Raw genomic sequence first — 72,089 nt, 5'->3', positions numbered from 1 at the left:
TTGCGACTTCAAATCATCCGGATCAGTGTCAAAGCTTGCATCAACGTAACCGTTTATGATGAGCTCTTTGTCACCTCCATAAACGAGAAACATATCCTTAGTCCTTTTCAGGTATTTCAGGATGTTCTTGACCGTTGTCCAGTGATCCACTCCTGGATTACTTTGGTACCTCCCTGCTAGACTTATAGCAAGGCACACATCAGGTCTGGTACACAACATTGCATACAGATAGATCCTATGGTTGAAGCATAGGGAACATCTTTCATTTTCTCTCTATCTTCTGTAGTGGTCGGGCATTGAGTCTTACTCAACTTCACACCTTGCAATACAGGCAAGAACCCTTTCTTTGCTTGATCCATTTTGAACTTCTTCAAAACTTTGTCAAGGTATGTGCTTTGTGAAAGTCCAATTAAGCGTCTTGATCTATCTCTATAGATCTTAATGCCCAATATGTAAGCAGCTTCACCGAGGTCTTTCATTGAAAAACTCTTATTCAAGTATCCCTTTATGCTATCCAGAAATTCTATATCATTTCCAATCAGTAATATGTCATCCACATATAATATCAGAAATGCTACAGAGCTCCCACTCACTTTCTTGTAAATACAGGCTTCTCCAAAAGTCTGTATAAAACCAAATGCTTTGATCACACTATCAAAGCGTTTATTCCAACTCCGAGAGGCTTGCACCAGTCCATAAATGGATTGCTGTCGCTTGCACACTTTGTTAGCTCCCTTTGGATCGACAAAACCTTCCGGTTGCATCATATACAACTCTTCTTCTAAAAATCCATTCAAGAATGCAGTTTTGACATCCATCTGCCATATTTCATAATCATAAATCGCGGCAATTGCTAACATGATTCGCACAGACTTAAGCATCGCTACGGATGAGAAGGTCTCATCGTAGTCAATCCCTTGAACTTGTCGAAAACCTTTCGCAACAAGTCGAGCTTTATAGACAGTAACATTACCGTCAGCGTCAGTCTTCTTCTTGAAGATCCATTTATTCTCAATTGCTTGCCGATTAACGGGCAAGTCAACCAAAGTCCACACTTTGTTCTCATACATGGATCCCATCTTAGATTTCATGGCCTCAAGCCATTTTGCAGAATCTGGGCTCACCATCACTTCTTCATAGTTCGTAGGTTCGTCATGGTCTAGTAACATAACTTTCAGAACAGGATTACCGTACCACTCTGGTGCGGATCTTACTCTGGTTGACCTACGAGGTTCAGTAACAACTTGATCTAAAGTTTCATGATCATCATCATTAACTTCCTCACTAATTGATGTAGGTGTCGCAGAAACTGTTTTCTGTGATGAACTACTTTCCAATAAAGGAGCAGGTACAGTTACCTCATCAAGTTCTACTTTCCTCCCACTCACTTCTTTCGGGAGAAACTCCTTCTCTAGAAAAACTCCGAATTTAGCAACAAAAGTCTTGCCTTCGGATCTGTGATAGAAGGTGTACCCAATAGTCTCCTTTGGGTATCCTATGAAGACACATTTCTCCAATTTGGGTTCGAGCTTATCAGGTTGAAGCTTTTTCACATAAGCATCGCAGCCCCAAAATTTCAGAAACGACAACTTAGGTTTCTTACCAAACCACATTTCATAAGGCGTCGTCTCAGCGGATTTCGATGGTGCCCTATTTAACATGAATGCGGCCATCTCTAAAGCATAACCCCAAAACGATAGCGGTAAATCTGTAAGAGACATCATAGATCGCACCATATCTAGTAAAGTACGATTATGACGTTCGGACACACCATTACGCTATGGTGTTCCGGGTGGCGTGAGTTGCGAAACTATTCCGCATTGTTTCAAATGTAGACCAAACTCGTAACTCAAATATTCTCCTCCACGATCAGATTGTAGAAACTTTATTTTCTTGTTACGATGATTTTCAACTTCACTCTGAAATTCTTTGAACTTTTCAAATGTTTCAGACTTATGCTTCATTAAGTAGATATACCCATATCTGCTTAAATCATCTGTGAAGGTGAGAAAATAACAATATCCGCCACGAGCCTCAACATTCATCGGACCACATACATCTGTATGTATGATTTCCAACAAATCTGTTGCTCTCTCCATAGTTCCGGAGAATGGCGTTTTAGTCAGCTTGCCCATGAGGCACGGTTCACAAGTACCAAGTGATTCATAATCAAGTGGTTCCAAAAGTCCATCAATATGGAGTTTCTTCATGCGCTTTACACCGATATGACCTAAACGGCAGTGCCACAAATAAGTTGCACTATCATTATCAACCTTGCATCTTTTGGCTTCAACATTATGAATATGTGTGTCACTACTATCGAGATTCAATAAGAATAGAACACTCTTCACGGATGCATGAACATAAAAGATATTACTCATATAAATAGAACAACCATTATTCTCTGATTTAAATGAATAACCGTCTCGCATCAAACAAGATCCAGATATAATGTTCATGCTCAACGCTGGCACCAAATAACAATTATTTATGTCTAATACTAATCCCGAAGGTAGATGTAGAGGTAGCGTGCCGACTGCGATCACATCGACTTTGGAACCATTTCCCATGTGCATCGTCACCTTGTCCTTAGCCAATCTTCGCTTAATCCATAGCCCCTATTTCGAGTTGCAAATATTAGCAACAGAACCAGTATCAAATACCCTGGTGCTACTACGAGCATTAGTAAGGTACACATCAATAACATGTATATCACATATACCTTTGTTCACCTTGCCATCCTTCTTATCCGCCAAATACTTGGGGCAGTTCTGCTTCCAGTGACCAGTCTGCTTGTAGTAGAAGCACTCGGTTTCAGGCTTAGGTCCAGACTTGGGTTTCTTCTCTTGAGAAACAACTTGCTTGTTGTTCTTCTTGAAGTTCCCCTTCTTCTTCCCTTTGCCCTTTTTCTTGAAACTAGAGGTCTTGTTGACCATCAACACTTGATGCTCCTTCTTGATTTCTACCTCCGCAGCCTTTAGAATTGCGAAGAGCTCGGGAATTGTTTTATTCATCCCTTGCATATTATAGTGCATCACGAAGCTCTTGTACCTTGGTGGCAGTGATTGAAGAACTCTATCAATGACACTATCAACCGGAATATTAACTCCCAGTTGAGTCAAGTGATTATGGTACCCAGACATTTGATACGTCTCCAACGTATCTATAATTTTTGATTGCTCCATGCTATATTATCTACTGTTTTGGACTATATTGGGCTTTATTTTCCACTTTTATATTATTTTTGGGACTAACCTATTAACCGGAGGCCCAGTCCAGAATTGCTGTTTTTTGGCTATTCCAGTGTTTCAGATAAACGGAATATCAAACGGAGTCCAAACGGAATAAAATCTTCGGGAACATGATTTTCTCACCGAACGTGATCCAGGAGACTTTAACCCCACTCCAAGGAACAAAAGAGGCGGTCACGAGGGTGGGGGCGCCCCCCCTAGGGTGCGCCCCCCTGCCTCGTGGGCCCCTCGTTGATCCTCCGGCGTACTTCTTCCTCCTATATATACACACATACCCCCAAACGATCAGAACAGGAGCCAAAAACCTAATTCCACCGCCGCAACTTTCTATATCCACGAGATCCCATCTTGGGGCCTGTTCCGGAGCTCCGCCGGAAGAGGGCTGTCATCACGGAGGGCTTCTACATCATCCCAGCCCCTCCGATGAAGTGTGAGTAGTTTACCTCAGACCTTCGGGTCCATAGTTAGTAGCTAGATGGCTTCTTCTCTCTCTTTGAATCTCAATACAAAGTTCTCCCCCTCTCTTGTGGAGATCTATTCGATGTAATCTTCTTTTTGCGGTGTGTTTGTTGAGACCGATGAATTGTGGGTTTATGATCAAGTCTATCTATGAATAATATTTGAATCTTCTCTGAATTATTTTATGTATGATTGGTTATCTTTGCAAGTCTCTTCGAATTATCCGTTTGGTTTGGCCAACTAGATTGGTAGTTCTTGCCATGGGAGAAGTGCTTAGTTTTGGGTTCGATCTTGCGGTGTCCTTACCCAGTGACAGAAGGGGAAGCAAGGCACGTATTGTATCGTTGCCATCGAGGATAACAAGATGGGGTTTATTTCATATTGCATGAATTTATCTCTCTACATCATGTCATCTTGCTTAAAGGCGTTACTCTGTTTTTAACTTAATACTCTAGATGCATGCTGGATAGCGGTCGATGAGTGGAGTAATAGTAGTAGATGCAGAATTGTTTCGATCTACTTGTCACGGACGTGATGCCTATATACATGATCATGCCTAGATATTCTCATAACTATGCTCAATTCTGTCAATTGCTCAACAGTAATTTGGTCACCCACCATAGAATACTTATGCTCTTGAGAGAAGCCACTAGTGAAACCTATGGCCCCCGGGTCTATTCTCATCATATCAATCTTCATCACTTTAATCTTGCTTTGCTTTTTTACTTTGCTTTTACTTTTTACTTTGCATCTTCATACCAAAAATACCAAAAATATTATATCTACCAAATCTCACTCTCGTAAGTGACCGTGAAGGGATTGACAACCCCTAATTGCGTTGGTTGCGAGTAGCTGTCGCTTTGTGCAGGTACGAGGGACTTGAGCGTGGGCTCCTACTGGATTGATACCTTGGTTCTCAAAAACTGAGGGAAATACTTACGCTACTCTGCTGCATCATCCCTTCCTCTTCGGGGAAAACCAACGCAAGCTCAAGACGTAGCAAGAAGGATTTCTGGCGCCGTTGCCGGGGAGTCTACGCAAAAAGTCAACATACCAAGTACCCATCACAATCCCTATCTCTCGCATTACATTATTTGCCATTTGCCTCTCGTTTTCCTCTCCCCCAATTCACCCTTGCCATTTTATTCGCCCTCTCTCTCTCTATCCTCCCTCTCTATTTGCCTTTTTGTTTGCTCGTGTGTTAGATTGCTTGTTTGTCGCGATGGCTCAAGATACTACTAAATTGTGTGACTTCACCAATACCAATAATAATGATTTCCTTAGCACTCCGATTGCTCCTCTTACCGATGCTGAATCTTGTGAAATTAATACTGCTTTGTTGAATCTTGTTATGAAAGATCAATTCGCCGGCCTTCCTAGTGAAGATGCCGCTACTCATCTGAATAGCTTGTTGATTTATGTGATATGCAAAAGAAAAAAGATGTCAATAATGATGTCGTTAAATTGAAGCTATTTCCTTTTTCGCTTAGAGATCGTGCTAAAGCTTGGTTTTCGTCTTTGCCTAAGAATAGTATCGATTCATGGAACAAGTGCAAAGATGCTTTTATCTCTAAATATTTTCCTCCCGCTAAGATCATCTCTCTTAGAAACGATATTATGAACTTTAAACAACTTGATCATGAACATGTTGCACAAGCTTGGGAGAGAATGAAATTAATGATACATAATTGCCCTACTCATGGTTTGAATTTGTGGATGATTATACAAAAAATTTATGCCGGATTGAATTTTGCTTCTAGAAATCTTTTAGATTCGGCCGCGGGAGGCACTTTTATGGAAATCACTTTAGGAGATGCTACTAAACTCCTAGATAATATTATGGTTAATTATTCTCAATGGCATACTGAAAGATCTTCTAATAAAAAAGTGCATGCGATAGAAGAAATCAATGTGTTGAGTGGAAAGATGGATGAACTTATGAAATTATTTGCTACTAAGAGTGTTTCTTCTAATCCTAATGATATTCCTTTGTCTACTTTGATTGAGAATAACAATGAATCTATGGATGTGAATTTTGTTGGTAGGAATAATTTTGGTAACAACGCTTATAGAGGGAATTTTAATCCTAGGCCATATCCTAGTAATCCTTCTAATAATTATGGGAATTCCTACAACAACTCTTATGGAAATTATAATAAGATGCCCTCTGAATTTGAGACTAGTGTTAAAGAGTTTATGAATTCACAAAAGAATTTTAATGCTTTGCTTGAGGAGAAATTGCTTAAAGTTGATGATTTGGCTAGAAACGTTGATAGAATTTCTCTTGAGATTGATTCTTTAAAGCTTAGATCTATTCCTCCTAAGCATGATATCAATGAGTCTCTCAAAGCCATGAGAATTTCCATTGATGAGTGCAAGGAAAGAACCGCTAGGATGCGTGCTTCCAAAGATGCCTTTATTAAAGCGTGTTCTTCCAATACCTATGAAAATCAAGATGAAGATCTAAAATTTATTGATGTGTCCCCTATTAAATTTTTATTTTGCAATATGAATCTTGATGAAACTGAATATGATCTTCCTTTACATAGAAGGCGTTCTAAAAATTCGGAGTATTTAGATCTTAATGATGAAATTGATGAAAGTGGGATTGAAAGAAATAAAAATCTAGATGTTGCTAAACCCACTATATTATATTTCAAGGAATTTAATTATGAAAGTTGCTCTTTAATTGATTGTATTTCCTTTTTGCAATCCGTGCTAAATTCTCCACATGCTTATAGTCAAAATAAAGCCTTCACCGAACATATTGTTGATTCCTTGATGCAATCTTATGAAGAAAAACTTGAGTTGAAAGTTTCTATCCCTAGAAAACTCTATGATGAGTGGGAACCAACTATTAAAATTAAAATTAAAGATCATGAGTTTTATGCTTTGTGTGATTTGGGTGCTAGTGTCTCTACTATTCCCAAGACTTTGTGTGATTTACTAGATTTCCGTAATTTTGATGATTGCTCTCTAAACTTGCATCTTGCGGATTCCACTATTAAGAAACCCATGGGAAGGATTAATGATGTTCTTATTGTTGCAAATAGGAATTATTTGCCCGTAGATTTCATTGTTCTTGATATAGATTGCAATCCTTCTTGCCCTATTATTCTTGGTAGACCTTTCCTTAGAACGGTTGGTGCGATTATTGATATGAAGGAAGGGAATATTAGATTTCAATTTCCATTAAAAAAGGGCATGGAAAAATTTCCTAGAAATAAAATAAAATTACCATATGAAACTATCATGAGAGCCACTTATGGATTGCCTACCAAAGATGGCAATACCGAGATCTATCCTCGCTTTTATGCCTAGCTAGGGGCGTTAAACGATAGCGCTTGTTGGGAGGCAACCCTATTTTATTTTTATTCCTTGCTTTTTGCTCCTTCTTAGTAATAAATAAATTATTTAGCCTCTGTTTTGGTTGTATTTTTTGTGTTTAATTAGTGTTTGTGCCAAGTAGAACCGTTGGGAAGACTTGGGGAAAGTCTTGTTGAACTTGCTGTAAAAAACAGAAACTTTAGCGCTCACGAGAACTGCTGTCATTTTTATTTGAAGAGTGATATTTAGTTAATTATTTTTGCATATGATTAATATATAAATTCCTCACGTCCAGAAATTTATTTTAGAATTTTTTGGGTTCCAGATCTTGCGCTAGCTACAGATTACTACAGACTGTTCTGTTTTTGACAGATTCTGGTTTTCGTGTGTTGTTTGCTTATTTTGATGAATCTATGGATAGTAAAATAGTTTATAATCCATAGAGAAGTTGGAATAAATTAGGTTTAACACCAATATAAATAAAGAATGAGTTCATTACAGTACCTTGAAGTGGTCTTTTGTTTTCTTTCGCTAACGGAGCTCACGAGTTTTCTATTTTGAGTTTTGTGTTGTGAAGTTTTCAAGTTTTGGGTGAATTCTTTTGATGGATCATGGAACAAGGAGTGGCAAGAGCCTAAGCTTGGGGATGCCCATGGCACCCCCAAGATAATCCAAGGACACCAAAAAGTCAAAGCTTGGGGATGCCCAGAAGGCATCCCCTCTTTCGTCCACTTCCATCAGTAATTTACTTGGAGCTATATTTTTATTCACCAACATGATATGTGTTTTGCTTGGAGCGTCATGTATTATTTGTGTCTTTGTGTCTTAGTATGCCACAATCATCCTTGCTGTTCACACCTTTTGAGAGAGCCCTACATGAATTAAAATTTGATAGAATACTCTATGTGCTTCACTTATATCTTTTGAGCTAAGTAGTTTTGCTATGTGCTTCACTTATATCTTTTGAGCTAGATAATTTTTCTCTATGTGCTTCACTTATATATTTTGAGTGTTATAATTTTTGTCTATGTGCTTCACTTAGATCTTTTAGAGCACAGTGGTGGATTTGTTTTAAAGAAACTATTGATCTCTCATGCTTCACTTAAATTATTTTGAGAGTCTCTTAATAGCATGGTAATTTGCTTAATAATAACATGCTTGGTATTCAAGATTTGTGAAACTTTCTTTTGAGTGTGTTGAATACTAAGAAAAGATTGAAGCATGATAATTGTTTTGAGATATGGAGGTGATAATATTAAAGTCATGCTAGTTGAGTAGTTGTGAATTTAAAGAATACTTGTGTTAAGGTTTGTGATTCCCGTAGCATGCACGTATGGTGAACCGTTATGTAACGAAGTCGGAGCATGATTTATTTATTTATTGTCTTCCTTATGAGTGGCAGTCGGGGACGAGCGATGGTCTTTTCCTACCAATCTATCCCCCTAGGAGCATACACGTAATACTTTGCTTTGATAACTTCTAGATTTTTGCAATAAGTATATGAGTTCTTTATGACTAATGTTTAGTCCATGGATTATACGCACTCTCACCCTTCCACCTTTGCTAGCCTCCCTAATACCGCGCACCTTTCGCTGGTATCATACACCTACCATATACCTTCCTCAAAACAGCCACCATACCTACCTATTATGGCATTTCCATAGCCATTCCGAGATATATTGCCATGCAACTTTCCACCATCTAGTTCATCATGACACGTTCATCATTGTCATATTGCTTAGCATGATCATGTAGTTGACATAGTATTCGTGGCAAAGCCACCGTTCATAATTTCTTCATACTTGTCACTCTTGATTCATTGCATATCCCGGTACACCGCCGGAGGCATCCATATAGAGTCATACTTTGTTTTAGAATTGAGTTGTAATCATTGAGTTGTAAATAAATAAAAGTGTGATGATCATCATTCAATAGAGCATTGTGCCAATAAAAAAAGCAAGTCCAAAAAAAGAAGGCCAAAAAAGAGAAAATCTCTCCCTAATAATAAAGCACGGATTGAGTCTCCGGGTTCACCATCACAATACGCTTTCTTCTCATGTCATAATACGCTTTTACGATTTGTATAGACAAAATCATAATATATACAAGGTGGTACTAATTTAGGGTCTGACGTACGGGTAAAGAAAATAAACGCTTCCAGACTTCCGCTTGGGCCATGTTCGCATCGCCCACCTAGGCCTGCTCCCGGTGCGCCCCACAACTGGCTGGGCCTCAGCTCAAAGATAAAAAAATATCACAGGCCGGTGGAGGGTTGACGGCAGCCAGATCCAGACGGATGGATCCCGTCCGGTTGAGGCAGATCCGGCGGCGGCTGGACTTGGTAGGAGGGCGGTGGATCCAGATACGACGGGCTGGACCTTGGTAGGGGCCCGGTCGAGGGCAGACGGATCCAGTCCGGTGGAGCCAGAGCGGGAAAAGGGAAGGTAACGAGAAGAGGGGAGGCAGCGAGGTTCCGGCGGCGTGGTGGCCAGCGCGGACCACGGGGATGTGAACTTGTAGGGGGGTGGTTGCTCCTGGACGACCCAGGAAGAGAGGTTGGAGGAGGGGTGAGGGGGTGTGGGCCTGTGGGAAACTGGGGATCGATCTTCCCTGCCTTCTAGGGTTAACGGGGGTAGGTTGGGCCGATGGTGTTGGCCTGGTTTTTGACTCCCCTGTAATACGGCAGAATCAGAGAAATATGGTGTTGGGCTTTAAGTGTTCACATTTAATTTTTTTTGTGTCATTCAATATGTCTTCTACATTTTGAAAAATAATATGTAAAATTTTAAAATCATTCATGCATCTTAAAATATTTGTGTAGTCCTAAGAAAAGTGTTCATGTATTAAAATAATGTTTTCTAATCTAATAAATACTCACCCTTTTCTCAAAATGAAAAAACATGTAACTCTAAAAAGTGTTCATGTGCTTACAAATATATTCACAATTTAAAAAATATTCATGCTCTTTAAAAATTATGTGATATAAAAAGTGTTTGTGTGTTAAAAAGAATGTTGATGCATTTTGGAAAGAAAATATACAATTTTAAACAGAGAGAGTGTAAGAGGGATGGTGTATGAACTAGGCATAGGCCGTAGCTCGGGAATGGACAACCGTCACGCCCAGCTCGATGCTAATAGTTTTTAAAGCTAATAGAGATTCACTTGTGATGGCGTAGTTTAATGACAGGTGTGAGTGCGGTGGCCGAAATCATCACCTTCGTATTGACCAAGTTAGGACGCGATGCGATCAGTTGGACACCATGACATGGTCGGTAAAGGTTGGAAGAGGGATAGGCGAAAACACGGATGAACGCTGTGTTTAAATAAATAAGATGGAGCTGCAAAGGGGTCTTGAGTCGTGTTTATTGTGCTAGCAGTGTGATTTTTACTCCCGTTGCAACGCACGGACATGTTTGCTAGTAAATAAAAAGGGGCAATGCTACTATGCTTTTACCACACTTGTGCTTCAAAGTAGCACCGTGATATAGCGAGTCTCATATATTGTGCTTCAAAGTAGCACCATGTTCTTCATATAGAGAGTCTCATATGTTGTCACTTTCATATACTAGTGGGAATTTTACATTATAGAACTTGGCTTGTATATTCCAATAATGGGCTTCCTCAAATTGCCCTAGGTCTTCATGAGCAAGCAAGTTGGATGCACACCCACTAGTTTCTTTTGTTGAGCTTTCATACATTTATAGCTCTAGTGCATCCGTTGCCTGGAAATCCCTACTCACTCACATTGATATCTATTGATGGGCATCTCCATAGCCCGTTGATACGCCTAGTTGATGTGAGACTATCTTCCCCTCCTTTTTGTCTTCTCCACAACCACCATTCTATTCCATCTATAGTGCTATATCCATGGCTCACGCTCATGAATTGCGTGAAGATTGAAAAAGTTAGAGTATGAAACAATTGCTTGGCTTGTCATCTGGGTTGTGCATGATTTGAATACTTTGTGTGGTGAAGATGGAGCATAGCCAGACTATATGATTTTGTAGGGATAACTTTCTTTGGCCATGTTATTTTGAGAAGACATAATTGCTTTATTAGTATGCTTGAAGTATTATCATTTTTATGTCAATATAAACTTTAGTCTTGAATCTTTCTATCTGAATATTCATACCACAATTAAGAAGATTTGCATTGAAATTATGCCAAGTAGCACTCTGCATCAAAAATTCTCTTTTTATCATTTACCTACTCGAGGACGAGCAGGAATTAAGCTTGGGGATGCCTGATACGTCTCCAACGTATCTATAATTTTTGATTGCTCCATGCTATATTATCTACTGTTTTGGACTATATTGGGCTTTATTTTCCACTTCTATATTATTTTTGGGACTAACCTATTAACCGGAGGCCCAGCCCAGAATTGCTGTTTTTTTGCCTATTTCAGCATTTCAGATAAACGGAATATCAAACGGAGTCCAAACGGAATAAAATCTTCGGGAACGTGATTTTCTCACCGAACGTGATCCAGGAGACTTGGACCCTGCTCCAAGAAACAAAAGAGGCGGTCACGAGGGTGGGGGGCGCCCCCCCTATGGCGCGCCCCCTGCCTCGTGGGCCCCTCGTTGCTCCTCCGGCGTACTTCTTCCTCCTATATATACACACGTACCCCCAAACGACCAGAACAGGAGCCAAAAACCTAATTCCACCGCCGCAACTTTCTATATCCACAAGATCCCATCTTGGGGCATGTTCCGGAGCTCCGCCGGAAGAGGGCCGTCATCACGGAGGGCTTCTACATCATCCTAGCCCCTCCGATGAAGTGTGAGTAGTTTACCTCAAACCTTCGGGTCCATAGTTAGTAGCTAGATGGCTTCTTCTCTCTCTTTGAATCTCAATACAAAGTTCTCCCCCTCTCTTGTGGAGATCTATTCGATGTAATCTTCTTTTTGCGGTGTGTTTGTTGAGACCGATGAATTGTGGGTTTATGATCAAGCCTATCTATGAATAATATTTGAATCTTCTCTGAATTATTTTATGTATGATTGCTTATCTTTGCAAGTCTCTTCGAATTATCCGTTTGGTTTGGACAACTAGATTGGTAGTTCTTGCCATGGGAGAAGTTCTTAGCTTTGGGTTCGATCTTGCGGTGTCCTTACCTAGTGACAGAAGGGGCAGCAAGGCACGTATTGTATCGTTGCCATCGAGGATAACAAGATGGGGTTTATTTCATATTGCATGAATTTATATCTCTACATCATGTCATCTTGCTTAAGGCGTTACTCTGTTTTTAACTTAATACTCTAGATGCATGCTGGATAGCGGTCGATGAGTGGAGTAATAGTAGTAGGTGCAGAATCGTTTCGATCTACTTGTCACGGACGTGATGCCTATATACATGATCATGCCTAGATATTCTCATAACTATGCTCAATTCTGTCAATTGCTCAACAGTAATTTGTTCACCCACCATAGAATACTTATGCTCTTGAGAGAAGCCACTGGTGAAACCTATGGCCCCCGGGTCTATTCTCATCATATCAATCTTCATCACTTTAATCTTGCTTTGCTTTTTTACTTTGCTTTTACTTTTTACTTTGCATCTTTATACCAAAAATACCAAAAATATTATATCTATCAGATCTCACTCTCGTAAGTGACCGAGAAGGGATTGACAACCCCTAATCGCGTTGGTTGCGAGTAGCTATCGCTTTGTGCAGGTACGAGGGACTTGAGTGTGGGCTCCTACTGGATTGATACCTTGGTTCTCAAAAACTGAGGGAAATACTTACGCTACTCTGCTGCATCATCCCTTCCTCTTCAGGGAAAACCAACGCAAGCTCAAGACATAGCAACATTCTGAATATATGTTCACTGACAGAACTATTCTCCTCCATCTTGCAGCTATAGAACTTATTGGAGACTTCATATCTCTCAATCCAGGAATTTGCTTGAAATATTAACTTCAACTCCTGGAACATCTCATATGCTCCATGACGTTCAAAACGTCGTTGAAGTCCCGGTTCTAAGCCATAAAGCATGGCACACTGAACTATCGAGTAGTCATCAGCTTTGCTCTGCCAGACGTTCTTAGCATCGTCAGTTGCATCAGTAGCAGGCCTGGCACTCAGCGGTGCTTCCAGGACGTAATTCTTCTGTGCAGCAATGAGGATAATCCTCAAGTTACGGACCCAGTCCGTGTAATTGCTACCATCATCTTTCAACTTTGCTTTCTCAAGGAACGCATTAAAATTCAACGGAACAACAGCACGGGCCATCTATCTACAATCAACATAGACAAGCAAGATACTATCAGGTACTAAGTTCAATTAATCATATTACTTAAGAACTCCCACTTAGATAGACATCCCTCTAATCCTCTAAGTGGCCACGTAATCCAAATCAACTAAACCATGTCCGATCATCACGTGAGATGGAGTAGTTTCAATGGTGAACATCACTATGTTGATCATATCTACTATATGATTCACGCTCGACCTTTCGGTCTCTGTGTTCCGAGGCCATATCTATTATATGCTAGGCTCGTCAAGTTTAACCTGAGTATTCCGCGTGTGCAACTGTTTTGCACCCGTTGTATTTGAACGTAGAGCCTATCACACCCGATCATCACGTGGTGTCTCAGCACGAAGAACTTTCGCAACGGTGCATACTCAGGGAGAACACTTATACTTTGAAAATTCAGTGAGGGATCATCTTATAATGCTACCGTCAATCAAAGCAAGATAAGATGCATAAAAGATAATCATCACATGCAATTAATATAAGTGATATGATATGGCCATCATTATCTTGTGCTTATGATCTCCATCTCTGAAGCAACGTCATGATCACCATCGTCACCGGCGCGACACCTTGATCTCCATCGTAGCATCGTTGTCGTCTCGCTAATCTTATGCTTCCACGACTATCGCTACCGCTTAGTGATAAAGTAAAGCATTACAGGGCGATTGTATTGCATACAATAAAGCGACAACCATATGGCTCCTGCCAGTTGCCGATAACTCGGTTACAAAACATGATCATCTCATACAATATAGCATCACGTCTTGACCATATCACATCACAACATGCCCTGCAAAAACAAGTTAGACGTCCTCTACTTTGTTGTTGCAAGTTTTACGTGGCTGCTACGTGCTGAGCAAGAACCGTTCTTACCTACGCATCAAAACCACAATGATAGTTTGTCAAGTTAGTGCTGTTTTAACCTTTGCAAGGACCGGGCATCTAGTGTGATTTTCCCAACACAACGTGCTTCCCGGCTGGGGATGATTCCTCTAAAGGTTGTGTTACTGTGCTCAATGCGGCTCCAGTCTATTTCCATCTTTTGAAAAGTTTCCTCATAGATGAGGTTTAATCCGCTGTCGCCGTCCATGAGTACCTTGGTGAGTCGAAAGCCGTCCATGATCGGACTGAGGACCAGTGCGGCTGGTGCTCGGGCTGTTCGGAATTTGGGTTCGTCACTGGCCTTGAAGGTAATAGCCGTGTCACTCCAAGGATTTATTTCTGCTATGTGGCAGATTTCGGCCATGCTACGGAGTGTTCGCTTGCGTCTATTATTTGATGTGAAGGTCTCAAAGACTGTTGACACCGTATTGTTGTCCGCGGGATGGTTCTCTGTGGTTTTTGGGAGTAGTAGATCCTCACCACTTTTGGCCACCTGCCGGAGTATCCAACATGCTCTAAGGCTGTGCGTTGTTATTGCAACCGCTGTACTATGAATTTTGCAGGGTCCGTTGAGCCATCCCTCCAGTACGGTTCCTTGCCCCGTAAAGGGCTTTTGCTTTTTGGTAGTTAACCCAGGTGTATTGTGATAATGCACCCTTTTATTTCGGACTGGGTTTGTATTCGGGGCCGGATTATCCCAAAATTTTATTTCGGTTTTCCAGGCGCTTTCCATCGCACAGTACTTTTGTACTATGGACACCAAGTCGGCAAAGCGTGTAATTTTGCGGCGACTTATGGCATTGAGGATTCCCTTGTCCGTGCATTTATTGCAAAAGAATGAAATTGCGTCTTCCTCGCGGCAGTCGTTTATCCTGTTCATGACTAGGAGGAATCTGGCCCAGTAATGGTGTACTGTTTCTTCGGGCTCTTGCCTAAGTTGGGATAGATCGCGTATGTTTGGGTGGGTGAGTGGAATTGAATCCGAATCCTCACCCGATCTGAGACTCAGGGGCCAAGGAGTTTCCGAACTCGAAAGTTTGGATTCTTGGATGTTTTCCGATAAATCTAGCCCGCTGCCTGATTCTAGGTTCAGGCCTTGAGTGACGTCCTCCCCTCCGCGGGTATCCGGCTTGGAGGGATCGGGAATCCGGACATAGCTAGTCCTTAAGATAGATGAAGGGTTGCCGCATTGTTCCTCCACCACCGCAACATAATGGGTGACCTGGGGAGAGTTAATCTCTCTCGGATCGGGTTTAGGCCCAATCTGATCGTAGTCTGTAGTGACTCCCAGGGCGGTGATGCGATCAAAGAGCTCGTTCAGGGAAGAGAGCTCCATTGGATCTAACTGCTCGGCGAGTTCCGAGTTGACGTGAAGATTGCTTTCAATGACCCGAGAGGTCATCGTCGATGCAGCGGCCGAACAGGCGGTCGTAAGAAAACCACCTAGCCGGAGAGTTTGGCCGATAGCCAAAGCTCCCTCAACGATAGTGCCTTCTTTAAAGACGAGATGAGACATCCTTCCTGGTGGCGACGGCACAGCGGAACTCTCAATGAAAGCACTAATGTCGGTGACAAAACCGGCGGATCTCGGGTAGGGGGTCCCGAACTGTGTGTCTAGGCCGGATGGTAACAGGAGGCAGGGGACACGAAGTTTTACCCAGGTTCGGGCCCTCTTGATGGAGGTAAAACCCTACGTCCTGCTTGATTAATATTGATGATATGGGTAGTACAAGAGTAGATCTACCACGAGATCAGAGAGGCTAAACCCTAGAAGCTAGCCTATGGTATGATTGTATGTTGTGATTGTTGTCCTATGGACTAAAATCCCTTCGGTTTATATAGACACCGGAGAGGGTTAGGGTTACACAAGGTCGGTTACAAAGGAGGAGATATCCATATCCGTATTGCCTAGCTTGCCTTCCACGCCAAGTAGAGTCCCATCCGGACACGAGACGAAGTCTTCAATCTTGTATCTTCATAGTCTAACAGTCCGGCCAATGGAGATAGTCCGGCTGTCCGGAGACCCCCTAATCCAGGACTCCCTCACTCCTCCTTTTCCTAGTAGGAGTAGGAGAGGGGAAGGAAAGGGAGAGGAGGAGAAGGAAAGAGGGGGCCGGGCCCCCTTGCCCTAAACCAATTCGGTTTGGGCCTTGGGGGCGCGCCCCACACTCCCCTTGCTGCCCTATATTTCCACTAAGGCCCATGTAGGCCCATTAAGCCCCCCGGGGGGTTCCGGTAACCCCCCGGTACTCCGGTATATGTCCGGAACCTTTCCGGTGTCTGAACATAGTCGTCCAATATATCGATCTTTACATCTCGACCATTTCGAGACTCCTCGTCATGTCCGTGATCATATCTGGGACTCCTAACTACCTTCAGTACATCAAAACACAAAAACTCATAATACCGATCATCACCGAACTTTAAGCGTGCGGACCCTACGGGTTCGCGAACTATGTAGACACGACCGAGACACGTCTCCGGTCAATAACCAATAGCGGAACCTAGATGCTCATATTGGCTCCCACATATTCTACGAAGATCTTTATCGGTCAAACCGCATAACAACATACATTGTTCCCTTTGTCATCGGTATGTTACTTGCCCGAGATTCGATCGTCGGTATCTCAATACCTATTTCAATATCGTTACCGGCAAGTCTCTTTACTCATTCCGTAATACATCATCCCGCAACTAACTCATTAGTTACAATGCTTGCAAGGCTTATAATGATGTGCATTACCGAGTGGGCCCAGAGTTACCTCTCCGACAATCAGAGTGACAATCCTAATCTCGAAATACGCCAACTCAACAAGTACCTTCGGAGACACCTATAGAGCACCTTTATAATCACCCAGTTACGTTGTGACGTTTGGTAGCACACAAAGTGTTCCTCCGGTAAACGGGAGTTGCATAATCTCATAGTCATAGGAACATGTATAAGTCATGAAGAAAGCAATAGCAACATACTTAAACGATCGTGTGCTAAGCTAACGGAATGGGTCATGTCAATCACATCATTCTCCTAATGATGTAATCCAGTTAATCAAATGACAACCCATGTCAATGGCTAGGAAACCTAACCATCTTTGATCAACGAGCTAGTTAAGTAGAGGCATACTAGTGACACTTTGTTTGTCTATGTATTCACACATGTATTATGTTTCCGGTTAATACAATCCTAGCATGAATAATAAACATTTATCATGATATAAGGAAATAAATAATAACTTTATTATTTCCTCTAGGGCATATTTCCTTCACTTGAGCCCGTACCATCAGCGCGTAACGCGGCTGATCGACCACCACGTGGACGGGACAAAGCGGCAACTCAAGCCTAACACCAACCCATCCTACCTTGACGTAAAGGCAGAACAGATCGGGGATATACATATGACCTGTGGCAGGACCTGAAGAATAAAGTAAGTATGCCCAGATCGATCTACGAATCACGGGGGCGTCCCCCGACGTGCGACGACGACTATCAAGCCGAACATGACAAGCACAATCACGTCCGGGCCAAAAACCGCAGACGGACTCCATCCGAACTACGTCGCGATCTGGCCCGATATAGAGGCGCCGCACACCCCCTCTGCTTCGCTGATGAAGTAATGAAACATGAATTTCCAGAAGGGTTCAAACCCGTGAATATCGAATCATATGATGGAACAACAGATCCCGCGGTATGGATTGAATACTTTATTCTCCATATTCATATGGCCCGTGGTGATGATCTTCATGCCATCAAATACCTCCCCCTAAAACTCAAGGGACCGGCCCGGCACTGGTTGAACAGCCTGCCTGAAAACTCTATTGGCAGCTGGGAAGACCTAGAAGATGCCTTCCGCGACAACTTCCAAGGCACATACGTCAGACCTCCGGATGCCGATGACTTAAGTCACATAGTTCAACAGCCTGGAGAGTCAGCCAGGAAATTCTAGACCAGGTTCTTAACTAAAAAGAACCAGATCGTCAAATGACCGGATGTCGAAGCCCTAGCGGCCTTTAAGCATAGCATCCACAATGAATGGCTCGCCCGACACCTCGGCCAAGAAAAGCCGAAGTCCATGGCGGCCCTCACGACACTTATGCCCCGCTTCTGTGCGGGTGAAGATAGTTGGCTAGCCCGTAGCAATAATAATGCAGGCGAACCTGGCATCTCCGAAACCAAGAATAGCAACGGCAATACCCGACGCAATAGGCATAAGCATCGGAACAATGGTGACAATACTGATGACACAACGGTCAATGCCGGATTCGGTGGCTCCAAGTCTGGTCAGCGGAAGAAGCCATATAAAATGAATAGTCAAGGCTCTTTTAGTTTGGACCACATACTCGATCGTCCATGTCAGATCCACAGCACCCCTGATAAACCAGCCAATCATACCCACCGAAGTTGTTGGGTCTTTAAACAGGCCGGCAAATTAAATGCCGAAGATGAGGAGAAGGGGTCGCAAAGCGAGAATGACGACGAGGAGCCCCGTCTGCCGAATACAGGGGGACAGAAGAAGTCCCCCCAGGTTAAAACGGTGAACATGATATACGTTACCCATATCCCCAAGAGGGAGCGCAAGCACGCGCTCAGGGACGTCTATGCGATAGAGTCAGTCGCCCCAAAATTCAACCCATGGTCATCCTTCCTGATAACCTTTGATCGCAGGGACCATCCGACCAGTGTCCGTCATGGCGGTTCAGCCGCACTGGTTCTCGACCCAATAATTGATGGATTCCACCTCACCCGAGTCCTCATGGACGGTGGCAGCAACCTCAACCTGCTCTATCAGGATACAGTGCGCAAAATGGGCATAGATCCATCAAGGATCAAACCCACCAAAACTACCTTCAAAGGAGTTATACCAGGTGTAGAGGCCCGCTGCACAAGCTCAATTACATTGGAAGTCGTCTTCGGATCTCCGGCCAACTTCCGAAGCGAGGACTTGATCTTCGATATCGTCCCCTTCCACAGCGGCTATCACGCACTACTCGGACGAACTGCATTTGCGAGATTCAATGTGGTGCCACACTATGCTTATCTCAAGATCAAGATGCCTGGACCACATGGTGTCATCACAGTCAATGAAAACACGGAGCGCTCTGATACGTCTCCAACGTATCTATATTTTTTGATTGCTCCATGCTATATTATCTACTGTTTTAGATGTTTATGGGCTTTATTATACACTTTTTTATCCATTTTGGGACTAACCTATTAACCCAGAGCCCAGTGCCAGTTTTTGTTTTTACCTTGTTTTAGGGTTTCGAACAAAAGGAAAATCAAACGGAGTCCAATTGACCTGAAACTTCACGGAACTCATTTTTGGAAGGAAAGAAGCCCGAAAGACTTGAAGTGCACGTAAGGGAAGCTTCGAGGAGGCCACGAGGTAGGGGGCGCACCCACCCCCCTAGGGCGTGCCCTCCACCCTCGTGGGCCCCTCGTGGCCCCCTGGCATACTTCTTCTGCCTATATATCTCCATATAACCTAAAAACACTGGGGAGCACAATAGATCGGGAGTTCCGCCGCCAGAAGCCTCCGTAGCCACCGAAAGCCAATCTAGACCCGTTCTGGCACCCTGCCGGAGGGGGAATCCTTCCCCGGTGGCCATCTTCATCATCCCGGTGCTCTCCATGATGAGGAGGGAGTAGTTCTCCCTCGACGCTGAGGGTATGTACCAGTAGCTATGTGTCTGATCTCTCTCTCTCTCCCGTGTTCTTGAGGTGATACGATCTTGATGTATCGCGAGCTTTGCTATTATAGTTGGATCCTATGATGTTTCTTCCCCCCTCTACTCTCTTGTAATGGATTGAGTTTCCCCTTAGAAGTTATCTTATCGGATTGAGTCTTTAAAGATTTGAGAACACTTGATGTATGTCTTGCCGTGCGTATCTGTGGTGACAATGGGATACCACGTGATTCACTTGATGTATGTTTTGGTGATCAACTTGCGGGTTCCGCCCATGAACCTATGCATAGGGGTTGGCACACGTTTTCGTCGTGATTCTCCGGTAGAAACTTTGGGGCACTCTTTGAGGTTCTATGTGTTGGTTGAATAGATGAATCTGAGATTGTGTGACGCATATCGTATAATCATACCCACGGATACTTGAGGTGACATTGGAGTATCTAGGTGACATTAGGGTTTTGGTTGATTTGTGTCTTAAGGTGTTATTCTAGTACGAACTCTAGGGCTATTTGTGACACTTATAGGAATAGCCCAACGGATTGATTGGAAAGAATAACTTTGAGGTGGTTTCGTACCCTACCATAATCTCTTCGTTCGTTCTCCGCTATTAGTGACTTTGGAGTGACTCTTTGTTGCATGTTGAGGGATAGTCATGCGATCCAGTTATGTTATTATTGTTGAGGGAACTTGCACTAGCGAAAGTATGAACCCTAGGCCTTATTTCCTATCATTGCAATACCGTTTATGCTCACTTTTATCACTTGATACCTTGCTGTTTTTATATTTTAAGATTACAAAAACTATCATCTACTATCCATATACCACTTGTATCACCATCTCTTCGCCGAACTAGTGCACCTATACAATTTACCATTGTATTGGGTGTGTTGGGGACACAAGAGACTCTTTGTTATTTGGTTGCAGGGTTGCTTGAGAGAGACCATCTTCATCCTACGCCTCCTACGGATTGATAAACCTTAGGTCATCCACTTGAGGGAAATTTGCTACTGTCCTACAAACCTCTGCACTTGGAGGCCCAACAACGTCTACAAGAAGAAGGTTGTGTAGTAGACATCATGCTCTTTTCTTGCGCCGTTGCCGGGGAGGTGAGTGCTTGAAGGTATATCTTTAGATCTTGCAATCGAGTATTTTAGTTTCTTGTTTTATCACTAGTTTAGTTTATAAAATAAAACTATAAAAAATGGAATTGAGTTTGTCTCACACGCTTCACCTTTTTAATATCTTTCGTGAGTATGACGGAAAGGATAATTGTGCTCAAGTGCTAGAAGAAGAAATCTATAAAATGTTTGGCACTAAATATTTGAATGATGAGCATGATTGCAATGTTGTTAGTATGAATTCCTTGAATATCCATGATGCTAATGATATGCAAAGCCACAAGCTTGGGGAAGCTATGTTTGATGAAGATGATATTTTTTGTCCCCCAAGCTTTGATGAGCAAATTTACTATGATGAAAGCATGCCTCCTATCTATGATGATTATTGTGATGACATGTATGCTTTAAAGAATAATGATAACCATGAAACTTGTCATCTTGATCTTAATTTTCAATCACATGATAGTTATTTTGTTGAGTTTGCTCCCACTAGTATTAATGAGAAGAACCTTGCTTATGTGGAGAGTAGTAAATTTTCTATGCTTGTAGATCATGAAAAGAATGCTTTAGGTGCTGGTTATATTGTTGAATTCATTCATGATGCTACTGAAAATTATTATGAGGGAGGAACATATGCTTGTAGGAATTGCAATAATATCAAGTTTCCTCTCTATGTGCTTAAAGTTTTGAAGTTATGCTTGTTCTGCCTTCCTATGCTAGTTGATTATTGTTCCCATAAGTTGTTTGCTCACAAAATCACAATGCATAGGAAGTGGGTTAGGCTTAAATGTGCTAGTCATATTCTTCATGATGCTCTCTTTATGTTTCAATTCTTATCCTTTATGTGAGCATCATTGAAATCATCATGCCTAGCTAGGGGCGTTAAACGATAGCGCTTGTTGGGAGGCAACCCAACTTTATTTCTGTTCCTTGCTTTTTGCTCCTGTTTAGTAATAAATAATTAATCTAGACTCTTTTTAGATGTGGTTTTATGCTTTTAATTAGTGTTTGTGCCAAGTAGAACCTTTGGGAAGACTTGGGAGAAGTCTTGTTGATCATGCTGTAAAAAATAGAAACTTTAGCGCTCACGAGAATTGCTGCCATTTTTATTTGGAGAGTGATATTTAGTTAATTATTTTTGCAGATGATTAATAGATAAATTCCTAAGGTCCAGCAATTTATTTGAGAATTTTATGAGTTCCAGAAGTATACGTTTGATTCAGATTACTACAGACTGTTCTGTTTTTGACAGATTCTGTTTTCATCGTGTTGTTTGCTTATTTTGATGAATCTATGAGTAGTATCAGAGGGTATGAACCATAGAGAAGTTGGAATACAGTAGATATTACACCAATATGAATTTAGAATGAGTTCATTACAGTACCTTATGATGGTGATTTGCTTTCTTATACTAACGGAGCTTACGAGTCTTCTGTTAAGTTTTGTGTTGTGAAGTTTTCAAGTTTTGGGTAAAGATTCAATGGATTATGGAATAAGGAGTGGCAAGAGACTCAGCTTGGGGATGCCCCGGAAGGCATCCCCTCTTTCGTCTTCGTTCATCGGTAACTTTACTTGGAGCTATATTTTTATTCACCACATGATATGTGTTTTGCTTGGAGCGTCAATTTATTTTGTTAAGATTTGCTTGCTATTATTTAGAACCATGTTTTGCATCTTTTATTACAATAAAAGTGGCATTGATAGCCTTTACTATGCCTATTTAGAAGTCCACATGTTGCTGTTTGAAAACAGAAAGTTTACCGCTGTTGCAATAATTCCCTAGAAAAGTCAGAATGTGATAACATGTTGAAACCTTTTGCATATTAAGCTCTGATAAATTTACTACAGTGGGAATTTTCTTTCATAATTTTTGGAGCTAGGGAAGTATGGATGTTGCTGCATTCTTTACAGACTGTGCTGTTTAGGCAGATTACTGTTATGTTTGCATTGTTTGCATATGTTTGCTTCTTTAATGATTCTATTTGAGGATAAGACTATTAAATATGCAGAGGAATTTAGTATGCAATGTTGAATAATAATTTTAGTGATTTTCTACAGTAGAGTATGATAAGGTTTTTGCAACGGTTTATACTAACTTATCTCACGAGTCCTTGTTGAGTTTTGTGTGGATGAAGCTTTTGAGATTTAGGGAGACCGTGATATGAGAGGAATTAAGGAGACACAAAAGCTCAATCTTGGGGATGCCCAAGGCACCCCAAGATAATATTTCAAGAAGTCTCAAGCATCTAAGCATGGGGATGCCCCGGTTGGCATCCCACCTTTCTTCTTTAACAACTATCGGTTAGTATCGCTTGATCCTAAGTTTTTGCTTCTTCACATGATGTTTGCTATTCTTAGATGTCATTTTATTTTGCTTTGCTTGCTATTTGAATAAATTATCAATATCTGAAATTATTAAATGAGAGAGAGTCTTCACATAGTTGCATAATTATTCGACTACTCATTGATCTTCACTTATATTTTTCGGAGTAGTTTGTCATTTGCTCTAGTGTTTCACTTATATCTTTTAGAGCATGGTGGTAGTTTTATTTTGAAGAAATAGATGAACTCTCATGCTTCAGTTAGATTATTTTGAGAGTCTTAAATAGCATGGTAATTTGCTTAAAATCCTAATATGCTAGGTAATCAAGATTAGTAAAAATTTCTTATGAGTGCATTGAATACTATGAGAAGTTTGATACTTGATGATTGTTTTGAGATATGAGGATGGTAATATTAGAGTCATGCTAGTGAGTAGTTGTGAATTTGAGAGATACTTGTGTTAAAGTTTGTGATTCCCGTTAGCATGCACGTATGGTGAACCGTTATGTGATGAAGTCGGAGCATGATTTATTTATTGATTGTCTTCCTTATGAGTGGCGCTCGGGAACGAGCGATGGTCTTTTCCTACCAATCTATCCCCCTAGGAGCATGCACATAATACTTTGCTTTGATAACTTGTAGATTTTTGCAATAAGTATATGAGTTCTTTATGACTAATGTTGAGTCCATGGATTATACGCACTCTCACCCTTCCACCTTTGCTAGCCTCTCTAATACCGCGCACCTTTCACCGGTATCATACACCCACCATATACCTTCCTCAAAACAGCCACCATACCTACCTATTATGGCATTTCCATAGCCATTCCGAGATATATTGCCATGCAACTTTCCACCGTTCCGTTATTATGACATGCTTCATCATTGTCATATTGCTATGCATGATCATGTAATTAACATTGTATTTGTGGCAAAGCCACCGTTCACAATTCTTTCATACATGTCACTCATGAGTCATTGCACATCCCGGTACACCGCCGGAGGCATTCATATAGAGTCATATCATGTTCTAAATATCGAGTTGTAATTCTTGAGTTGTAAGTAAATAAAAGTGTGATGATCATCATTATTAGAGCATTGTCCCAGTGAGGAAAGGATGATGGAGACTATGATTCCCCCACAAGTCAGGATGAGACTCCGGACGTAAAAAAATAAATAAAAGAGGCCAAAGAAGCCCAAATAAAAAAAGAGAAAAGGGCCAAATAAAAAAATAAAAAAAATGAGAGAAAAAGAGAGAAGGGGCAATGCTACTATCCTTTTACCACACTTGTGCTTCAAAGTAGCACCATGATCTTCATGATAGAGAGTCTCTTGTTTTGTCGCTTTCATATACTAGTGGGAATCTTTCATTATAGAACTTGGCTTGTATATTCCAATGACGGGCTTCCTCAAAATGCCCTAGGTCTTCGTGAGCAAGCAAGTTGGATGCACACCCACTAGTTTCTTTTTGAGCTTTCATATACTTATAGCTCTAGTGCATCCGTTGCATGGCAATCCCTACTCACTCACATTGATATCTATTGATGGGCATCTCCATAGCCCATTGATACGCCTAGTTGATGTGAGACTATCTTCTCCTTTTTGTCTTCTCCACAACCACCATTCTATTCCACCTATAGTGCTATGTCCATGGCTCACGCTCATGTATTGCGTGAAGATTGAAAAAGTTTGAGAACATCAAAAGTATGAAACAATTGCTTGGCTTGTCATTGGGGTTGTGCATGATTTAAATATTTTGTGTGGTGAAGATGAAGCATAGCCAGACAATATGATTTTGTAGGGATAGCTTTCTTTGGCCATGTTATTTTGAGAAGAGATGATTGCTTGGTTAGTATGCTTGAAGTATTATTATTTCTATGTCAATATTAAACTTTTATCTTGAATCTTTCGGATCTGAATATTCATGCCACAATTAAGAAGAATTACATTGAAATTATGCCAAGTAGCACTCCGCATCAAAAAATCTGTTTTTATCATTTACCTACTCGAGGACGAGCAGGAATTAAGCTTGGGGATGCTAATACGTCTCCAACGTATCTATAATTTTTGATTGCTCCATGCTATATTATCTACTGTTTTAGATGTTTATGGGCTTTATTATACACTTTTATATCATTTTGGGACTAACCTATTAACCCAGAGCCCAGTGCCAGTTTCTGTTTTTACCTTGTTTTAGGGTTTCGAAGAAAAGGAAAATCAAACGGAGTCCAATTGACCTGAAACTTCACGGAACTCATTTTTGGAAGGAAAGAAGCCCAGAAGACTTGAAGTGCACGTAAGGGAAGCTTCGAGGAGGCCACGAGGTAGGGGGCGCGCCCTCCACCCTCGTGGGCCCCTCGTGGCCCCCTTGACGTACTTCTTCCGCCTATATATCTCCATATACCCTAAAAACATCGGGGAGCACAATAGATCGGGAGTTCCGCCGCCAGAAGCCTCCGTAGCCACCGAAAGCCAATCTAGACCCGTTCCGGCACCCTGCCGGAGGGGGAATCCTTCTCTGGTGGCCATCTTCATCATCCCGGTGCTCTCCATGACAAGGAGGGAGTAGTTCTCCCTCGAGGCTGAGGGTATGTACCAGTAGCTATGTGTTTGATCTCTCTCTCTCTCTCGTGTTCTTGAGGTGATACGATCTTGATGTATCGCGAGCTTTGCTATTATAATTGGATCTTATGATGTTTCTTCCCCCCTCTACTCTCTTGTAATGGATTGAGTTTCCCCTTTGAAGTTATCTTATCGGATTGAGTCTTTAAAGATTTGAGAACACTTGACGTATGTCTTGTCGTGCGTATCTGTGGTGACAATGGGATACCACATGATTCACTTGATGTATGTTTTGGTGATCAACTTGCGGGTTCCGCCCATGAACCTATGCATAGGGGTTGGCACACGTTTTCGTCGTGATTTTCCGGTAGAAACTTTGGGGCACTCTTTGAGGTTCTATGTGTTGGTTGAAATGATGAATCTGAGATTGTGTGACGCATATCGTATAATCATACCCACGGATACTTGAGGTGACATTGGAGTATCTAGGTGACATTAGGGTTTTGGTTGATTTGTGTCTTAAGATGTTATTCTAGTACGAACTCTAGGGATGTTTGTGACACTTATAGGAATAGCCCAACGGATTGATTGGAAAGAATAACTTTGAGGTGGTTTCGTACCCTACCATAATCTCTTCGTTCGTTCTCCGCTATTAGTGACTTTGGAGTGACTCTTTGTTGCATGTTGAGGGATAGTGATGTGATCCAATTATGTTATTATTGTTGAGGGAACTTGCACTAGCGATAGTATGAACCCTAGGCCTTATTTCCTATCATTGCAATACCGTTTATGCTCACCGCGGCCCTGGTAGCAGAAGTACAGAGCGGCCTTAACAAGCAGAACCTTAATTCAGCGGCCACACTCCTGGACACTGTCAAACGAGTCCGGACTACTCTGCAGCAGGACAGTCTAGCTCGTCAGGAGCTCGACTAGAAATTCAGCCTCCGTCTCAGTCCCGACCAAATGGCGGCATACGTACCGCGCGTACATAACTACGCACTCAAAATACCATGTGCATGAACGGAGGCGTAACTCGATCATGGTCCATCATACAGCTCCCACACATACTTTTCCTTTTCCTTTTTTTACCATTTTTGGTCTCTTCTCTACAGGCCCCTCTCGACGGCCTGATCATCGGTCCTTTCGAATGACGAATATACCAAGGCGGCAAGCAGCAAAGACATGTGGGGGAATCTTTATATGTTCTTCTTGATGATCATTCTACCTGTTTTCAGGACCCGTACACAGCTCCCCGTTGGTCTTGGCATGTTAAATAGCCTTGTTGCTTATCGCACTATTGGTACAAATATGCTTTGACGTATTAATCAAAATTACGCCGGACACCGAATCCGCTCCGCCTTCTTTGTCTACCCTTGAAAAACAGATAGAGAAGCTTAGACATCTTCCTGGAGTATGCAAGTAAAGAATGCACCTTGAAATACGAAAAACTTACCGCACTAGCGGGATGGGCCAGGTCGTGCCCGCGGTCTTCGGTCATCGCCGGCCACGTCTCGTTGGCCTTGAAGAGCACCTTCCAGATGTCTTCGTGCGTAGTACCGAAGAACCGTTGCAAGGTCTGGTACTTGGCCGGATCGAACTCCCACAAGTGGCAAGTCCGACTCTGGGACGGAAGGATCCGGCGAGCGAGCATCACCTGGATCACATTGACAAGCTTGACGTTCTTGTCCACCATGCTCCTGATGCGCGTCTGAAGCATTGTCAGCTTGTCCGACGAAGACCAGTCCAGGCCCTTCTCTAGCCAGGAGGTGAGCCGCATCGGGGCGCCGGACTGGAATTCAGGAGCCGCGACCCAGGTGGCGTCGCGAGGCTCTGTGACATAGAACCACTGTTGTTGCCACCCTTTGACGGTCTCCATGAAGGTACCTTTGGGCCATGTGACATTGGGCAGCTTGCTCACCATGGCGCCTCCGCACTCTGCATGTTGGCCATCCACCACCTTCGGTTTCACATTGAAGATCTTCAACCATAGTCCGAAGTGGGGTGGGATACGGAGGAACGCCTCGCACACGACAATAAATGTCGAGATATTGAGGAAGGAGTTGGGGGCCAGATCATGGAAATCCAGCCCGTAGTAGAACATGAGTCCGCCGACGAATGGGTGGAGAGGGAATCCCAACCCGCGGACGAAGTGGGGGATGAACACGACCCCCTCATGGGGCTCTGGAGTGGGGACGATCTGTCCCTTGGCTGGAAGCCGGTGGGCGATTTCCTTGGCTAAGTACCCGGCCTCCCGGAGCTTGGTGATGTCCTTCTCCTTGATGGAGGAAACCATCCACTTGCCTTGCGCTCCAGATCCGGACATGGCTGGAGTGCTTTTTTGAGGTGGAAAGGTTGGAAGCTTGGGCGCTGGAGCTCGAGAATGGATGGGCAGAGAGAAGGAAGGCGTGGGTGAAAGAGGTGAATCCTTATCCCTTTTATAAAGGCAGTGAATATCAAGCGCCTCTATTGTGGTTTTGTCACGGCAGATGTCCTTAGTGTCAGGACTTAGTCGCGAGGCTAACGCATCTATGTGGTAGCTTGAGAGGGTTTGAGCGGAATCGAGAGACGCAACACAATACAGGGATTTAGACAGCTTCGGGCCCCGGGAAACATCATCCGGTAACAACCCTACATGCTGTTTGAGGCTAGGTCTCATTATCATCATGAGGGAGTCGCCGTAAACCGGCTCTCCTTTTTGTGTCTAGCCCTAAGATTGTTTATTCTTACTTCTCCCTCTTTGGGGAGCCCTGCCCCTCCTTATATAAGTTTAAAGGGGCGGGTTACATGTAGAGTCCATCTCGGACTAAGACTTAAACTATTTTGACTTCCCTTCCTGGGCTTCTTAACGTCTGCCGGTTTAACATTGTCTGCCAGTTTAACATTGTCTGCGGTTTAACATTGTCTGCCGGTTTAACATTGTCTGCCGGGTTATGATTGACTTAACACCTACCGGTGCTACCATCTGTCTTAACTCTGCCGGTTTAACACTCGCTGGTTTACCGTCTTTCTTAGCCATCTGTCTTAACTGTCTGCCGGTTTACCACCAGCCGGTTTACCTTCTGTCTTAGCCATATGTCTTGACTCTCTGTCTTAACTCTCCGCCGGTTTACCAAGTCCCAGCCGGTTTACAACTCCAGCCGGGTCATACCGCGGGGTATATCCCCGACATTAGCCCTTAGTTTAATTTGGATTTATCCATGTTAAACCGATCCTGAGCATCTTTAAATCCTTGTCATTTCCTTCTAAAAAATTCCGGATCAATAGGCCAGCTTCGTAATCAATTTGCTGACATTGGTTTGTCACAGAGAAATATTGTGAAGAATAACTTCTTTGACTCAGCTCCTAATGACTTAACAAAAATATTGGTCCTTGAAATCCTCATCTGATCTTCAGCCGGTTTAAGAATGTAAAACTTGCCGGTTTATCATTGCCAAGATCACTGGTTTATAAATATTGATAGCACCGGGTCATACTTGTAGTTAACATCCAGCTTGAAAATATACCTCTTATATGCCTATCACTTGTAGCCCCCAAGTCTTAAGAAGGTAGCATAGCAAAAACTTAAGACTTGCTTCAATATAAATATCACAATCTTGAAGAAATCTAGGTTGTTCATCTCAATCACTAGTCAGAATTGAGTATTCTACATATGTAGCCCCCAAGTGTCGGGTTGTCATGCTTGCAGCAACATGGGACTTGTAATTGCTTGATGCTCATAAAAACTTCAACCAGTGTAGCCCCCAAGGGTCGGGTCATTATGCAATAATGAGCAGGGACTTTGTAAATATAATCTTGTAAACTTTGAACAACAACGTGTAGCCCCCAAGGGCCGGCTCAGTAAGATAATGTTGAGCTGGGACTTTGATATATTCTTCAATGAAAATAACACCATATGATGTAACCCCCATCATGGGCTTGAATTCACGTCCACAAGGTTAAGAGCCTTGTGCTTTACCAACTGAACAGTGGACCCTTCAATGTAATGGATAAAAAGCTTTGTACCTTAAATTGTTGACAGAGGCAATTGGTAGCCCCCAAGGGCCGGCTCATTACAATGTGATGAGTCGGGTCTTCAATAAGGTGAGCAAAAAATGACTTTGCATTAGCCCCCAAGTGTCATGGTGCATGCTTGCAGCGACATGAGACTTGTGTATTTGATGTAATTTCAACTGACATAATATAGCCCCCAAGTGTCGGGTCGTAAGCCTGCAGCAACTCGGGACTATTCCTTCAATTGTAGAATAAATCATATCTATTGATAAGTATGATAGCCATTGCGCTAAAGCGACTTTGAAAACCTTAATCATAATACTGGTTATTGATAACCATAATAAAAATCCAGCCATGTTGGCTATTTGAATAACATACCCAATGATTTATAAGCGCATAATTCCAATGGCGCAATCCAAATATATACTGGTGACTTATAGTCCAAAGCCAGGCCGGGTCAATAAACACCGGTGATTTGTAATTATGCTTTATTCAACCTGTTTCTGCATACAACAAGTTTAAATAGTCCTGGCGTTTTACCGCCGGACGGGTCATAATGCCCAACATATAACCCGGGTTTATATCCAAGGCTGCACTTAAGAATAATCAAATATGAAATATATCATACCTGTGACATTGAATCACATCGCTGGTTTACCAATTTTTTTGTAGTAGTAAGGGTGATAACCCCAATCTTGAGTACTGAGAACTCCTTCCATATTGTGCCGGTTTATGATAAAACCGTACCGGATTGTGATAAACACCAGATTAACCATATATAATACTAGCGACTTATAGTCGAAACCAGACCAAATTAATGAACGCCGGATTAGGACTGATCATGAACTGACAACTTGTAGTTGAAAACCGAGCCGGGTCAAAGACGTGGTATATCCATGCACATATGATACATGCTATGATGATATAATGATGATGTATGATGTAATATATGATGATATATCTGTATGATCAAGAGGGTTTAAGCTATGGTTCGGATACGACCAGAGCCCCCATGTAGTCATAATTGTGGCATTGCGCCGATCAAAAGGTGTAGTTATGGTTCGAATACGACCAAGCCCCCAAGTGATTTCCCTAGTGCCCTTGTGCTTATCAAGAGGTGTAACTATGGTTCGAACCCATAGCTCCCAAGTGATTTTCCTGGTGGCCTTATGCCTATCAAGAGGTGTAGCTATGGTTCGGATATGACCAAGCCCCCAAGTGATTTCCCTGGCGCCCTTATGCTGATCAAGAGGGTATAAGCTATGGTTCGGATACGACCAGAGCCCCCAAGTGATTTCCCTGGTGGCTTTAAGCCTATCAAGAGGTGTGACTATGGTTCGAACATATCCCCCAAATGATATTGTGAGTTGTGCTCAAGGAATACCCATGTTTGAGCTGTGCTGTGCAGCAGACTCTTTTTGGCCCCTTATGATAATATTGGCTTGATAGCCGGATCAAGAGGTGTAGCTATGGTTCGAATACGACCAAGCCCCCAAATGATACTGTGAGCTGTGCTCAAGGGGTACCTATGTTTGAGTTGTGCTATGCAACACTCTCTTTGGTCCCTTTAATTTTCTCTGAGAGCTCAAATTTTGCGAGAAATAATACTTTTCTTGAATCGGAAATTCTTAAACCGGATATTGAGAGCTTCAAAGCTTTGTCAGAGATAGCTTTCCCTTAAGCCGGAGTTTAAACCGGAATCCTTCTTTTTAAACCGGAAATTTTCTGACGGCTTTTAAATTGGCATCAATATGGCGGGTTAGTGTCTTGCAGTAGATAACTTTGCAACCTGGAGTAATTGCCCTTTTAAAGAAAGCAATACATAATATTAAAATATACTTGATGGATTTCACCTGATACGCCAGGCTAGTAGTTATCCACCGCGCGGTTGATGATCACCACGGTAAAGTGGAAATCAATCATGGTTGAATCCGCCATAAGAATAGACAGACGAGTCGGTCGTGATATTATGGGCCGGTGCAGACGGGAGAGTCAGCGGCGGGCACAGACCTAGCAAGTTGATGTAAACCAGGCTGTAAGGACGGCGTCTTGCACGCGTCCATTCACCAGGTAATGTAGCACGGACGAACATCGGGCAAAACGATGCCAGCGCGTGCTCCGTACCCATGGTATAAACCACGTTTATAATGAATAATTGTCCTGTATGTCAACATATATGAATCAAAGTAATTGATTTTTCTTGATGGAAACAATATGTATTAACAGACATAGATAGATATCACCTGATGTCTTTGAAAGACAGATGACCTGTACATGGACTCTTTGTACATGGTAGTGGTTGTTGCAGCAGTACTTTGAATACACTTGTAATAGTTTGACCTTTACAAGACCCTCTTCGTGATGTCTTTGGAGGTATTAACCGTCCGAACAGCTGATGATGTCAATCCCTCTGGTGGCATATTCAAACTAGCGCTGCTGCCATGACTGACTTAAAAACTGCACCATGATGCACATCATTCTCTGCTGTTAAGCAGCTGCTGGACATCATCTGCACTACTAACTCTGGATATGCCCCCTCCTTATATTTCCTTGTAATCCCATCTTCAGCTTAACCCATCTGACGCTCCCATTTTATTCCACCGGCTCAAAGATCCCCTGTTTCTCCTTATACAGGAAACACTTGTGTTGATTCTTCTTGTTTGCCCCAGCGACAAACCCACATCAGCAGGGGCACGTGAGTCAGTCGGACGGTTTAAGGCGGAGGCGAAAATAGCGAAACCACAGCGAGGCGGCAACTCAGGCAAGGCAGAACCGGTGCCGGCCGCGGACAGAGGTAACCCGGCGGGGCGACAGCTGAAGCGGGACGAAACAACAGGTGTAATCCGGCGGGGCAATAATCGAAGTGGGCAGAGGTAATCCGGCGGGGCGGAGCCAGCTGGGCGAAGGCCTCGGTGGCGTTTTTAAGGCGGAGTTGGACGGGGATGACAGGTGCGCGGGAGCGGGACGTGATCCGGAGGCAGCAACTTGGCGAGGCGGGTGAGCTCTAAGTGGAGAAGAAAGGCGGAGGTAGCCGTCCTGGAGACGAGGCCGCAGTCATGGCCGCGGTGCGGCGGTTCAGCAAAGACGGTGCAGCGACGATTTGTCCGGGGCGGCGACTTGAGCCGCAGCAAAGGTGCTCTTGAAGTATAGCGGGTTGCAGGGCGGCTTGATACGGGTGTGGTTGATGCGATCGGGCCACGGCGGTTCTGGCTAGGCGATTTGACACCACAGAGGGCCGTGGCGGCGACGCTGCTATGGTTGAAGCGGTGACCCGACCGTTTTGGCGGTTTGACTACTGCGGCCAGTTGTTCTTGAGTGAAGGCGCGTGGCCACAGAGGCTCGGAGCAGGTAGTACAGGCAGGGCCGCGCCCGGAGTGAAGGCGCGTGGCCACAGTGGCTCGAAGCAGGTAGTACAAGGCGAGCGTTGCGACGGTAGCTCAGCACGGGACGACGGAGGAAACGACTCGATGTACCGCGGTGGCCGGTCGCGGCGGGAGAGAGAGGGGGGCCGGTTTGGTGGCTCGAGCCCGAAGGAAGCAGGGCGCGCCGGCGGCTCAGTGGCAGCAAAGCCCGACGGCGGCCCACAGGTGCGGATATATCCCAGCGCAGAAGCCGGCGCGACCTGACAGAGTTGGAGAGCCGCGGCGTCGATGGCGGATTGAAGAAACCCTGTTACGGCTCGCAATGGCGGCCACGGCAGGGCGAGGAGGACCTTGGAGGCGGGCACAGCAGCGCCGTAACAGAGGTGGAGGTGAACCGGCGACTCAGAAGACGCACGCCGCGGGAGCAGAGACGCGGCGACGGGGCAGCTCGGCGTGGTCTGGTAATGGAGGTGCGGCGGTTTGTGGCGCTCAGCAGTGATTTACGGCGGGGCATGGCCTGCTTAACCCGAAGCAGAGGCGGAGACCGCGGAGCAGCGCAGCGTCTATGTAGCCGGCTCGGGGGCATCCGCGCGCAGGTGGAGCATAACAGAAGCAAGCCAGGGCTGCATCAGGCACGCGTAGGTGATGAATGGAAGCGAGGCCAGTCGGAGGCTCGAACCAGGCGAGTCGGAGGCAACGCGCCAGCGTAAGAAGACCGCAGAAACAGCCGGTTTAAGCCGGCGGCTCAAGGCGGACCGTAGTGGAGCGGAGACGCGGCGTCGGCGACTTGAAGCCGCGCGCGGAGCTAAACCGTTTGGGCGAGCCAGCGGAGGTGGAGGCGGATCAGCCCGGTGGTCGGCGGTCGACAAGGCGGCCGGCGGTTTGAACAGGGTAGGCCGGCTTGACCACAGCAGCAGCGAAGAAGGCCGCCCCGAGGCGGGTTGGCGCAGCTGCGTCAGCGGAGTTAACCATGGCTCGGAAGCGGGCGATGCAAGGACCCACCCTTGACTCAATCCTCCTCCGGGTCGTGTTTGACCTGTTCCTCTATTTCTTTTTCTTTATGGAAACTTCCCCTCGATTACTGGCACTTGTATCTAGCACTCTTTCGATTTGATATGATGGCTTGCCTTCATCTTGGCTTTGGGATTTGAAGTAAACAGGCATATGTCAGCTGCTCGGATGCAATCTGCTATTCCAACTCCTGACGTTGTAAAAAAAAATTGATCCGGTTCAACAGATCGCGGGGTCATAGCAGTGCGCGGCACGCGACCCTCATCTTTCCTGAATTCAAACCTCATACATGTATTAGATCTGATTGCTCGCCTTAGAGACAATGTAACGGCAGCAAGGCAACAGCTTTGGGACTTTGAAACAGACGTGTAGGCGTGGAAAAAATAGTCGCAATCTCGGCGGATCGCAAAGCACAGCCGTAACGGCGATTTGTGGTCCGTCTCGGCGCACCTCCTGACTAGCAAATCCCTGACACTTTCCCATCATACAAAACCCCTGGCTCAGACTCGGCGACACACGATAGCAGCGTGGCGTGGGCGGCGCATAGAGCACCAAACCCTAATTTTTTGACTGTTCGTCAGACGTCTTCTGCGCCGACTCTTTTTCATCCAATACATCGTGAACTTCTCGATCCCTGGAATAAATTCCTCCAAGAACTCAACACCACCGTGCACGTCCATGCCCCACGATGGGCGCCAACTGTTGTGATTTTGTCACGGCAGATGTCCTTAGTGTCAGGACTTAGTCGCGAGGCCAACGCATCTATGTGGTAGCTTGAGAGGGGTTGAGCGGAATCGAGAGACGCAACACAAGACAGGGATTTAGACAGCTTCGGGCCCCGGGAAACATCATCCGGTAACAACCCTACATGCTGTTTGAGGCTAGCTCTCATTCTCATCATGAGGGAGTCGCCATAAACTGGCTCTCCTCTTTGTGTCCAAGGCACCCCAAGATAATATTTCAAGAAGTCTCAAGCATCTAAGCTTGGGGATGCCCCGGTTGGCATCCCACCTTTCTTCTTTAACAACTATCGGTTAGTATCGCTTGATCCTAAGTTTTTGCTTCTTCACATCATGTTTGCCATTCTTAGATGTCATTTTATTTTGCTTTGCTTGCTATTTGAATAAATTATCAATATCTGAAATTATTAAATGAGAGAGAGTCTTCACATAGTTGCATAATTATTCGACTACTCATTGATCTTCACTTATATTTTTCAGAGTAGTTTGTCATTTGCTCTAGTGTTTCACTTATATCTTTTAGAGCATGGTGGTACTTTTATTTTGAAGAAATAGATGAACTCTCATGCTTCACTTAGATTATTTTGAGAGTCTTAAATAGCATGGTAATTTGCTTAAAATCCTAATATGCTAGGTACTCAAGATTAGTAAAATTTTCTTATGAGTGCATTGAATACTATGAGAAGTTTGATACTTGATGATTGTTTTGACATATGAGGATGGTAATATTAGAATCATGCTAGTGAGTAGTTGTGAATTTGAGAGATACTTGTGTTAAAGTTTGTGATTCCCGTAGCATGCACGTATGGTGAACCGTTATGTGATGAAGTCGGAGCATGATTTATTTATTGATTGTCTTCCTTATGAGTGGCGCTCGGGAACGAGCGATGGTCTTTTCCTACCAATCTATCCCCCTAGGAGCATGCACATAATACTTTGCTTTGATAACTTGTAGATTTTTGCAATAAGTATATGAGTTCTTTATGAATAATGTTGAGTCCATGGATTATACGCACTCTCACCCTTTCACCTTTGCTAGCCTCTCTAATACCGCGCACCTTTCGCCGGTATCATACACCCACCATATACCTTCCCCAAAACAGTCACCATACCTACCTATTATGGCATTTCCATAGCCATTCCGAGATATATTGCCATGCAACTTTCCACCGTTCCGTTATTATGACACGCTTCATCATTGTCATATTGCTATGCATGATCATGTAGTTAACATTGTATTTGTGGCAAAGCCACCGTTCACAATTCTTTCATACATGTCACTCATGAGTCATTGCACATCCCGGTACACCGCTGGAGGCATTCATATAGAGTCATATCATGTTCTAAGTATCGAGTTGTAATTCTTGAGTTGTAAGTAAATAAAAGTGTGATGATCATCATTATTAGAGCATTGTCCCAGTGCGGAAAGGATGATGGAGACTATGATTCCCCCACAAGTCAGGATGAGACTCCGGACGTAAATAAATAAATAAAAGAGACCAAAGAAGCCCAAATAAAAAAAGAGAAAAGGGCCAAATAAAAAAATAAAAAAAATGAGAGAAAAAGAGAGAAGGGGCAATGCTACTATCCTTTTACCACACTTGTGCTTCAGAGTAGCAGCATGCTCTTCATGATAGAGAGTCTCTTATTTTGTCACTTTCATATACTAGTGGGAATCTTTCATTATAGAACTTGGCTTGTATATTCCAATGACGGGCTTCCTCAAAATGCCTAGGTCTTCGTGAGCAAGCAAGTTGGATGCACACCCACTAGTTTCTTTTTGAGCTTTCATATACTTATAGCTCTAGTGCATCCGTTGCATGGCAATCCCTACTCACTCACATTGATATCTATTGATGGGCATCTCCATAGCCCATTGATACGCCTAGTTGATGTGAGACTATCTTCTCCTTTTTGTCTTCTCCACAACCACCATTCTATTCCACCTATAGTGCTATGTTCATGGCTCACGCTCATGTATTGCGTGAAGATTGAAAAAGTTTGAGAACATCAAAAGTATGAAACAATTGCTTGGCTTGTCATTGGGGTTGTGCATGATTTAAATATTTTGTGTGGTGAAGATGAAGCATAGCCAGACAATATGATTTTGTAGGGATAGCTTTCTTTGGCCATGTTATTTTGAGAAGACATGATTGCTTAGTTAGTATGCTTGAACTATTATTATTTGTATGTCAATATTAAACTTTTATCTTGAATCATTCAGATCTGAATATTCATGCCACAATTAAGAAGAATTACATTGAAATTATGCCAAGTAGCACTCCGCATCAAAAAAATCTGTTTTTATCATTTACCTACTCGAGGACGAGCGGTAATTAAGCTTGGGGATGCTGATACGTCTCCAACGTATCTATAATTTTTGATTGCTCCATGCTATATTATCTACTGTTTTAGATGTTTATGGGCTTTATTATACACTTTTATATCATTTTGGGACTAACCTATTAACCCAGAGCCCAGTGTCAGTTTCTGTTTTTACCTTATTTTAGGGTTTCAAAGAAAAGGAAAATCAAACGGAGTCCAATTGACCTGAAACTTCACGGAACTCATTTTTGGAAGAAAAGAAGCCCAGAAGACTTGAAGTGCACGTAAGGGAAGCTTCGAGGAGGCCACGAGGTAGGAGGCGCGCCCTCCACCCTCGTGGGCCCCTCGTGGCCCCCCTGACGTACTTCTTCCGCCTATATATCTCCATATACCCTAAAAACATCGGGGAGCACAATAGATCGGGAGTTCCGCCGCCAGAAGCCTCCGTAGCCACCGAAAGCCAATCTAGACCCGTTTCGGCACCCTGCCGGAGGGGGAATCCTTCTCTGGTGGCCATCTTCATCATCCTGGTGCTCTCCATGACGAGGAGGGAGTAGTTCTCCCTCGAGGCTGAGGGTATGTACCAGTAGCTATGTGTTTGATCTCTCTCTCTCTCTCTCGTGTTCTTGAGGTGATACGATCTTGATGTATCGCGAGCTTTGCTATTATAGTTGGATCTTATGATGTTTCTTCCCCCCTCTACTCTCTTGTAATGGATTGAGTTTCCCCTTTGAAGTTATCTTATCGGATTGAGTCTTTAAAGATTTAAGAACACTTGATGTATGTCTTGCCGTGCGTATCTGTGGTGACAATGGGATACCACGTGATTCACTTGATGTATGTTTTGATGATCAACTTGCGGGTTCCGCCCATGAACCTATGCATAGGGGTTGGCACACATTTTCGTCGTGATTCTCCGGTAGAAACTTTGGGGCACTCTTGGAGGTTCTATGTGTTGGTTGAATAGATGAATCTGAGATTGTGTGACGCATATCGTATAATCATACCCACGGATACTTGAGGTGATATTGGAGTATCTACGTGACATTAGCGTTTTGGTTGATTTGTGTTTTAAGGTGTTATTCTAGTACAAACTCTAGGGCTGTTTGTGACACTTATAGGAATAGCCCAACGGATTGATTGGAAAGAATAACTTTGAGGTGGTTTCGTACCCTACCATAATCTCTTCGTTCGTTCTCCGCTATTAGTGACTTTGAAGTGACTCTTTGTTGCATGTTGAGGGATAGTGATGTGATCCAATTATGTTATTATTGTTGAGGGAACTTGCACTAGCGAAAGTATGAACCCTAGACCTTATTTCCTATCATTGAAATACCGTTTATGCTCACTTTTATCACTTGCTACCTTGCTGTTTTTATATTTTCAGATTACAAAAACTATTATCTACTATCCATATACCACTTGTATCACCATCTCTTCGCCGAACTAGTGCACCTATACAATTTACCATTGTATTGGGTGTGTTGGGGACACAAGAGACTCTTTGTTATTTGGTTGCAGGGTTGCTTGAGAGAGATCATCTTCATCCTACGCCTCCTACGGATTGATAAACCTTAGGTCATCCACTTGAGGGAAATTTGCTACTGTCCTACAAACCTCTGCACTTGGAGGCCCAACAACATCTACAAGAAGAAGGTTGTGTAGTAGACATCACACTCCCTCAATACCGAGGAGCACACCGCGACCCTAGTAGCAGAAGTACAAAGCGGCCTTAACAAGCAGAACCTTAATTCAGCGGCCACACTCCTGGACACTGTCAAACGAGTCCGGACTACTCTGCAGCAGGACAGTCTAGCTCGTCAGGAGCTCGACTAGAAATTCGGCCTCCGTCTCAGTCCCGACCAAATGGCGGCATACGTACCACGCGTACATAACTACGCACTCAAAATACCATGGGAATAAACGGAGGCGTAACTCGATCATGGTCCATCATACGGCTCCCACACATACTTTTTCTTTTCCTTTTTTTACCATTTTTGGTCTCTTCTCTACAGGCCCCTCTCGACGGCCTGATCATCGGTCCATTCAAATGACGAATATACCAAGGCGGCAAGCAACACAGATGTGTGGGGGAATCTTTATATGTTCTTCTTGATGATCATTCTACCTATTTTTAGGACCCGTACACAGCTCCCCGTTGGTCTTCGCATGTTAAATAGCCCTGTTGCTTATCGCACTATTGGTACAAATATGCTTTGACGTATTAATCAAAATTACGTCGGACACCGAATCCGCTCCGCCTTCTTTGTCTACCCTTGAAAAAACAGACAGGGAAGCTTAGACATCTTCCTGGAGTATGCAAGTAAAGAATGCACCTTGAAATACGAAAAACTTACCGCACTAGCGGGATGGGCCAGGTCGTGCCCGCGGTCTTCGGTCATCGCCGACCATGTCTCGTTGGCCTTGAAGAGCACCTTCCAGATGTCTTCGTGCGTAGTGCCGAAGAACCGTTGCAAGGTCTGGTACTTGGCCGGATCGAACTCCCACAAGTGGCAAGTCCGGCTTTGGCACGGAAGGATCCGGCAAGCGAGCATCACCTAGATCACATTGACAAGCTTGACGTTCTTGTCCACCATGCTCCTGATGCACATCTGAAGCGCTGTCAGCTTGTCCGATGAAGACTAGTCCAGGCCCTTCTCTAGCCAGGAGGTGAGCCGCATCGGGGCGCCGGACTGGAATTCAGGAGCCACGACCCAGGTGGCGTCGCGAGGCTCTGTGACATAGAACCACTGCTGTTGCCACTCTTTGACGGTCTCCATGAAGGTACCTTTGGGCCATGTGACATTGGGAAGCTTGCTCACCATGGCGCCTCCGCACTCTGCATGTTGGACATCCACCACCTTCGGTTTCACGTTGAAGATCTTCAACCATAGTCCGAAGTGGGGTGGGATACGGAGGAACGCCTCACACACGACAATGAATGTCGAGATATTGAGGAAGGAGTTGGGGGCCAGATCGTGGAAATCCAGCCCGTAGTAGAACATGAGTCCGCCGACGAATGGGTGGAGAGGGAATCCCAACCCGCGGACGAAGTGGGGGATGAACACGACCCCCTCATGGGGCTCTAGAGTGGGGACGATCTGTCCCTTGGCTGGAAGCCGGTGGGCGATTCCTTGGCTAAGTACCTGGCCTCCCGGAGCTTGGTGATGTCCTTCTCCTTGATGGAGGAAACCATCCACTTGCCTTGCGCTCCAGATCCGGACATGGCTGGAGTGCTTTTTTGAGGTGAAAAGGTTGGAAGCTTGGGCACTGGAGCTCGAGAATGGATGGGCAGAGAGAAGGAAGGCGTGGGTGAAAGAGGTGAATCCTTATCCCTTTATAAAGGCAGTGAATATCAAGCGCCTCTGTCGTGGTTTTGTCACGGCAGATGTCCTTAGTGTCAGGACTTAGTCGCGAGGACAACGCATCTATGTGGTATCTTGAGAGGGGTTGAGCGGAATCGAGAGACGCAACACAATACAGGGATTTAGACAACTTCGGGCCCCGGGAAACATCATCCGGTAACAACCCTACATGCTGTTTGAGGCTAGGTCTCATTATCATCATGAGGGAGTCGCCGTAAACCGGCTCTCCTTTTTGTGTCTAGCCCTAAGATTGTTTATTCTTACTTCTCCCTCTTTGGGGAGCCCTGCCCCTCCTTATATAAGTTGAAAGGGGCGGGTTACATGTAGAGTCCATCCCGGACTAAGACTTAAACTATTTTGACTTCCCTTCCTGGGCTTCTTAACGTCTATCGGTTTAACATTGTCTGCCGGTTTAACATTGTCTGCCGGGTTATGATTGACTTAACACCTGCCAGTGCTACCATCTGTCTTAACTCTGCCGGTTTAACACTCGCCGGTTTACCGTCTTTCTTAGCCATCTGTCTTAACTGTCTGCCGGTTTACCACCAGCCGGTTTACCGTCTGTCTTAGCCATCTGTCTTGACTCTCTGTCTTAACTCTCCGCCGGTTTACCATCCGCCGGTTTACCAAGTCCCAGCCGGTTTACAACTCTAGCCGGGTCATACCGCGGGGTATATCCCCGACAGCCTCCCCACTCGCCTTAAAACTCGCCTATTCCCCAAGGGTCGACGCCCGTATTGATGAGAATCCTGCAATAAGGGGACACGATCTTTGCTTTGACAAGATGTGCCAATAAAACCGCATCTTGAAACATGTAGCGGGAGGCTAAAAAACGGTTCGAAATAATGACCGGGCTGTGATGTGATGTCACGCTACAAAAGTTGTCAGTGGATTGGACTCATAAAGTATTATACTCTCTGCGTGTGGTACTCGTTTTGCAGAGTCAGACACGTTTTCTGTGTTTGAAGGCTGTTTTGGAGTATTCGGAGAAGGAACCCGCCTTGCAATGCCGAAGACAATCTGTGCGCCAGACACCTCATCATTGAAGCCTGGTTCAGGGGCTACTGAGGGAGTCCTGGATTAAGGGGTCCTTGGGCCTCCGACCTGTTGGACATGTCCGGACTGATGGGCCGTGAAGATAGAAGACAGAAGACTCCCCCCCGTGTCTGGATGGGACTCTCTTTGGCGTGGATGACAAGCCTAGCGTTCGGATATGAAGATTTATTTCTCTGTAACCGACTTTGTACCACCCTAGGCCCCTCCGTGTCTATATAAACCGGAGGGTTTAGTCCGTAGAGGCAATCATAATCATACAAGCTAGACTTCTAGGGTTTAGTTACAACGATCTCGTGGTAGATCAACTCTTGTAATCCTCATACTCATCAATATTAATCAAGCAGGACGTAGGGTATTACCTCCATCAAGAGGGCCCGAACCTGGGTAAAACATCGTGTCCCCTGTCTCCTGTTACCATCGACCTTAGACGCATAGTTCGGAACCCTCCACCCGAGATCCACCGATTTTGACACCGACATGCATGCCCACCGAGGGCATCGACTGATGTGTTTTTAACTTTTAATCTGTTGGGTTTTTTCCTTGTTTCCCTTGAAAAATGAGGGCCTCTTTGTAATATGTTTTTTCGGCCTTCATCTATCTAAATGAAAAAAAAACAGTGCTCCTACGTGTTTCTCATAGGAAAAATTAAAGCATCTTTAGCAGATCCGATAAAATTCGGTATTGCAAGGGTTCCCCTGAAAATGATTTTGCGGGAACGCGAAAGCTCCGATAGAGCAGAACCCATAAATCTCATACTGCAAATTTAAAAACATCACAACAATAGTGCATATACAGGAACTACAAACTTCACGCTACAAATTAAACCTAAATTGACGGTCTCACTCGCCGACGCCGAGATAGAACTTGGCGGCGGACTTATGAAGCGTGTTGCGGGCTCCTCCTTGGTAGCAGCTAGACGGTTGGTGGCGCCTTCTTTCGGCCGCCACCGCGCGTTCCGCGACGACGAACTCTGCATCGGCCTCCCAACACCATTTGAAGTGCGGCTAGAGGGCTGCGTCGAGCTCATGGAAGCCGACCCAAGGGCTCCGCCAGCTTCTGCGGGAGAGTCGGCCGCAATCGCGCTTGCTTCAAGTGCCATGGCTCAATGGCGGGCCGGCTGAAGCTGTCGGCCTTCGTGTCGTGCAATGCAAGCTTGCGCGGTGGCGACCTGCCACGGCCGCCACACCTACGAGCACCACCAACCATAGAGGAGAAGAAAAAACGAAGGTGAAGTGGCGGGATTTGAGTTGGGAAGGGGGGCTAGCGGCGGCGCGGGCGGATTGCGGCGGAGGGGATAGGGTTTGCTAACCCCAAAACCCTGCTGATCCGTACATATAGGACCAGAGGGGTGGATATGCAGGCCGCCTGTAAAAATTATACGGGCCAGGCTTCATTTAGCTGATCTGTTTGGGCCGGGGTCTGTCGGAGATGTTCTCATTGTGTGTGTTACGAATATACTCCGAGCTAAATGGTGAGGCCGGTGGACTGACCCGAGCCGACCCCATCACAGATCTGATCTCAAGTGACCCGCATCGAACGCCCACGCCGCCGCGCCCGAAGCCGCCGCCGCCACCGCCGGCTCTCTGACACCCGTCCCCCACTCCCTCGCTGCAACCCGCAATTACCTGGTTGCCCCTGTCCCAGTGAACCCAACGGAAGCAGCCGGCCGCGTTCGTCTCCCACTTCGCCGTACGCCCCGCCCTCCGCCCCCGCCCGTCCCACCCGTCGAGCCAACGCCGGCGGCGACGGCGAACAAGGCCCAGGCGCCCCTGCTTCCTGCCGGTCCCCGGCCGCATCCCCCCTCACTTCTCCGTCCTCACGTACCACCGAGGGCGAGCTCCTCGCGACGCCGGCCGCGACCAGGGGCGGCGACAGCGGCGACTCAAGGTGAGCGTCCTCCGCAGAGCACTCCTCTCCTCTTCACTGGCCCGGAGCCCGCCCTCTTCTCTGATCTCGTCCCCCGTTCGTTCACTCACGAACCCTAGAACCCTAGTCTCGCTTGAATGTTATGTTAGGCGTTTGACATAGTAGTAATGTGGGGGCATTCGATCAAGTAATTCCCGCTCCTGAACTATCTCACGCTCTGACCTTAGGCATTGGTCTCTGAATGAGCTTTCAGTCATCCTAATCCCAAGCTGACCTCCACAATTTTTTGCTGTGCCCGTGCACGCATTGATCCGCCGCCCATGGCTGCAGTACGGGTTTCTGCTGTGTTTAGATGGTGGGGTGTCGGGTAAGGAGATCGTGTAGCAGATTCTGCCGTTAGGGTGAGTGGGTAACGAGTGATGGAAGATTGCGCCTGTCATTGATCTGACGTGTTTATGCATCGTAGGCCGTGGGAACTCCACAAGGATAAGCATCGTGTGAAATGTCACAAGGAGTAGGGAGTTTGGCAATCTGTAGGTTGTTCCCTGTGTCGCGCGTGTTGGTTACCCTATAATGTCTCAAGGAGTTGGGAGCTTGAATATGTTAACTGCAACCGTTAATGAGAGCAATTGGACTGTGTTTTTTTACCCTATAAACATAAATTTCTTGCTTCATTCGTCTATGAGAGGCTTTGGAACTAGAATGGCAGAATACCATTTCTTTTACTTGTAAACATGGAAACTAAAGATCCTACCTCGTTGGTGCTTTATTGATGTGACAGTGTGTGGGAGTCCTAAAGTTTTTATTTGCGTGTTGAATAGTTTTGTCTCTGCAGTGTAGGATGTTGTAGAATTCAAAATAACAATGGTAGATTCCCATTGTTGTAGTATTGTTCAATTATCATATCTTTTATTCTGATTTGGAATTAAGAATGACAACCATATAATCCCACTATTTACAGATAACATTTGTGTGATCCCATTTCTTCCATTAGTTTCTTCATTTGTTCAGCTGTTCTATAAATGTTTTTTTTCAGTACTCTTTGTATGACAAGCAGCAGGTCATGTTGCAGATTTCACCTTCTACTGTAGAGGCATGAACACCGGTGATTTTATAAAGCAGTATCCTTGTCTTCTACGTTGAATATGTGGACCAACATTTTCAAAATTGTAAGTTAGACCTTACCCCCCTCCCCCTCCCCGCGGGTTCTGTTGAATTGTGGCCCCGTAATTTGTTTTATTGTATTTCATCATACTGCGAAATGCAAACTCTGTAGTGTTTCTGTTATTGCAACTTGCAAGTTCTTGTCTTCTCGATGCGTTATACTTCCTCCATCCTTTTTTATTAGGTGTATTTCCTTTTTACCCCTGTTGATGCCAATTCCAGCCATCCTGAATCGGAGTATCATTAATTAGCTGCCCATAATTACCCCTCTAACCTACATTTTAACCAGGGGCATTTCAGTCCCAAATTATCCTCAAATCAGTCCTTGGTTACCGTGTACAAAAATGACACCTAATGAAAAGGAACGGATGGAGTATCATCATTTGCAAACGAGTTTTGTTCTATACCAACCATGATGATGATGTGAAAAAGGGAACAAAATGTAGTATGGCAACTGTTTGAGCCTTCACTCCTTTTTTTTCTCGGACGCACATGAGAGCTGCACATCATTTCATTAGGAAAGAAAATAGTACAAGGAAGAGGGAGATTCCCCCTCCCCCCCCCCCCCCCCCCCCTCACCCCACACCCAACAACACCCAACACACCCTGAAAGAAACTACAGAGTTCTCGCCACACGCGTAAATGAGATGGCGAGACTAGAAAGACAGTGTTACACTTCCAGGGCAAGCGACCCAACAAACAACTCTCTCAGCCCCGATGCCCCAGCAGAACACCATAGAGCACTCATTTGCTACAGCTTACCATCATGAAGCTTGGACTTGCTCCATTGAAAACACAATCATTCCGGTGTTGCCAATTTTTCCAAGCAACTAAAATAATAAGAGAATTCAGGCCTTTTCGAGTTTCCCTGGATGCTCCTTTGACAGCGCTGCACCATTTTCATTTTCCAGTCGTTAAGTAGAAACGTGTAACATAAAGTTCGATCCTTAACAGGTTATTTCTCATTGCTATCTTTGCGGCTTACAAATGTCCTTTTGTTTCTTTCCAATTCCTGCAATGGTTTGTATTTTTTTTTTCTTTTGATGAAGTAGAATTAGAAATTGAAACTGACTGCTTCAAAAGTCTGGAGAGCTATTGAACCACCCTCCGCACACATCACAAACTACAGCACAGGAGAGGCATTACCCGCCACACTTCCAAATTGAGAATGATGTTCCGTTTCATATCTCTAGTTTTCTGATAGAGCCTAGAGCTTTAGAGTACGGAAGTGAGACATTTTTTACCTACTTAGTCTGCCACAGCCTGCCATGGAATTAGTTTGTAGATTCTTCAGATAGACTTTCTTTGGGTTAGTCTTATGTATATATTCCGTGCTTGCAGGGGGAGCTTCAGACTGTATCATGGTTTCAGTTTCTTCCTGTTGAACCAGAGTACAATGCTACTTCTGATAGAAGGTGTTAATTGTACCCTCCATATGCCGCTTTTGTGCTGTCTTTTAGCTGCTTGTTGCCACTTGTTATTTTTGTTCTGATGCATGTGTTCTTTTTTGTGATCCCTGTTCCTCGTCCAGTTCAAAAGCCGAGCAGAAAGATGCTCTTAATAGCACTGTGCTGTCAGCGTATCTTCGCTTACAGAGTGAAGGTCTCCTAAGTACTTGGACAAATTCCTTTGTTGGCCCTTGGGATCCTTCTCAAGGAGAGCATAACCCTGGTAATAATTATGTGCACTACCTGCATCCATCTTTCTTTCTACCTAAGTCAAGCCTATGCTTATTTATCCCAAAATTTTATTGTAACAATGACAGATGAGAAGATCAAGCTCTGGTTGTTTCTTTCTGGCCGCCACTCATCAGTACCTGAAATGACCCAGCCCGCTGTAGCTAAATTAAGAGGTTGATTGTTGTTGATATTTGTTTATTGAATGGAGTCTTAGACTGTCTAGTTTGCTTATTTATTTGCTTGTTTCTACTACTTATTTTGTTTTGCAGTTGTTTCAAGTGATTTATGGGTGGCTCCAGGCAACTCGGAAGAGGTTGCAGCTGCACTATGTCAGGCATTAAGAAATTCTTTGGAGAGGTATCATTATACTTTTTATAGCATGAATCTGTAATTTATAATTTGTTGTCTAGTTGATGAATTTTAAATCTGACAATTTCTCTTGTACAGAGCACTAAGAGGGCTTTCCTATGCAAGATTTGGTGATGTATTTACAAAATACAACCCCCCTACAAGAAATCAAAACAGCTTTAGGTTCGTGACTAAGTTGCTATGCCTTTATCTATTCATTTTTTATTCTTTGTTAACTACTACCTCTGTCCCATAATATAAGAACGTTTTTGACACTACACTAGTATAAAAAACGTTCTTATATTATGGGACGGAGGGAGTAGTTTTTTATACTCCTTGCTCAGCAACTGATGCAATGTGTCTGCTAAAGTAACACACATAACATGCCTGTTAAAGTTCCAATGTCGTGCACTACAATAGATAGTGTATGGTATATTGGGATAAAGTGAAGTTCTTGTGTTTGAAGAAAGAAAAGGCCCCTGACCACCTAGTGATACAAAACTTTGTGTAAATAATTGTAACCTAATTCTAAACATGGGATTTCAACTTAATATATTTTTTTCTTTCCGCTAAAGTGGTTTCGAGAATAACTGCATGCCTTTTGTTGCCAACCTTTATATGATGGCGAGAATGTAATGATAATATTCGGATACTTGTTGGCCATTTATCTTGTATATGAGCATTGGTGTGGGGCCTGCATGAATTCGTATCCTCTGACATATTTTAGATAACTGTCGAGATGAATCAGTAGGCTGACCTTTCTTCACTTCTAGTCATTGCATAATGAAGCAGAAGTCCATATCAAGTTGCTATAATGCTACAATCCATCACAGGCTCGCAACCATTTCTCTTTGATCCGAGGGTGAAATAAGTAATGTCACTTTACTATAGACCCAACGTGGTCGGACCCTTCCCCAGACCCTGCGCAAGCGGGAGCTACATGCACCGGGCTGCCCTTTTTTTTTAGTGTAATATTGAGGATACAGATATGGCTGGCCATGTAGTTTCATTTTTTGCCCTTTTGTTCTTCCAAGGATAACTTCACTTTTCTTGATTTCCATTCCATTTATTTTTGTTATCATTGTGTTATAGGAGAGCACAACCTACAGTGGAATTTGTCTTTGCGGCCACTGAGGAAGCAATCTTTGTGCATGTTATTATATCTGCAAGGTCAGTTCTTATTTTGTCCAATCATATCGTTGGCCTTCTTCAGTTTATTTAGTGCCAGTGGTCTTACTTTAAATGGTTTATTCTATTAGATATATGCGAAACCTTTCTAGTGATGATATAGAGAAAGTTCTCACACACACACCCCGTTCTGTTGGTGAAGGTCTTCCAGGTACCGTTTCATTCACTAATTCCATCTCTACACATCTTGCTGTATTGGCATCCTTAGAAAATCTACTGTCTTATTTGCTGGAAAAGGATAATATATTTGTGCTATTCACAGTTCTGATCTGACATGATTTTCTTGTGATAGGCGAATTTACAGAAGTCCTTAGGACGTCTGATTTACAAATAGGGACTGCCCATTGTTTTATCTTACATTCAGTTCTTTATAAGGTGGATTAAAAAGATAACAAGTGAATCTCATTTAGACTGGGGTACAGTGTTTTTGAAATTTCACCTTTACAAATAGAACTTCACCAGAGGCAGTATGCTAGCTTATGGCATACATTTTTATTAGTTTTCCATTTTTTCGACTTTTATCGATGATCCTTTTGTATCATACTGTTATCTGAAGGGATCCCCTTACTGGAAATAGTTAAAAAACACGAATGCATTGGTTAGTTCGACACTTAGCCCGTGTGCTATGATGTTGACAAAATGGGCAGAAGCACAGCCATTTAGTGGTTTATGTTCTTGGAGTCGTGTCTTGAATCAGGCTTGAATATAAAATAGTTCTCTAAAAGTTAAACTAACTTCACTGCGCATTCTATTTCCGTGACCAAGCTCATGATAACTTTGATTTGTAACTTTGCTTTTGCCAGTTTCTTCATCGTTTATGTAAATTATGTTTTATGCCTTTTTGGATGTAAGTTATGTGCTATATCATGCATATTCAAATTCATGATCTGTTTCATTGAATGTTGCAGTTATTGTTGCTCCTAGCGGAATGCTGGGTAGGCTTGTCGGCTGTTGCCCAAGTGACCTCGCAAGACAAGTATATTCAAGGTATTTCTGAACTTAAAAGTCAATACTCAAATCGACTTATATGCTAAGCTGTTTTTTTTGGCATTCTATGCCTGTTGATATGACCTCACTGATGAGTTAGACACTTAGTCCTGCTTGCGCCTCTTAGGTGTTATCTCCGATCTTGTGTTTCTTTAAGGATATTCATATGCAGAGCAGTTCATTATGATACTCAGTTCTCATGTTAAGTTTGTGTAAACATTTCAGCAAATTATCGGCACCTAATCTACCAGGTTTTACTCAACCCACCATCTGCCAGCTGAGAGGTCAAAGTTACTATGTTGAAGTTGCCCTTGGCTTTCCACCTGCCTCAACTGACAAAATTTCTGAATCGGAAAATAATCAGATTAAGAAAGAATTTGATTCAGTGAAGGACCTTCATTTAGGTGATGATGGGCAGCAAAAGTTAGAATCTGCTGATGGCCTTCCAGTTCTTGAAAGGACATTTATTTACCCACCTGAAGCTGTTATGGTACCTATGGTCCATCAGGCATTTGTTCGCTTTTCTAGTAAAAGGTAATAGTCTCGCTCTAATGATCTTGTTATGCTTGGAGCGTGCATGGTTTAAATTATGTTGCCCACAGGATGTGGTCACAGGACTGGATGGGTAGTTCATCATGGGAGGCTTGGCCATTTTGGAATTTCTCTCCGTCTTCTTACTTCCGGAACAGGTCAGTCTTGCATACATGTTTTTTTTCTATCAATGACTATCTGGAACAGCTCATAAGTCAAAACGTTGGAGTCCAACTTCAGATGCTGTTATCTACAATGAACTCTGTAAAATGTTGAAAGAACAGCATTGGTATGCTGTTTTGATGTTATTCTATATATATCTCTAAGAACTAAATAGTGGAATACAAGATCTAAAAAATAACAAGAAAATATTTGTCTTAAGAGGAATACATGAAATTCAGATTATTTTCTCGTTATGTTAGACATAGAAACACCCTCCACCTTTGTGAGCTAGGTGTGGACATAAAACAGCTAGGTAAATCCTGTCATTTTTTAGAACTTATAAATTAAAATTGCCGAGCATGCAAAATCTATCATTTCTTTAGAACTAGGATAAAATAATTGGAACATAAGTATGTTGCCTACCACCATCCTGTAAATTGTAATATCACGTCCCCACGTTCCTTACAGTAACTCCTTTCTGGCTTGCTCTCATTCAAGGGCCAGACCTTCTCTTGAACTGGAGAAAAACAGCACCAAGGACCGTTTCAGTTGATGCTTAACAGTGTCCTAGCATGCCAAATTTTTTTGCCTAACAGGCTTGTGGTTGTGGCCAAGAAAAGTGGAGCCATAACCTAGCCTACCATGCCACAACGTATGTGTTTATGATGCCTAGGACCTAGCTGATTATTTTTGGCATGCCTAAGCTGTGGCTACGAGACATTTGCCCAGTTTGGCTAAGAAAAGTGTGGCACATTGTTGCAAATTTTGGCTTCCAACCGAACAGGCCATAAATGTTGTTTTAATGGCACTTACTATTGTGTAATCAGGACTTGCTACTGCTTCATTCCCAGAAAAAGGGAAGACCTGGAAGAATTGGCAACTAATTTTATCCAAATTTTTTCGAAGTTACTAAGGTTCAGTTTGCGGTTGTGGAACTGTGCTAAGCTGCACTAACTCTTTGTTAAGGATCACTACCCATGCAGCACATCCGGATTCTATGCAGTATAACACGTTTTGTTGCCATGGTTCATTATACCCAAAAGTTACTTGCAAGAACTACATTGATTCAATCGTGCTCATGGATCATAATCTCAGGGTGCAACTAAAATTAATCTGTGTCATTACATGATATTTTTTCAGTACTTTCTTTTAAAACATCATGATTGCAAATTTGGTTTGCCTGACTTCTCCTGCATTAATTGTTTTGATCTGCTAGCAGCTCTTTCTTTGGATCTTCACGCGGACTTGGTGTGAACTCTAATTTTCTAAGACTAAGAAGACAAAGGAATAACAACTCCAACGGCATGACTAGTAGTATCAGTAGTGTCAGTAGCACTTCTAATGGAAGTGAGCATGCAGTTGCTGCTAAAGGTGGCGATCTTTTGGCAGATGCTGACTCTACAGCATGCCATCAGTCTGATCTGCCATTGAACAATGACATTGCTGGTAGCAAGATGGTAGTGTGTTGATTTCCTCTCAATTTACAAACTTATACCATAATGAATTAGTTTTTTCTCAAGAATTACATTTTAATATGTCTGTTAGTACAACACTACATTTTCCTCTTCTCAGTAGCTAACTTGTAGTGGTAGTATCATGCTTTGCTTCATCATTCTTGTGATTAACAGAAGACTGTTGTGCCACTATTGACACACGAATATATTTATCGACTTATCTCTAATTAGCTATAGGTGTGAAATACTCCCTCCGTTCCAGAATATAAGGTGTATCGATTTCCGTGCAAGTCAAACTTGTGTAAGTGTGACCAAGATTATAGAATCAAATATCGACATCTACAATACAAAATAAAAAAATATGGAAATACTTTTCATGATGGATCTAGTGATACAAATGTGGTACTGTAGATATTGATATTTTTTTCTAAAAACCTGGTCAAACATGCAAATGTGGTCAAACATGCAAATGTTTGACTTCTGAAAGAACTAATACACCTTATATTTTGGAACGGAGGGAGTATGAGATATGGTTAATTTACTGGATAGAAACTGATAATTGAATGGCGGCAGAAATTTCATTACATGGAAGAACACATGCTATACAGTTCATGCCATCTTGTGCATAGAAGTATTTGCATAATTGTGTTTAATTTGTGAAATAGTAATCTGTTGATGCTAAAACTATCACAGCACCAAATTTTCTTGCCACAATTACCTCTGCATGAAGTTCTATTCTGGTGAATAATCTCCATATATACATGTTACACTGTTTGTGTTATTAACTCATTTTGCTATGTTAATACTTGATAGCATTAGTGCACAATCACACTACTGCTGTACCAGTCTACGTCAACATTGGGCTGAAGAAGTCTTGATGTTTTGTATTCGTTCAATCAGGTATCCAAGCGCTCTCGTTCTGAAATAACAGAAGATTCTTCTCATGCTGGCAAAGAAGTTAGCGAAAACATGCAAGGCACAAATGGTCAGGGGGGATGTTCTTGGGGCTGGGGTGAAGAGGGGGTTGTGATGGACATCAATATACTTCTCTTGGAGTTTGGAGATTTTAGTGACTTCTTTCAAGAGGATGAGTTAGATTTTGGTGAGGTAGGTACCCTATCATCCTCGTAGTAGTTACTTATAGATGAAACAAGGTTATAATATTTAGAGTGACTATACTTGGTCATGTATGAGAAGCTCTGTGATAATGAGTCATTATGCATATGACAATGATAATATGACTATGTTAGGAATCCATAGTACTTTTGAAATATTTAATTCCATTAAATAGATCACTACTTGTATTCTGCAACTTAATATATTGTATTGACTTCTTTGTTGCATTTCATGCTCCTGCCATGCTGTGCATTTTTTTTACAAAAGGTCGCTACTGTCACCGCTGCTTGTTTAAGTTTCTAGATTGTAGCCAATTACTTCACTTCTGCTTTGTTGAGTTTTTAGATTGTAATCAAGGACCATTTATTGAATTACACATATTTCATGCCTTGAAACATGTTGCTTATGATATCACCAAGAGCTTGTGAAATAATCCCTTTTAACCTTCTACCCTGTCTACTTAGCTATGAAATGTGGAATTCTCTGTTTGTTGGATCTAAACAATGAGTACACTGCAGAACCTTCTTTAAATGTAAATAACATACTAACTTTTCTGGACATGCAAGTAGAAAACTGTATGGCGATGATATTTGTGTTGTAGGATCACTTCTTTCTGACTTGCCTGCTATCTATAATCCTGATATTACATTTTATGTAGCCTCCAGGTACTGCTGAATCACATGCTTTAGTAAGCCCTGCTTCGGAATTTGGAGACATGCCATTCATAGATAGTCCATCCGTAGCTATGGATATACCTGAACAAAGACTTTCTCCTGTTGGTTTCACATCTATGGAGGCATTTAACCACCAGACGATGTCACCTATTCAGGATGTTGCTTCTAAAGTTCAGGAGCCTCTCAAAGAAATTGCATCACCTGCAGGGTCCCAGTCCTTAGTATTATCATCTAGTAGATCTGATTTTCTCACCAGAGCTGAAGCTACACTCACATTTGCACCAGAATATGCAGCTGTTGAAATTTCCAGTTGCGAGACGCCGGCAACACTGTTTACAAATCCCTACTTGCCCGGATCGAAAAAAAGAGGGAGTTGCGGTTTTAGCTCAAGAGTTTATTCGTATGATGTCACACAAAGTTCTAAAGTTGAGTCTGCAGGAGACAAGTCTGAGAAGTCTGATAAACTAACACCAGCTAATCTTTCACGTGATGTTGGTCGATCAAGCTTATACACACTTGTGCAAGGTAGGAAAAATGAGAGTGAAAAGAGCTTAAACAGTGCAGACGAACAATCATGCAAGGGAGAAACATCAAGACCTGTTTCTGGTGAAACTTCATTTAGCTCTTCTCTGACTATACAAAAGAAGAGTGATAGCATGCTTAATGTTGGGTATTTCCTCCTATCTATGAAGACCGCACTTGCAACTGAAATTGAATGCATCACATTTCAGGCTGCCATGTGCAGAATAAGGCATACACTAGTGTCTCTGCGAACCAAAGCATCTGCTGAGTTAAAAAGTGCCTTGTCCAGTGCTATGCAGACAGAGAGCAGTAGTAACTCGGGTCTTGTTCCCAAATATGAGATGAAAAGGAAAGAAAGTATACCAGCTAGGCTGTCTAGTGATGTTGACCATGACATGTATGATAGGTCCCAATTAGAAAGCGTGGGAGTTTGGAGGTCTGTTGTGGTACCTAAAGGGGCAAAGCCCCTTGATTCTTTGTCCACTAAAACATTTACTGGCATAAGCCCATCTGTACAAAGGCAACCTATTGTGAAACTTCTCAGTGCCATGGCTCTGCTAGTTCAGCAATCTACTTCATTTGTTGATATCGCACTTGATATGGATGATGGAGATGGTTCTTTTTTCTGGCTTTCCTTGGATGAGCAGAGGAGACGTGGATTTTCTTGTGATCCTTCTATGGTTCATGCTGGCTGTGGTGGACTATTAGGAACATGTCATTCCAAGGACTGCGCTGGTGTTGATTTAGTTGATCCACTTTCCGCAGAGGTAAAAATCTGCTGCTCTGTTTTCTCTTGCCACTTGTACTTATCCACACATCATTTCTCCATGTCTTTTTCTGGATACAGGTTTCAGAATCATCCATGATTGGCTTGTTGCAATCGGATATAAAATCAGCTCTTAAAACTGCGTTTGCAAACATGGATGGTCCATTATCAGTAATTGATTGGTGCAGGGGTCGAAGTAATATAGCAGAATCTGCTGTGATGGGAGATGCATACTCTTTCCATTATAGTACTGGTGATATTCGAGATACTTCAAATTCTATACCCATTGGTGGAGATGCAATGAGCCCACCCCAATCTAGCAATGATCGAGGTATTCCTGTTGCCACATCCCTCAACCTGTCTTCAACTTCTTTATTACTCCCTTTGCCAAATATAATATTGCCAGAAGGAGAAAGTCATGATTCATCTTAGAGGAGATTGAATTTCAATGCAGGCACTTCAGAAGAGCATCATAAGGGATATCACCGTGTCAGACCAACCATCGCTGTCCTCCCTTCGCCATCTCTTCTTGTTGGGTAGCAGACTTGTTCCCTTGAAAATGATTGTTAAATGAACTAACATTTAATTGTCTGCGTGAGTTACTGATGTAAGTATTGAAATTGCAGTTACCAGGATGATTGGTTAAAGACCTCTGCTAATTGCCTCAAATTGTGGGAGAAGGCTCCTTTGGAACCTTATGCTTCGGCCAAGCCTGTAAGGCATAGTTTGGCACTGTGGTGGCATATAGCCCACTATAGATTTTTATTACCTTTTGATATATCAACTACCTGAAAGTATAACTTTAGTGTCATTCTGGATCCATAAAAGCAACTTGTTAATAGCATTGGTAAATATTTTTTGTGGTGTAAGTATTCCATATCAGGAAATAACACAAAACGACACAACCGCAAATTGGCCCGAAGTTCTGTAGCCATTGTAAAATCTAGATTACTACGCGTTTCTTTGTTTCGGTTACTCTGGAAAGAGTTTTTGTAGTTTTGGGACTCATAAATTTCTCATTTGTTCGCTCTTTCAGGTTACTTACTACGCGCTGTGCCCCGATATTGATATGCTTACTTCTGCAGCCACTGATTTCTTCATGCAGCTTGGAACAAGTAAGTGTCTATAACGTTGCTTCTTCAGTTTTTCTTTGGTTCTCAGTTGTGATGCACAATTATTACTTAGACCTAACAAGGATTTGGTGGTAATGAGATAATTTCCACCCCATGAGTTGTTCTGTTTTTATTATAATGTATGCATCCCTTCATCTTGTTACAAGTCAGTGCCGAGAAAATAAATTCAATTGAACAATATAGATAGCTGCAGATGAAGTAGGGGCTATATGTTCCATTATATTCTACCGTTATGTAGTATTAATGTGTCTGACTGTATATTTATAATTCTCCCACCCGTTAAGATAGGACCCTAGTTCATAAACTTAAAATCTTGTTAGCTATTGATACTTGTGCCTGCAAAGTGTCTATGAATCCAATAAACAGCATTGGTTCACTTTGTTGGCGTTATGGCAATCAGACGTGTTGATATATAGAGATTTAAGCCTAATGCCACCTTTTCTAACTCTGTATTTACTATTTGTTGCCAGTTATACGTTCAATTCAAAAGAGGCAATATTTACAGCCAGTCACTGCTTTTAATTTAACACGTTAACAAATTATATGGCTTCATGGTTGCAATATAATTGATTTCGTTCAATTTGATCACATCATTGTAATAGCTATAAACAACCAAAAGAATATTACAATGTTTTGTCATTACTGGGGTGACTTGTCAGTTAGTCATAGTTTAGCAATCTCATAATCTCCATATAATTATTCTAATTCATTGTGTTTCAAAGTTTATTCCTTACTTTTATCTATTTTGCATTCTTATAGTTTATGAAGTTTGCAAACTGGGTACTCATTCGCCACAACACAGTGGGGGGCAAATAGAACAATCTCCTGGAAAATATCTGCCTTCAGGACTTGTTCTCGTTGAGTGTCCTGATCAATTGAAGACTAGGGGCAGCCACTCAGTTTCTATCAGTTCAGTAACTGAATACTTTCAAGCTCTTTCAAAAAGTTGGAGTGTGAAAAGCTTTGTATCATCTCTGGCAAGGATAATTAAGGATATAAAGCTTACCTTAAACATTTCAACAAATCAGAAAGAGAGCAGTAACATACCTTGCACTGTAAGGCCTTTTACTTTTTCTTCCTTCTCCACTTTTTTGATCCAAGGGACTTCCAAAACAATAGCCGCATGTCTCACTTCTTGTATTGTTCTGTGATGATACTCTGCATGGTTTATATTTGTGTATTCTTCTCGTTATTTGGTCTTCTCTGATCAGTGTTTCTTTTTCCTCTTCTTTTTAATGGGAACCAGCACAGAGAAGCCCACTGAAATAAATATTCTTATACATACTTGCACAAAAGGAATTGCAAAATGAAAAATACACATTAGTAGTCAACTTAGTGTAGGATGTTTCTTTAATCAGATATGATAATTTGCTTATCATCGTTGTTTTGTACTAACTCTGTCCAGAATTAGTTGACGCTCAGATGGATGTATTAATTCCGGACGGATGGAGTATATGATTGGTTACTTTTGTAGACATGTTACTTCTGTCATTCCCATTCTGTCTAAATACAGCTTTCCTATTTTCTTGATCCAACTGAGGCTCTTGTCATGGAATATATCATTATTGCTCTTATGACAACTTTTGTAGGATGCCATTATTATTCTGCACTTGTTACTAATAAATGCCACCATTGGAGTACACTTCACATATATACATCACCAATTCTTTTGGAGATACTCCCTCTGTATCAAAATATAAAACTTTTTTGGCACTATCATAGTGTCAAAAGGCGTCTTATATTTTGGTACGGCGGGAGTATATCTTAACCCAATTTTTAAGTTTTTTGGATGCAGAAATGATCCAACATTTCATTTCTGTTCACTTGTATTTACAAAAATAGATCACATGTGTGGGACTTCTAATCATTCAGTTAGATGCACGATGGCCTCTAGGTGGATGAATTGATATTTCTTTCATGCTTTGCCTGAAGTAATGCTGTGCAACAAAAATAAACGTTAAGTTGGTATTTTTCCCAGAACCGCAATGCTAATCTATTTTAACACCCACGATCCATTATGTATGCAGGTAGTTTATGTGGTCTGCCCATTTCCTGAACCATCTGCAGTCCTACAGACACTGGTAGAAAGTTCTGTTGCCATTGGGTCTATCTTATCGTCAGAGAGAGAAAGGAAATCATTCCTGTATACTCAGGTTGCCAAAGCTCTAGACAGCAGTGCTTCTGCCGATGAAGCATCAGCATCCAATGTTGTAATGCTCTCTGGGTTCAGTATACCGAAGCTTGTCTTGCAGATTGTTACTGTTGAAACTTTATTGAGACTCCATAAACCAAATGAGCTTGCTGCTTTCAAGGACATAGCTTTCACTGTGTATAACAAGGCTCGACGGATCCCACGGTTTGTTTCCACGAGTGACATGTTCCAGTCACCTACTTATATGAGTAGGCCTCAGTCGACGATGATGCACACTGCATCTCCTGGTCCCACCCTTTGGAAAGAGTGTCTAGTTCCTCGGATGTCTGGACAAACTCTCTCTAGAGAAACAGAGTTTGATGCATCCATGAGGTCAGTATCATGGGACAACTCATGGCAACCTGGCCGTGCTGTAGGATTGCCTGATCCAAGCAAAATCCCAGAATTATGTGCTCAGGATGACAGGAAGTATGCCTTTGAGCCGCTTTTCATTCTGGCAGAGCCTGGGACTGCTGACTACAGTGATATAATGGAATCTTCAAGATTTGGAGCTGATGCAAGTAGCAGCAGGGCTTACAGCTCAATTTCAGGTGGCACTGATAGTGGAGCAAGCCCGCCACTTGAAGGGTCTGAGAATGACAGCGGTACAAGTCTTCATTGCTGTTATGGCTGGACCGAGGACTGGCGATGGTTAGTATGCATCTGGACAGATTCTAGAGGAGAGTTATTAGACAGCTTAATATTTCCTTTTGGTGGTATTAGTAGCCGCCAAGACACTAAAGTTCTCCAGAGCCTATTCATTCAAATTCTGCAGCAGGGTTGTCAAATAATGTCGTCTTCACCAGAAGCTAGCAATACGAGATCAAGAGATGTAATAATAACCCGTATTGGAGGTTTCCTTGAACTTGAAATCCAGGGTACTAATCAATTTGATCATTAACTCTGTTCTTTTCATTTGATAGGCCATAATGTGCTTTATTTATGTGTTTGTAATGTCTATGTATTGCTTATGCAGAATGGCAAAAGGCAATATACTCTTTTGGTGGTAACGAGGTAAAGAAGTGGCCTGTGCAGCTACGACGATCTATACCTGATGGTATTCCGCCAAATTCTAATGGACCAACACTCCAGCAACAAGATATGGGCTTAATCCAGGACAGAAACATGCCTTCCTCACCTAGTACGTTATACAGCCCTCATTCAAAATCTAGCTTCACAAAAGGTCAGTCAGGCAACAAAAAGCAGATCCTAGTGGAACAAAGTGGAATGGACAGTTCAAGGGGTTCATTGCACTTGGTTCGTAGCATCAGTTTAGTTGCAGTTTCGCAAGATAGCTCATTGCATCTGGCATGCCAAGCGGATCTGATTGCGACCAGACCTACTTCTGGTAAGTACTGTCCGTGTATGTTGATGTTATTATCTCCACCTACAAGTTGCTTTATTTAATTACGCGATTTTTAAGTAAATGGTCATCACTAAATGACCTCATCATATACAAACACATTATATGATTATTTGTTTCAAATCTTGATCGTGCTAAGTGTGCAGCAAAGGGTCATGCTTTAAGGAAATCCATAGTTAAGGACGGATCATATTTACTAATGTTCATTCCCCCCTCTCTTACAGGTGAAGGGAATCAAAGCAGCACTGGGTCTTCTAGTTACTTAGATGGGTTTGCCCCAGTCAAGTCCATCGGGTCAATGTCTGCATCGTATCTTCTGGTTCCGTCACCAAGTATGCGGTATCTTTCCCCTGCGACATTACAGCTTCCAACATGCCTTACATCAGAATCCCCACCACTTGCCCACCTATTGCACAGCAAAGGGACAGCAACTCCCTTGGCAATGGGTTATGTTGTCTCCAAAGCTGTCCCACCAGTAAGAAAGAATGCCGCCCAACTCACCAAGGAGGACAGGCACTCTGTTCTCTCTGTTAGCATTGTCGATTACTACGGAGGCAGCACCCCCACTGTCCAAGAGAAGATGAGCAGAGGGGTTGGCGGCAGCACCATGAGCAAGCAGGCAAGGAACATCACCCATGAAACATCAGCCCGTGATTACGAAATGGACATGCACAATGTGTTGGAAGCGGTGGCTGCTGAGCTCCACGCCCTTTCGTGGATGACAGTAAGCCCTGTCTACACGGAAAGGCGCAGTGCTCTTCCCTTCCACTGTGATATGGTTCTGAGGTTGAGGAGACTTCTCCACTACGCGGATCGACATCTCTCTCAGCTAACAGAGAAGGGAGAGATGTAGCTTAGAGAGGTGATAGCTAATTCACATGATTTAAACTAGCTGTTTTACACAGGAAAAACAAGGGCTAGATGCTGCTTAAACCCAAGTGCCTGTCTCTGTATCTAGATTAGGTAGGTAGGTGGAGGGCGCGTTGATGAGCTGCCTAGCCTGGTTTTGCTTTGATAGCAAGAATGCTAATTCCTTGGGTTGAGGATGTATGTAATTAAGTGCCTAGCAATACCTCTCCCTGTAATCGTTGTAACATTGTTGAACTGGTAACGCAGTGGTATGTGTTCATCGGCTTGAGGATTCAGGTTGCTGGTGGCACCTTTTTTGTTCGCAAGGTCGCATTTTTTGCGTGTCAGAAGGCGGTTTAATTACGTCTAAAGAAATTGCTTGGTTCCAAATTTGGGATGCATGTGCTTTTTTTTACAATATATTAAATCACAGTAAGAAGAAAATACATTTAAAAGTACGGATATTGGTTTTGTGTTGAATAATGTTACCCCTTCTATTTGGGTTTAGATGACCTATAAATCTTGTCACAAGTGAAACTTGTTAAAGTCTGATCAAGTTTATAGTAAAAATATGGGTCAATTGATTTTGATTTGACATTGTAAAGGATACATGTTTCTCTATTATTAGAGGGGTTTTTTTTTGGAACTTTCGCAACTATAATTAGGTAACAAGCATGTCCTTTACAATAAATGGGATCAGGAAGTCCGGAGGTTTATCATTCCACACCCCATATCCTGTCCTCAAAACTAAATCGAGCAAGTTCATGAGCACACCCATTAGCTTCATGCACAGTCGCCTTGTCAAAAGAACTCATCAACTTCCGGCAACCATCTGTGATCTCGGACGGATTCTGTATAGCCTGAAAAATCTCCATAGAATCGCTCTTGGTATTAATAGAGAGAATACCCAGCCCCTCAGCAAGTCGTAAGTCTAATAGCATAGCTAACACGTCCATCCTAGGAGCATCAAGAGCATGCTGCCTAAACTCCATCGCTGCAGCAATAAAACCTCCTTTGCAGTCCTGTAGAATTGCACCACAAGAACCAGCACCTTTGTCCATGTTGTACGAAGCATCCACATTCAATTTTATACATCCCGATGCCGGCTAGACCAACAAATATCCCTCTGTCTTCTTATCCGCGACCCAATTGGCAATAATCCCTCTAATTTGTAGGGCATTTTCTCCAGGGACTTCCACTCCCCCTGGTAGTTTTGAACATAAAACCTCATCCAGAATCAGTCATCCTATCGATTTCCACCTCTTCCATTGAGATATACCTCTTCCTATCGATTTTTTTTCCAAACCAGTGATAATCCCTATTTTTTTTAACCGACCCTCACCTTGGTTCTAGAGAAAGAAATTTCTTGCAAAGCAATCAAGAGAAAGGGAAAAGCTTGCCTTCTGCAATCCGCCTCCTCTGTGTGACGCGTGTCCCTTGCGTCTCATTATGTAATTTTTTTTACAACATGTGTGTTGCAAATTGTCTTCCGCAACAATACTCATGTTGCAAAGAAAAATGTAGATGAAAAAATTACAAATATTTTCTGTAACATCATCTCCGTTGCAAAAATGTCTTGAGTTTTTGTAACATAAACTTTGTTGCAAAGGATTTCTGCAAAACTACCCTTTTGCAATGATAAAAGGAATGCCAGACGATGAATAGCTCTCAATCTAATGGCTGTCGAGGCGGCGGATCTTTTAATCCGCCGGCCGACGTGTAGCACAACCCCAAGAGAAATCAAATAAATCTTCAATAGCAAGAAATCTTTTGCAAGCAAAATACAAAACCAACTCAAAAGTACACAAATCTCAAACATATCCTTTTACCTTTGCCATGGTTTCCCTCTTGACAACATATCTCAATCTCAACCCAGTCAAAAAAAACTATACACTGAACCACTAAAACAAAGTTGTCCCCGTTGCAATGCACATGTATTTAGCTAGTTGACTACAAATATCTATATTAACTAAATGGCTAGAAAATTTTCAGAAAAGAAAACTAAAATGTCTAGAAGGTAGTAAATGGCCCGAACGTGGACTGATCCACTGCGCCAACCTTGGCCAAGTGCTTGGCCATGAGGTCGACCAGATCAGGCGGGCAACCGATCTTCAGCTGCTCGAAACCATCGGTCGCCACGACCGCCACCAGGTTAGCCGGAGAAGAAATAAACTGCATGCACGCCTTCTTCAGCGTGGGGCACCGGTGCCGCTCCGCCAGCGCCAGGGTGGCCGCCACGGAGCTCATCCCGATGTGCCGGCACAGCGCCTCCTCGCAGATCAGCTTCAGCTTCTCCACCCTGTACCTGTGCGCCGCCACAAGCAGGCGCTCCGCCATGGCCGCCGCCGCGTCCAGCTGCTGCCTCACGTCCGCCGCCAGCGCGTCCGTGTAGATGAACCGGATCAGGGCCCTGGCCACCTCGGCGTCCATGTCGTCGATGCGCAGCTCGGCGGTCTTCTTGCCGGCTGTGAAGGCGAGCGAGAGGTCCTCCTTGAACACCGGGGACCGGGCCTCCAGCATCCACCGGTGCGCCGCCAGCGTCTCCCCGCCGACCTCGATCCTCACGTCCGCCCGTTGCTTCTTCCAGATGGCCGTGGTGAGCTCCCCGTCCAGCTCGAACGGCGGGGGCGGCCACTCGCCCGTCGGCTCCGGCGCGGCGGCGGCGGCGACCTCGGTGCAGCTGTCGGTGCGCAGCCCGAGGTCGACGGTGACGTCGCAGAGGACCATCAGGCAGTCGTCCTTGAGGTACCTCTCCTTCTCCTTGTCCAGCTCGTCGCTCCTCATGAAGTCCTTCCAGCCCCAGTCGTCGCCGCTCGCGAACTGGCGCTGCGGCGCGCTCTGGGTGCGCGCCGGGCTCCCGTCCCGGTCCAGCAGGCTGAACTTGATGTACGCCATGGCGACGTCGGCCTTTGCGCCGCTGCCGGCGCTACGCCGGAGAAAGTGGGCGGCGCCGCTGCTGGTGCGCCGGAGGAAGAGGGAGATGCAGCCGTTGTGCGGCTTCACGCAGCTGTTCGGGTAGCAGTCGATGCGCCACTCGTGGCCGCCGACGGTGAACGTGCTCGACTCCACGTGCTCGCGGTTGGCCACCGTCGCCTTGACCTCCGTGTAGTTGGCGATCCGGAACAGGTGGGAGCCGGTCTCCTGCTTCCGGGCGACGGTGGACGCCGAGAGGTGCTCCCGGCCGGCGGCGCGGAGGGCGGACAGCAGCTCGGCCTCCGACGTCGGCATGATCCAAGGGAGATCGAGGGTTGACGAACGATCGATTTATGTGCTATCTGATCTAGAATTTGCGTGCGTGCGTGCCTTGGCCCGGGTGATATAAGGGTGGAACGTAGAGAATCCATTCGATGAAAAACTGATGTTTATCGACTTCTTTCTCAAGGCTTTGTGTCGTCGTACGTTCCTTGGACAAAAAGTTGTAGTAAATAGATAGGAGTGCTAGAATCAATGTTGTAAACTTGCGCGAATCAACCTGTGGTTGAGTTGGTTAGGTGGACAGTGGTATTCCCATCTTACTAGGGTTCAAATCCTGATGCTCGCATTATTTCTGGATTTATTTTAAGATTTCCGGCGATACGCTTTCAGTAGAAGGAGACGTTCATAGAGGTGAGTGTATGCATGTGTATATGAGCGATTGTGTCTATACTAATGCTCAAAAAAAATGTTGTAAACTTGCTATAATCTTTTACCGATATTTTAACACCATCTTTTACCCTTCTACTTTGATGGGTCTCTTAATGGGCTGGGTACAAAATATTTCATGTCCATAAGAGGCGAACTTATCATGGAATTTTGATTTAAAAATTGACCATCGAATTGACACGAAAAGAGTTCGTAATTTTTCTCGAGGGATGAAATGAGTTCATAAGAGCATCTCCAACAGAAGCATTATATGAGCGCCGCACGGTATAAAAACTGTTTTTAGCGCGTGCGGATCCGGTTTGGAATCTCCAGCAGCCGCACAAAAAGCGCGCGCGCGCTATAACTAATGCAGCGCGCACATCAAAAAGGCACCGCGCGCAGCATATTTAGTGCGCCCGGTCGCGCGCGCTGCAAACTCTGGGCTGCTGCAGATGGGACCGCTTGATTGGGACCGATGGACTCGCGCGCGCAGCATATTTTGCAGCGCTTGTTGGAGCAAACGTCTTCTAGCGCCCTAAAAAAATCTACTTGCGCGCTGTAAACTCGTTTTTTGGGCGCCGCGTATTGGGCGGCTGTTGGAGATGCTCTAAATGAAAGAGTTTAAATCCAAAGAGTTCTTTTTTTGCGGAGAAAAATCCGAAGAGGTTGATGTACTGTAAAAGGTCTTTAAAATATGTTTGTAAACTGGGATTGTTTTTTGTTTCAGTCAAAGCAAATTCTAGATTCCTTCATGTTCTGTTATTCACAACGGTGCCTCACATTGTGTGCATGGTCATCGTTTTTCTCAAAGGAAAGGAAAATGCCTAGTCGGCACAGGCCATCTACCAGATCTTTTGCACTTGCACATAAAGGCTCACAGTGCCACGCCATGGCCTCCAAGCGTCCAATTTCCTGCAAAACCAGTCCACCATCGTAGACCTTCATCCACACCTTATGATCTAGAAACATAATTTCTCGTGTTAGAACCACACATGCGAGATCAATATCGGCGTCACAATCTCTTGATACTGATGAGGCATCTGGAGGATTTGGGTTATGGATGGGAGCATCTAGGAACGGCCCTGCATCTTCTTTTCCGGCTTCAATTCCTGAATGCACATTGTTTCACGACAAACCGAGTAAGCAGCAGTTGAAGACGGATGAGCGACCATCGGCCAGTTCAACAATGAACGGCAGCACAACACCTGCACACTCAAATACAAAATGTCAGGCAATTCGCACTGTCTTCCTGCATAAACTGGTTTCCCATGCATATCATATATAGATGAACTAATGATGGTTTCTTTTCCATCCAGCAGTTGCAAGCAAATCATACGCAGAAATTCCTACTGCTATTCAAAATGGCACAAATATCAGTTTGCTGTTTTATACCTTAATAAAAAAAACTTGGCTACTAAGAAAGAAGTAAAATCGCATTCCAGTTAACAACAGGTACAATGAGTTGGTGCCTGCATTTGGGCTGTTGCCAAAAAATAAAGGTGCTTACATAAATATCCAGAACCATATTGAAGTAAGAATTGAACTTGTGGACTTCAAATTTAAAACAGCACCACCCCCAAGCACTACCATTTACTACCTGAGAAGTTTATGTAGTATCTGCATAGCATCCTGTAACAGGAACAGCACATCACTAAAATTCCTTATGATGAAATAAACGTATCCTAGTCGGTTATATGCTTTGCTGTAGTTAAGGTCAACTTCAATTGACTTCCGACAGTCTTGCAATATCCTTATTGCACATATTTAAAGGGTTTGTACACTTGCTCAAACTACCATATACTCCCTAGTGATCTAAACGCTCTTATATTAGTTTACAGAGTACGTCAATGAAAGAGTAGCACATTGCTGTCATGCAAATCTGCAACCCCCAGAGTCAGATGGAGGTTTGTCTACTTCATGGTTAATCTAGTTGCACGATATTAAGAGCAACTACCTACATCTAATCTGATAGCACTTTACATTATGTCTACTTTTTTCTTTTCTTTTCTCGATGAAAGGCATTTTCAATTATGCCTACTTCACAGTGCATATCCATGGGTTTTCCAAAGAAAGGCGGCAAACCCTAGCATGTACCCCCAGCTCCTAGATATATGGGCTCAACGCTTCCTCTTGTTTGCGCAACACTTTTTTACAATGAATTGGACGGCTTCTTCCATTGTTGCCTCCCGACTGTGCTTGAAGTTCCACAGCAACGTTTCAGGATAGCCACCACTGGGGTTGTACTTGTTCCTTTCAATCAGCGCCTGTTTTACCAAGGCGAACATTTGGTCACCATGTTCTTGTTTTAGCTCCACAAGCTTGTCATCATCGTCCAAGAAAATTTCCTACAAAACAGTAGTTACACTTGCACACAGTAAGATGGACATTTGCAAACCATATACTGAAGACTACTTACAAGATAAAAGAGCCACTCCATGTATAGCAATATAGAAGACCATCCGTACCATGGGCTGATCGTCAACCATGATGACCTTAAAAGGGTGCCAACCTGCGTTTCTGATTTGAGCCTCCCACTTGGAACAGAGAATAAGAGTTTTCTTTTGTGACAATCTCGGTCGGCAAGCATTTGCGACCGCTTTTGGATCGAGCTCCCCCATCCTCTTCAGGCCTATGTTTGCCCTGCCATTTGTGGCCACCATCAAGCCCTTCAAAACATCCAGGAAAAATTAGAAAGAGATGAGATGCAAATTAGAAGAGGTAGTACTAGCTAGTTGCTTCCTTACATCGATCAACTCTTTCCGAGCCGCTTGCAGTTTGTCGTTGTGTATTAGGTTCTTAGTGACCAGGACCTGGTTGAGGGATTCCAGTCCTTGCATCCCATCGCGCAGCTCGGCTAGCTCTTCCCGGAGGTTTTTTAAGTCACCGTTGCCCTTGATTTCCTTGGTAACCAGAGCCCAGCGAGTATCTAGCAACTGAACATTGCTTTCTCTTTCCCTAGAACACAGAACCTGGTTGAGGGATTTCAGTCCTTGCATCCCATCCTGCAGCTCGGCTAGCTCTTCCTGATGGCTTTTTAAGTCACCGTTGCCCTTGATTTCCTTGGTAACCAGAGCCCACCGAGCATTTAGCAACCGAGCATTGCTCTTTCTTTCCCTAGAAAACAGAGCCTTACTCAACGATTTCATTGATTCCATGCTATCATCTAGCTGCATTAGCTGCTTCCTTGCTTCTCCCAGCTCCTCCTGCACTCCTACCAGCTCACTGTTGATTGCTTCTTTCTCGGCGAGCAGATTCCGGTTGAGCAGCTCTAACTCTGTTAGTGTCTTGCTTGCGAGTGCCCGTTCTTCCAGTTCCTTGGACTTGGATTCAAGGTGCTCGGCTCTGGTGTCCAGCAGCTTGGATCTCGCGTCGAGCAGCTTGGATCTCGCTTCGACCTCCTGCATCTTGGACTGGAGCTCTGAAGGGAGATTTTGATCCCCACCGAGGCCGAGCAATGGCAATGCCGGCTGGAAGAGGCCCGGATTGTCCACCCAGATGAGCCTCTGCAGGTAGGCGGCATAGTGGCATGTCCAGTCGGGCCTTCTCCCCTTGCTCAGGTCGACCATCTCCTTCTCGGCGAGGACCCAGATGAGGCGGCTCCAGTCCACCTTATGCACCATCCCGAACTTCGCCCTGTACAGCGCCAGGTCCACATCGCTGGGCAGCCTGCGCGGCCGTCCCTCCGCGGCGGCGCGCGCGCGTAGCGGCTTCAGGATGTACGCCTCGATGAACCACTCCGCGGCGGAGGCCAGCCCGGGGGGCGCGGCGGCAGCGGCGGCGGCGGCGTCGGGTGGGCCCTCCGTCGGAGGCGGGAGGCGGAGCGCGTCGGCGAAGGCGTCGAGGCTGACCTTGACGAAGGCGCCGCGCGCGTAGCTCCACTCGTAGAACTGCTTGTAGTTGGCGACGAGCGCGGCCACGAGGTCGCGGCGCGGGGGCGCGTCGTCGAGGCGCAGGCGGACGAAGTCGAGGAGGCCGAGGGCGCGGAGGCCGGCCTCCTGGGAAGCGGGCGGCGGCGGCGGCGGGGCGAGGAGGCGGAGGTTGTCGCGGACGTCGCGGAGGCGCCCGGTCGCCCCGGCGCGCCATTCCAGGTAGACCGACCTGTGGATCCCCGGGGGCGCCTTCTGCGGCGGCATGTCCTGGTCGTCGTCCCACGGGTCTGAAGCCGCCGTCCGATGTCTCTTCGACATTGTTTGACTGATCGGTCGGCGAATGGAGTGCGGTTGGGGTTTGGGAAAGCTTTTTTCTTTTTTCTTTTCCGAGCTGGGGTTTGGGGAAAGCTGAGGAGGAGGAGGAAGAAGGCAAGGCAACCAACGATTCACTGCGTTGGGTTTTCACTTCACTTTTCAGTTTTGGTCCTTCAATGTGCAACATTGGGGGCAGATGTAGTTGTATTCTGTCAGGTTGTCAACCACCATTAGTTAATGCTTGAGATTCTTCTTCTCCCCATCAAAATAAATGGAACAGTAAGAAGATGTTTGAGCTTCAAATGTTGTTGTATTCCATCAGGTTGTCAACCACCACTCTTTCAACCCTTTTCTTTTCCATACCATTGTTTACTAGTATCTGATACAAAATGTTATGTTTGCAGATATTATTTTATTAATTGTCATTGTCCAGCTGCTCTTTTTTCCTTTTTGTCATGTCTGGTATATCATCATCCGGCTACTTCAAAGGCGTACAATGTGGAATAAGCATCACATCGCTGTTTGGATGACAAAAGGTGTGCATTTGGTCACCACAAGTGCGAAATAACCTTTACACCCGGCGACGCTTCTCGATCGATCTCCAGAACGGGAGCATTTGGCTTAAGTTCAAATAAGACTCTATTTTTGTAAGTGTGCATACTGAAAAATATTGAAAGGATAAAAATGTAAATCCATAGTAAGTAGTACTTGTTGGGGAACGCAGTAATTTCAAAAAAAATTCCTACGCACATGCAAGATCATGGTGATGCATAGCAACGAGAGGGGAGAGTATCGTCTACGTACCCTCGTAGACCGTAAGCGGAAGCGTTATGACAACGCGGTTGATGTAGTCGTACGTCTTCACGATCGACCGATCTAGCACCGAAGGTACGACACCTCCGCAATCTGCACACGTTCGGCTCGTTGACGTCCCGCGAACTCACGATCCAGTAGAGCTTCGAGGGAGAGTTTCGTCAGCACGACGGCGTGATGACGGTGATGATGTTGCTACCGGAACAAGGCTTCGTCTAAGCACCGCTACGATATTACCGAGGTGGATTATGGTGGAGGGGGGCACCACACACGACTAAAGATCAATGATCAACTTGTGTGTCTATGGGGTGCCCCCTCCCCCGTATATAAAGGAGTGGAGGAGGGAGTCCTACTCCTATCGGGGAGTAGGATTCCCCCCTTGCCTTTGTTGGTTCTAGGAGAGAAGGAAAGAGGAGGAAGAAGGAAGGAAAGGGGAGGGGGGCTTCGATCGTCAGTATCTCAATACCTAGTTCAATGTCGTTACCGGCAAGTTTCTTTAATCATTCCGTAATGATGCATCCCGTAACTAACTCATTAGCTACATTGCTTGCAAGGCTTATTGTGATGTACATTACCGAGAGGGCCCAGAGATACCTCTCCGACAATCGGAGTGACAAATCCTAATCTTGATCCATGCCAACTCAATAAACACCATCGGAGACACCTGTAGAGCACCTTTATAATCACCCAGTTACGTTGTGACGTTTGGTAGCACACAAAGTATTCCTCCGGTATTCGGGAGTTGCATGATCTCATAGTCATAGGAACATGTATAGTTATGGAGAAAGCAATAGCAACAAACTAAACGATCATCGTGCTAAGCTAACGGATGGGTCAAGTCAATCACATCATTCTCTAATGATGTGATCCCATTAATCAAATGACAACTCATGTCTATGGTTAGGAAACATAACCATCATTGATTCAACGAGCTAGTCAAGTAGAGGCAAACTAGTGACACTCTGTTTGTCTATGTATTCACACATGTACTAAGTTTCCGGTTAATACAATTCTAGCATGAATAATAAATATTTATCATGATATAAGGAAAAATATAAATAACAACTTTATTATTGCCTCTAGGGCATATTTCCTTCCGTACTCCCTCTGTCCGAAAAAGCTCGTCCCTCAAATATATGTATCTAGTACTAACTTGGTTCTAGATACATCCATTTGAGGGGCATACTTTTTCGGACGGAGGTAGTATTTAGGAAATATTGGTTGTTCCAAGATTCCTAGAGAACATGGTAATATAAATAAATACACCTCATACACCATTGCCAAAAGAAATTTACAATTTCTACTTCTAAAGAGATAAACATATATGTGCTCTTAAGTCTTAACAAACCATTGGACATTCCAAGATTTCTGTAAGAGCCGAAGTAACAATATTTTATGATTAATGGTTTCTAACTGCATGAAAATTTTAAGTTATTTCTAATAAACTTGAATTGTGGATATTAATGCGCTCATGTCCATCATACACCCCCCTATAATCATAAAATACTTAAAATGATGAAGTTTTCGACTAGACATGGTAAGTAATACAATTAGTTCATTTTACTAACAAGTTCCATGTCATAGTCAAGCATGAATTAAAAAAATAACAAATCATTTCCCATTCGAACCACTTCCTACAACAAGATCCTTGAAAAATGCAAAATTAGAAAATCATCCCCATTCGAACCACTTCAGCTACTTGCAAAATGATCCTTCAAGACGGAAAGAATATTTCCTCGTCCCCACTGCTAGGACCCTCACCGAAAAAACAGAATCTTAGTGACACGTTAGTCTCGGGCTCCAGGTCACTAGGTATACACCTTGCCTTGCAAATGCAGGTGCCTGTCAGAAATTCAGACAATAGGAATCATTTTAAAACAAAAATCATGAGTCAAATAGTAGCAAAAAATAAGTAAGTAACAATCTTACTTGACAACCATGGCACCAACCGCAAGAACCTTATAGGGTCACTCTTAATGTTTATGTCCTTGGGTTTCACACCTATCATGATCCTGTTATTTGAATGTGAAATATAGTTAAAGAAGCTCATGCTACCCCCCCCCCCTTCGCGCAAAAATGGTCATGGTTATCCACATGGCACTATGAATGAAAAATAGAAATCATCATGTGGATGACTAGTGACTTATCAATTGAAATGGAAAAAATCACATGCATGATGCACTGAACTGTCAGCAGGAAAAAAATTACGAACACCGGTAGGAAATCTTGGAAGAGAAAAGAAAGATCACAACTCATACCTATTTAATATTTTTTTTCTTCTCCTTCTTTCGGTCGTCCACAATCACAACTACATAAATGGTTACTAGTGGCGTGCATCACTAGCCACTGATAAGTGGTTATCTATGGCGTGCACGCTTCACACGCCACTCGTAAAACTCACCAGTGGCATTTTCTCAAGTTATACATAACACTAATATGTCATTTACTAGTGGCGTTCCTTTACATCCAAGACAAGCGTGCGCCGTCTAGATATGATAGCTTCCAACGTATGCCGAATGGCCTCTGATGAAATCGGATGGGTGGAAACCCAAGCTAACGAGCCAGGAGATGCCCGAGATTGAATACATCATGGAGAGGATCCAGGAGCTCAAAGACCACGGCATCACCGTGGTCGGCCTCATCGCGACCTTGGTAAATTGACACATCCAACATCTCATGGAGAGGGTACACTCGATGTGAGCGTAGTCGGGTGCTGATGATAGCACCCGGACATATCGAAAGGATCTCTGCCTTGATGGTTAACCTGACCAAGGAACAATAGAAGCTCCGTTGAGTGGCAGTGATGGCTCTACAATTTGACACTTTTCATTGGGTAAGAATTTGCCATTTTTCTCCTTTTAACTAACAATAATATTTTGAAAACAAAGAAACCTCGTTTTCTTACTTGTTGAACATATATAGATACTTTTGGAAGAAAATGGGGCAATATCTAGTCAATTGGGGCATCGAGGGACAGTTTTCCTCTTTGGAAGAATTGCATCAGCCACATCAGAGGAGAAGATGATGATGCCTGCTAGAACTACACCGGTATTTCCTCCAAGAGGAAGGGATGATGCAGCACAACAATGGTAGGTATTTCCCTTAGTGATGATACCAAGGTTATCGAACAAGTAGGAGAACCACACAACACTACGTGGACGACACCTGCACAGAAATAACAAATACTCGCAACCCGACGTATTAAAGGGGTTGTCAATCCCTTTCGGGTAACGACGCCAGAAATTGGCAAACGAACATGAGAGAGTTGTAATAATTTGATAGATAGATCTCGCGGGAACGCGAGATAAAATAAGCAAGTAAAAAGTGCAGCAAGGTATTTTTGTATTTTTGGTTTAATAGATCTAAAAATAAAAGCAAAAAAATAGACCGCAAAGGCAAATATGATAAAGAAGAGACCCGGGGGCCGTAGGTTTCACTAGTGACTTCTCTCGAGAAAAATAGCAAACGGTGGGTAAACAAATTACTGTTGGGAAATTGATAGAACTTCAAATAATCATGATGATATCCAGGCAATGATCATTATATAGGCATCACGTCCAAGATTAGTAGACCGACTCCTGCCTGCATCTACTAGTATTACTCCACACATCGACCGCTATCCAACATGCATCTAGTGTATTAAGTTCATGGAGAAATGGAGTAATGCAATAAGAATGATGACATGATGTAGACAAGATCTATTTATGTAGAAATAGACCCCATCTTGGTATCCTTAATGGCAATGATACATACGTGTCGGTTCCC

General features: G+C 43.7%; 3 protein-coding genes across 6 annotated transcripts; 1 reads left to right on the top strand and 2 right to left on the bottom strand.

Annotated features, from left to right (window-relative positions):
* The first annotated feature begins 43,221 nt into the window (after positions 1-43,221).
* LOC125540061 (mediator of RNA polymerase II transcription subunit 13-like) lies at positions 43,222-60,002 on the top strand. Of its 3 annotated transcripts, none has more exons than XM_048703637.1 (23): positions 43,222-43,600; positions 44,652-44,748; positions 46,085-46,158; positions 46,275-46,414; positions 46,509-46,595; positions 46,692-46,779; positions 46,870-46,953; positions 47,863-47,940; positions 48,030-48,109; positions 48,867-48,945; positions 49,171-49,479; positions 49,548-49,634; positions 50,858-51,095; positions 51,993-52,199; positions 52,867-54,171; positions 54,252-54,501; positions 54,625-54,706; positions 54,797-54,884; positions 55,207-55,285; positions 56,063-56,358; positions 57,331-58,372; positions 58,471-58,842; positions 59,082-60,002. In XM_048703637.1, the coding sequence occupies exons 2-23, from the start codon at positions 44,725-44,727 to the stop codon at positions 59,708-59,710; spliced, it is 5,718 nt and encodes a 1,905-aa protein (XP_048559594.1). In that variant the 5' UTR covers positions 43,222-43,600; positions 44,652-44,724; the 3' UTR covers positions 59,711-60,002. The 3 variants fall into 3 exon arrangements, with proteins under 3 accessions (XP_048559594.1, XP_048559592.1, XP_048559593.1); XM_048703635.1 differs by having other exon boundaries at positions 50,855-51,095; XM_048703636.1 differs by having other exon boundaries at positions 44,640-44,748; positions 50,855-51,095.
* A 1,543-nt stretch (positions 60,003-61,545) lies between these two features.
* On the bottom strand, positions 61,546-64,913 carry LOC125540060 (BTB/POZ and MATH domain-containing protein 1-like). The gene has a single exon (XM_048703634.1). It carries the CDS (start codon positions 62,932-62,934, stop codon positions 61,717-61,719), a length of 1,218 nt encoding a protein of 405 aa, XP_048559591.1. The 5' UTR covers positions 62,935-64,913; the 3' UTR covers positions 61,546-61,716.
* Positions 64,914-65,135: 222 nt separating this feature from the next.
* LOC125540059 (factor of DNA methylation 2-like) lies at positions 65,136-67,853 on the bottom strand. 2 transcript variants are annotated; one of them, XM_048703632.1, is made up of 3 exons: positions 66,072-67,830; positions 65,793-65,993; positions 65,136-65,672 (listed from the first exon to the last, which is right to left on the bottom strand). In XM_048703632.1, exons 1-3 carry the CDS (start codon positions 67,512-67,514, stop codon positions 65,445-65,447), a joined length of 1,872 nt encoding a protein of 623 aa, XP_048559589.1. In that variant the 5' UTR covers positions 67,515-67,830; the 3' UTR covers positions 65,136-65,444. The 2 variants fall into 2 exon arrangements, with proteins under 2 accessions (XP_048559589.1, XP_048559590.1); XM_048703633.1 differs by having other exon boundaries at positions 65,537-65,672; positions 65,744-65,993; positions 66,072-67,853.
* Positions 67,854-72,089: the final 4,236 nt, after the last annotated feature.

The sequence above is a fragment of the Triticum urartu genome, chromosome 2 (assembly GCF_003073215.2).
Source record: "Triticum urartu cultivar G1812 chromosome 2, Tu2.1, whole genome shotgun sequence".
In the NCBI taxonomy this organism is placed as follows: domain Eukaryota; kingdom Viridiplantae; phylum Streptophyta; class Magnoliopsida; order Poales; family Poaceae; genus Triticum; species Triticum urartu.
The sequence above is the reverse complement of the archived record's forward strand: the minus strand, read 5'-3'. Positions and strand labels throughout refer to the sequence as shown.

Excerpts from the sequence above, each read along its gene's own strand:
- LOC125540061 (XM_048703635.1), top strand. The coding sequence starts at position 44,725 with ATGTGGACCAACATTTTCAAAATT. Across the intron at positions 46,596-46,691 it reads CGCTGTAGCTAAATTAAGAG|TTGTTTCAAGTGATTTATGG; the intron begins GTTGATTGTTGT and ends TTTGTTTTGCAG. Across the intron at positions 58,843-59,081 it reads TGCGACCAGACCTACTTCTG|GTGAAGGGAATCAAAGCAGC; the intron begins GTAAGTACTGTC and ends CCTCTCTTACAG.
- LOC125540060 (XM_048703634.1), bottom strand. The coding sequence starts at position 62,934 with ATGCCGACGTCGGAGGCCGAGCTGCTGTCCGCCCTCCGCGCCGCCGGC.
- LOC125540059 (XM_048703632.1), bottom strand. The coding sequence starts at position 67,514 with ATGTCGAAGAGACATCGGACGGCGGCTTCAGACCCGTGGGACGACGAC. Across the intron at positions 65,994-66,071 it reads CTCGGAAAGAGTTGATCGAT|GGCTTGATGGTGGCCACAAA; the intron begins GTAAGGAAGCAA and ends GATGTTTTGAAG. Across the intron at positions 65,673-65,792 it reads TGGTTGACGATCAGCCCATG|GAAATTTTCTTGGACGATGA; the intron begins GTACGGATGGTC and ends ACTGTTTTGTAG.